This window comes from Dipodomys merriami, unplaced genomic scaffold (genome assembly GCF_024711535.1).
Source record: "Dipodomys merriami isolate MVZ:Mamm:240054 unplaced genomic scaffold, mDipMer1.0.p SCAF_866, whole genome shotgun sequence".
NCBI lineage: Eukaryota > Metazoa > Chordata > Mammalia > Rodentia > Heteromyidae > Dipodomys > Dipodomys merriami.
Window position 1 is genome coordinate 122535 of NW_027206475.1, and position 72089 is coordinate 194623.

Consider the following 72089-nt stretch of genomic DNA (forward strand, 5'->3'; position numbering starts at 1 on the left):
GCAAAGATGTCCTACTTTCTTTTTTTTATGTTGTGGGACTTGAACTCTGGGCCTGGGTGCTGTCTCTGAGCTCTTCAACTTAAGGCAAGCACTCAATTGCTTGAGCCACACCAAAGCTTCTAGTTTTCTAGCATTTCCTTTGGGTAAGAGTGTCAGGGTCTTTCCTGACCAGGCTGGCTTTGACCCGTGATCCTCAGATCTCACCTCCTGAGTAGCTGGGAGCTACTGGCACCCAGCCAAACAAACTTTTCGATTCCTGTCATCCTCTCCCTTCAGGAGACTGAAATCTGAGGATGCAATTGGATGCCACTTTGCAGCAAAGCCCATGAGAACACTTTATCTCCAATTAAACACCCCAAAAAGCTAGAAGTGGGGTTGATGGTTGCCTTTTTTTTTTTTTTTTTTTTTTTGGTCGGTCGTGGGGCTTGAACTCTGGGCCTGGGCGCTGTCCCTCAGCTCTTCAGCTCAAGGCGAGCGCTCTACCACTTGAGCTACAGCGCCACTTCCGGTTTTCTGGTGGTTTATTGGAGATAGGAGTCTCACGGTCTCTCCTGCCCGGGCTGGCTTTGAACCGCGATCCTCAGATCTCAGCCTCCTGAGTAGCTAGGATTACAGGCGTGAGCCACCAGCGCCCGGCTTGATGGTTGCCTTAAGATAGTGTTCTAGCACAAAACTGGTGCTATCTTCATCTCAAATGCCAGAATAAGCCGGATAAACACAAGAAAAATGGCAAATTCGGGTATCTCAATTCCCAATCTTGATAATCAGGGGTCAGATCAGATAATGAACAATCCAGAGGAGAGTTCCCAAATAGCTCTACAAACACTGGTGGCAAACATGATAAATGAGAAGTTTGAAAACTTACAAATGACTCTGTATGAGCATGATAGGGAGAGAGAGGAGGCATCCCAGAAGTTTATACAGGAATATCATAAGCGTGAGGAAGCTACTCAAAAACTGATACAGGATTTGCGTGAACAACTTGAGAATACTCAAAGAGAAAGGGAGGAATGGCGTGAGCAAGCTGAGAACACTCAAAGAGAACTGCAGGAATCCCACGAACGTGAGGAAGCTAAACAAAGAGTAATACAGGAATTGAGAGACCAGGTAGAGAACACAGAAAGATCAGTAAAGGCATCCATAGAATCCATTAACAAGGAGCTGAAGGAAGTCAGGGAGACCACAAAGGGAAAGCTGAATGGAACTCAACAGAAGGAATGGGAGTCCAAAGAAACCATATCGAATCAACTAAGTGATTTGAGGACAAACACTGAACACCAAATTAAGGAAGTAAAGAGATTCATACAAGACCTAAACCAGAGCTTCAACAAAGAACTTGAAGCCATCAAAGCTGACCAATTAGAAGGAAAAGAGATAAAAAACAAAGTAGAAAGTCTTGACAGCAGGTTAGACCATGCAGAAGATCGAATCTCAGGGATTGAAGACAGCCTAGATATTATAGAGAAAGAACATACAACCATCCAAGAAAAGTCCAAGAAATATGATAGATCTATTCAACACCTGGAAGACACCATCAGAAGTCCTAACTTAAGGATAATGTGTGTAGAGGAGCACCTAGAAACAGAAGTTAATGGTCTAGGAAATTTGTTTAACAGGATCCTAGCAGAGAACTTCCCAAACATGCAAAAAGATAGGCCTATTCAGATACAAGAAGCCTTTAGAACCCCAAATAGACCAGATCAGAATAGGACATCCCACCATCACATTATAATCCACACAGGATCAACTCAGAACAAGGAAAAGATCCTTAAAGCTGTCAGGGAGAAAAGGGGAATCACCTATAAAGGGAAACCAATTAGAATCACCTCAGAGTTCTCAGCAGAGACAATCAAAGCAAGAAGAGCCTGGAATGATGTATGCCATGGCCTAAAAACAAACAACTATCAACCAAGAATACTGTACCCAGCTAAACTCTCCTTCATAACTGAAGGCCAAATAAAAACCTTCCATAGCAAAGAAAAATTGAAACAATACATCTCCACCAAACCAGCCCTACAAAAGATTCTTAAAGATGTCGTACACATAGAAAGCCAACAAAAACACAATAAAGGCCAACAAACTGCACCTAAACTGAGAATCCAAGAACCATAGGAAGAACCCAGTTTTCGCAGCCCCCAAGAAGGTAGATAACATGGCAGGAACTCCCAAATACCTCTAAGTCCTATCTCTTAACGTTAACGGACTTAACACTCCAATTAAGCGACATAGACTCTCTAGTTGGATTAAAAAACAAGACCCATCTATCTGCTGCCTGCAGGAGTCATATCTTGCCCGTAAAAACAAATACATTTTCAATGTTAAAGGCTGGAACAAAATCTACCAAGCAAACAGCCCTCATAAACAGGCGGGAGTTGCAATCCTAATATCACATAAAATAGACTTCAAATTAAAATTCGTGAGAAGAGATAAAGAAGGTCGCTACATATTAATTAAAGGATCTCTCCTTCAGGAGATTATTACAATTCTACATATCTATTCGCCAAAAAATGGAGCACCCAAATTTATCAAAGAAACACTACTTTGCCACAAATCCCATATAGATCCAAAGACATTAATTGTTGTGGATTTTAACACACCACTCTCCCCACTACATAGATCAACTCGGCAAAAACTCAACAGAGAAACTGCAGATCTAAACAGCTGCATAGATCAACTTGACTTAACAGACATTTACCGAACATTTCACCCAGCAGCATCAGAATACACATTCTTCTCAGCAGCACATGGAACATTTTCTAAAATAGACCACATTTTAGGCCACAAAGCAAACTTGTCTAAATTCAGAAACATTGAAGTTCTTCCTTGCATTCTCTCAGACCACAAGGGAATAAAATGAGAACTCAACACCAAAAGCCACCAAAGAAAGTCCGGTATCACATGGAGACTGAACAACACACTGCTGAATCATGAGTGGGTCATGGAAGAGATTAGAAAGGAAATTCAAATGTTCATGCTATTCAACAAAAATGAACACACAAATTACCAGCTCCTCTGGGACACAGCAAAGGCAGTACTCAGAGGCAAGTTTATAGCTCTGAGCTCCTACATCAACAAATTGGAGAGATCTGAAACTAGCAATTTAATGACACATCTAAACCTCCTTGAAAAAGAGCAGCAAGATAAACCCCAATCCAGTAGACGGAAAGAAATAATCAAAATTAAATCAGAATTAAATGAATTAGAATCCAAAAATCTATAGAAAGAATCAACAAAACAAAGAGTTGGTTCTTTGAAAAACTTAACAAAATTGACAGACCCTTAGCAAATCTTATCAGAAAAAGAAGAGAACACACCCAAATTAATAAACTCAGAGATGAGAATGGAAACATCACCACGGAAACAACCAAGATTCAGAACATTATAAGGGAATACTTCTCAAAACGTTATGCTAATAAGTTCAACAACTTGACAGAAATGGACCTTTTCCTAGCAAATATTGACATGCCAAAACTAAACAAAGATGAGTTAAACTATCTTAACAGGCCCATATCAAGCATTCAAATAGAAACAGCAATAAGAGACCTCCCAGCTAAGAGAAGTCCAGGACCAGATGGTTTTACAGCGGAATTTTACAAGGCCTTCAAAGCAGAGCTCACACCAATTCTCCTCCAAATCTTCAATGAAATTGAAAGAGAAAGCTCACTATTGAACACATTCTATGAAGCCATCATAAGCCTCATCCAAAAACCGGGCCGGGACTCATCAAAGAAAGAGAACTATAGACCCATTTCTTTGATGAACATTGATGCAAAACTTCTCAACAAAATTTTGGCCAATCGACTTCAACAATTCATCCAAAAATCATACACCACTATCAAACAGGATTCATTTCAGGGATGCAAAGCTGGTTCAATATACGCAAATCAATTAATATTATTCATCACATCAACAGGAGCAAGAACAAGAACCACATGGTTATCTCAATAGACGCAGAAAAACATTCGACAAGATCCAACACCCCTTTATGATGAAGGTTCTGGAAAAATTAGGAATCCATGGAACCTTCCTCAATACAATAAAGGCTGTATATGACAAACCTACAGCCAGCATTATACTCAATGTTGAAAAATTAAAGCCATGTCCTCTTAACAAAGGAACAAGACAAAGATGCCCACTCTCTCCACTTCTCTTCAATCTAGTATTAGAATGCCTAGCTACAGCAATACGACAAGATGCAGACATAAAGGGGATCCAAATAGGGAAAGAAGAAATAAAACTCTCCCTCTTTGCAGATGACATGATCTTGTATTTAAAGAATCCCATAGACTCCACTCGAAATTACTCAAGCTGATTCAAAACTTTGGCAAAGTAGCAGGGTATAAAATTAACCCCCTAAAATCAATGGCTTTTCTGTATGCCAACAATGAGATAAGTGTGGCTGAAATTAGGAAAGCAACTCCATTTGTAATAGCCCCACAAAAAATAAAATACATAGGAATTAACTTAACCAAAGAAGTGAAGGACCTCTATGATGAAAACTTTAAAATCTTGAAAAAGGAAATCAACACAGAATATAAAAAATGGCAAAACCTCCCTTGCTCCTGGATTGGCAAGATTAACATCGTGAAAATGGCAATACTTCCCAAGGCTATCTACAAATTCAACGCAATACCTATCAAAATTCCAACCTCATTCTTCAAGGAAATAGAAGAGGCAATACAAAAATTCATATGGAAAAATAAAAGACCCCAATAGCAAAAACGCTCCTCAACGGAAAGAACACTGCTTGAGGAATATCAATACCAAATTTCAAACTCTACTATAAAGCCATAGTAATCAAAACAGCTTGGTGTTGGCATAAGAACAGACCTCAGGACAAATGTAATAGAATTGAAAACCCAGAAATGAACCTACAGACCTATAGCCATCTAATCTTCGATAAGGGAGCTAAAACAATAGAATGGAAGAAAGACAGCCTCTTCAGTTAATGGTGCTGGCAAAATTGGTTAACTACATGGAGAAAACTAAAGCTAGATCCTTATATATCACCCTGCACCAGAATCAACTCCAAATGGATCAAAGACCTTGAAGTCAAACAAACACTTTGAAAACTTTACAGGATGGAATAGGAGAAACCTTAGGTCTCCTTGGCTCAGGCCGAAATTTTCTGAATAAAGACCCGGAAACACAACAAATCAAAGAAAGGTTGGACAAATGGGATTGCAAAAGGTTGCAGAAATTCTGCAGGGCAAGTGTCATAGCTAGCAAGATCAATAGAAAGCCCACCGATTGGGAGAAGATCTTTACTAGCCATACAACGGACAAGGGTCTCATATCTAAAATATACTTGGAACTCAAAAAATTAAACCATCCAACAACAAATCCTCAAAGAAACAACTGCCCAATAAATAAGTGGGAGAAAGACTTAAAGAGAAGCTTCTCTGAAGAAGAAAGAAGGATGGCCAATAGACACATGAAGAAATGTTCAACATCCCTAGCCATAAAAGAAATGCAAATCAAAACAACATTGAGATATCACCTCACTCCAGTTAGAACAGCAAAAATCAAGAACTCTAACAACAACAGATGCTGGAGGGGATGTAGACAGAAAGGAACCTTACTTCATTGTTGGTGGGAATGTAAACTTGTTCAACCACTTTGGAAAGCAGTATGGAGGTTCCTCAAAAGACTTCACATACTTCTCCCCTATGATCCAGCAATCCCACTTTTGGTTATTTACCCAAATGTATACAAACAAGACCACACTAAAGCTACCAGCACAACTATGTTTATTGCAGCATTATTTACCATAGCAAAGATATGGAACCAACCCAGATGCCCCTCAGTAGATGAATGGATCAAGAAATTGTGGCATATATTCACAATGGAATTCTATGCCTCCATCAGAAAGAATGACATTTCCCCATTTGTTAGGAAATGGAAAGGCTTGGAAAAAATTATATTAAGTGAAGTAAGCCAGGCCCAAAGAAACATAGGTCCCATGGTTTCCCTTATTTGCAATATCTAGTATAGGTATGAGTCAAGCGGAAAAGGTCAGATAATGTGATGTTAGGAAAACGAACCCTTAAATATGTATTTTAATGTTTTCGTTTCTTTCATGCATGTGTTTCTAACGCATTTATAAGATTATTTCTTTGTTGCTTTGTATGTCCCTCCCCCACAGTGTAACCCCCGCTTTCACTTTATTTGATGTCAGTATAACATGTGGAGGAGATGGGGACAAACAAGTCGTTTAAGGATGCAGGTGGACCTGTTGCAACAATGAGAAGTACAAAATGTCATGTCAAAGCAAGCTTTACATTGTCGGTGTGGGGGGGAAGGGGGGTATAATTGGGTGGGGGGGGAGGGGTGAGGCTGGGAAGGGAGGTGAAGGGTAAACAAAGAGGAGGCTGCAATGCTTGGTAAGAAATGTATGCATTATCCTGCCCATGTAATTGTAACCCATCTGTTCAGTATGTTCTCAAATAAAATAAAATAAAATAAAATAAAATATATTGTAGGCAAATTATGACAAAGGTTTTGTAACATATTAGGAAGAAAATATTGACTGTGAGGGTTAGGAAAGACAGCGGATTGGGTAGTTTGCCTTTGCTGTAATCAAAACACCTGACAAGATCTGCTAAAAATAGAAAAGATTACACTTCAAACGTATGTCTGTCATTTATGGATTTCCTCTGGCTAGGTATCTCTTGAAAACATCACCACTTTGAAAAGTCTCCACCACCTCTGAAATTCTCGATCACCTCCAAAATTCTCTAATACAGCTCTATGAACCCCAACTGTAATATCCCATTAACTTATGAAACTATCAATGAAAAAATATCCAGAGATGGAGTCAGAGTCATCACAATCATTCCACCGCCTAACGTTTTCATCTTCAAACACTACTTCATTGAAAGAAATACCTGCTGCATCTGAGAGTTGGGGAGATATTTCAGATCCCAGCCCTAATATTCAATGCGTCATAACCATAGTGGAAACCAAAATAACCCTAGAAAGAAATTAATAGACCAAGAAAAAAAACACCTAATTAGGGTGTCTAACAACAAATCTATCTTTGAAGAAAGATGTCAAATGTTGAGATTTAGATGGAAGCTCTGCATAAGACAAAGGACAAGGAAGGAAATAATACAACGGCAATACTCCACGACAATATGCTGGAAATGATTAGTACAAGGTCGGGGGAGTGAGTAGAGGGGCAGAAAAGTGGGAGAAAAATGAGGGAGGGGGTAAAAAGTTCAATAAGAAATGTACTCACTATCTTACTTATGTAAGTGTAACCCCTTTATACATCACCCTGACAATAGGTTTTTAAATAGAAATACTAAAGAAGACAGAGAAAAGTGAGTCTTACAAAGGTTGAAATATAAGAATGATTATTGAAGATAAAAATATATATGAGTTCATTCAAATATATTTATCATATTTAGTATTAAATAACTGATTGAGGTAAAATACAGAGTAATAATGTATTTTTAAGTGGAGGAAACTTGAAATCAGTTTCAGGGATTTCACAGAGTCCTTTGTCTTGTTAATGAACTCTGGATGGAGGATATAGAAATTTTTGCTCTTTGATCAAAAGATTTCACAATAAACTTATAGCATAAAGCTATAATCCTAGCTACTCTGGAGATTGAGAACTGGAGATCACGGTTCTGAAGACAGAATGGGCACAATTAACCCACAAATGTCAGAAGTAGAGGTGAAGTTCAAATGGTAGTGAGCCACCCATGTGCATAAATGTCAAGTGAGAGTTTGAGGCCTTGAGTTCAAGCCCCAGGATTGGTGCGGTGTGTGTGTGCATGCATGCACACACACACACACACACACACACACAAACTCCAAAACAAAACACACAAAAAACATGTAGAAACATAGAGAGAATATATATTGTGATGTGTCAGTCAATCAAAAATATAATAGCGTTCTTGGGTTTTTGCTGAACATTATTTCTTTTCTCTATTGCAATGTAAAAATGTTGCTTATTGCCGGCGTTGGTGGCTCACGCCTGCATCCTAGCTACTCAGGAGGCTGAAATCTGAGGATTGCAGTTCAAAACCAGCCTGGGCAGTAAATTCTGTGAGACTCTTATCTCCCCTAAACCACTCAGAAAACTGGAAGTGGTGCTGTGGCTCAAGTGGTAGAGCACTCACCTTGAGCTGAAATACTGAGGGATAGCACCCAGGCCCAGAGTTCAAGCCTCTTGATGGACAAAAAACCAAAAACAAAAATAAACATTGCTTATTATACTTAATCAAATACAACCAAAAGCCTATAGAGTTAATGTTTACAGAAATAAAATGATAATTGTGTTCTAATAGACATTTCATTCCTCTCTTATATAGGCAAAGAATTTTATACTTACAAGTCTATGAGGAGGCAATATATTTCTTTACATTTCAATTCAGTGGCAATGATTTGCCATTTATGTATTTTTTCAGACTTAGGTGTTACTTGGAAAGGAAAAAATAAGCTCCCCTAAATGAGTTCAAAGAAGTTAGATACCAAAATGGCATCTAAGGGTGTGTATGGAGGCATGTGTGGACAGGTGGGTGGAGGAGGTGGATGAGATTAGGTAGTAAGGGAGAGGAAATAGAAAACATTTTGCCTGAAAGACAAATTCTTTTCAAATATTGGCCTGCAGATGACTAGACTTTAAAACTGAACCTCAAAGAAATGTATGCTAGATGTTTACGAAGAAATCTTGTTCTGTTATCCAAGTGGAATCTTTGTATTTGGCCAGAAGTACAGGCAGTCTATTAATGATCTTATGCAAAGTTAAATAATATTTCCCACCTTTTTCTTTTTCTTAGCAGGTAATGTCATATGCCACATGAGTTGCAGGAGCATAGATGATTTCTTTTGCATATTGCAAACTGTTAAAAACATCCTGGGTGTGCCATATCTACAATAACTCTGATAGTGCTGCCACCACCTATTATTAATTTACCTTTCAAAAAAGACAAAAACACTACAGATACTAAATACGAAGCTGAAGTGACAGAGTTATTTTCACAACCTAAATAAATATATCTCTGTCATTTAGTAATCCTCTGCGTTCACATGGAATTTTTCCAGCACTGTTAAAGAAGGATGAAAATGGAGAGACAGCTCATTGACTTCCCATGCATATATCCATACCACTTTAATCTTGCACATAAAAGGTCAAGCATAAAATTATTTTCCTGGAGTAGCTGTCCTTGGAGATTTAAATTAACATAGAAGGAGAGTACCACGAGGGGGGAAAGTTAATTTTATCTTAATTGGATTAAGCCAGGTAACATCTTCAATGAGGGAATGAGGTTACAGAAGACTATAAACTGCTGGGTTGACAGAAAAGGATTAATTCATGAGCCAGCGTCAGGTTATTGACTAATAACATATTGATCAGATCTATAAAATATGCAGAATGTCTGTCAGGAGGAGACATTTTTGAATTGAAGATTGCTAGCCTCTGACATGATCAAAGTTAGATTAATATTATTAAGAAGTTTTGAGCGAGCTACATATTACCTTAGCAACCACCGAAATTCTCTGCAAATGGCTTGGATTGACTGTCCTAAGCAACTGCAGTATTTGTTGGTGAGAGGGAAAAGACTGATTAGTGTAGCTGCTGTTCCCTCCCTCCTACCCCCTTCCTTTTTTCATGTGTTCCAACAGACATATTGAATCAGTACAGTTTAATCCCAGTGGAGCCTGCAGGTGGTATTGTCCTTGCATGGAGGAGTTATTAAATTTTTAAGGTCTCCATAAAAATGTTCTATTAAATTGAGTTAATAAAAACATTGGACAAAGGTTTGCAAAGAGCAAGGTGTCAAAGTGTGGGGAGCTGGAATGTTTCTCATGATCATAGACGAGAAGAATAATTTATATCCATCAAAGTGTAAAGAAGATAAAAAAATTGTATTCTTCAATAAAATGCGCGCTTTTTCCCCCTAGCTAATACACATGTGTATATACAAAGAGTCAGATAGGATATTCATTTCTTTGGATTTTTTCAGTTGAAATGGACTTAGATTGCGTAAAACACAAGGTCCCTGGTAAATACCATTCTGACAATAAAAACATAAAAGCTATGGAATATTAGGCAATTTTTGCATGTGTGAAAGCTGATTCTTTTCGTTTTTACTTTTTTCTGAATTATCTTCACGTAATTGTACAATGGGGTTTCAGCTCAACAAAAGAAATGTTGGTGCTTGATTTAGAATCACTGTGGAATTTTATTTGGAATTCTCTGCTCTCCCAGTAATCCCTCCACTCACACTGGAACTAGTTTTACTTTCCTGTCATTCTCTCTCTTTTCTTTCTCTTTTTTTCTCTAGTGCATATTAATTCCACTAAGGGATTTCACTATGGTAATTTAGATGTGCATATATTATATTTTGCCCAGAATATATCTCTCCATTTCACTTTCTTTCCCCACTCTCTCAATCCCCTTTTAATCAACAGGTTTCCCTGAGATTCCTTAGACTGCCTTCACACATGTACTGACATCTGTTTTTCTAAAGAAATAGTCTATTGAACATCGCTGTATATTTTAAAGAATTTTTGGACACATAAAAACAGTACTGAATTTGAAACCATTTCTCAGAGATGTACAACATCTAATCAAAATATTTATCTGCTTATAGTAGATATAATTCTTACATAAAAGTGAGAATAGGAAAATTGAAGTTTGTTTTTTAATAAACAAAAAGGGGAAACTGAAAACAGCAACAAACCTAGAAATGAATCATGAGCAATGTACATTAATTTATTTTGAGGAGTATAAGAGAGAGATTCACTTACAGTACTCCTTTCATAAAAGAAACCAAGATAAAAGTTTTCCAAGGCAAATTTTCAGATTCCCAAAGGCAGATGAGAAGTCCAGAGGATTGCAGATGCCCAGAAATCACCGGCCCAATGGTAATGCGAATTTATAGGCAAAAACTAGGGTACATTTAAGGTTTGAAATTTGAAGTAGGAAGAAGGAAGAAGTAATAATTTAATAATATGCTATCTCAGCAGAAGGAAAGAGCAAAGATGAGTTGGTAGAGCTCTATTCAGAGTGAAAGCATCAGCTACTTAGAGTCCCAGTCTTGGACTAGAGAGTAGGATAGAAAGAGGACAGAGAGAGAGAGATGGGGGCAGAGGGGGAGAGGAAAGTGGAAGAGAGTAAGAGAGCAAGAGAAGAGAGAGAATGGAAGGAAAGAAAGAAGGCAAGAAAAGGAGAGGAAGGAAGAGAAAAGGTGAGGAAGGAAAAGAAAAGGAAATGAAAGGAAGGAAAAGAAAAAGAAAGGAAAAGGAAAAGAACAGAAAAAAAAAGTAATTCCCTTCCTTCATTGTGGGATATTGAAGCCACTTTGTGAGGAAATCTGTTTTCCTTTATATCAGTGAAGATAATTCCAACCTAAATTTTTAATTTGGAATAAATGCATTTGGAGATGTATATTATATTTCTTCTTCTTCTTCCTATAAACAACCTAATCTTAAACTGTATGAAAAATATACAGAGAGAATGAACCAGAATAAGTTAAACAAACATTCTTTAAATGGAAACAGTGCAGCATCTTACCCTGAATAGCTGTAACAAAGTATCTTAGACTAGGGGATTCAGAAACAAAAGAAATGTATCCTCACGGAATTTCCTGCCCGGGCTGGCTTTGAACCACGATCCTCCCTTCTCAGCCTCCTGAGTAGCTAGGATTACAGGTGTGAGCCATCAGCGCCCTGTCCATATAACTTCTTGAAACATAACTCATCTGGCTAAAGATGTGAAAAATTTAGAATAAATAATATTTTATCATTTTAAGATATTCTCTTTAAAGATTTGTTTTTAAGTGAAATGTGATGATTATTATAAAAGCTAAATAATTGATTTCTGAGTTACAAAAATGATAAATTATAATCAAGTGATGATCAAGAAATTGAAATAAAAGCTATCATACAACTGGCTTTCTCAAAGGTTACAAAGAATTTAAATTTTCTCAAATCTTTGAGTATTTTCAAAATATCATTGTGAGTTTAAGGTTATTGGATTATTGATTTTTTTGGTAAAACAAAACAGGGAGAAATCAATTTGTAGGTATTTCTTATTTGCAGGGCTTGAACTAGGAACCTGGTGCTCACTCTGAGCTTTGTTGATTAAGGCTAGTGTTCTAGCACTTTGAGCCCAACTCCATTTCCAGTTTTTTTTTTACTGATTGTTAATTGGAGATAATAGTCTTATGTACTTAACTGCCCAGGCTGGCTTTGAGCTGCAATCCACAGAGCTTAACATCCTGAGTAGCAAGGATTACAGGAACGAACCACCAGCACCTGACAGCTGCAGATTTAACATACAATGAAAACAAAAGAAAACCTAGAAATGAACCAAAAAGAATAAAGCATCATCTTATCAACTGAATGATAACTGTTTCATTAAACTACTTAAGAATAATAAAACATAATTTAAGATAATACATAAACAACAAAAAAATTCAAAAGCACTTTGAAGGCAACCTTGGGGTCACTGAATACATTTGCTTTCCTAGTATGTTCACATTAAAGTAAACTTCAATCTGCTATTGGGAAAAATCAATAAATTAATGCAATATTGAACAAGATTATGACTCCTAATTTATTTTAATTGTGTAGTAGTAATCAGTCATACATTGTGTAACTTTGCTTTAAAAAAACAGATGCATACTTTGGCTCCCTGAGCCTTGATTTTTGCCTTTAGGAGGAACAAATTCCCTATGTATGCTTGTGGCTGGTCTAGAAGCACCTTATTATAAGAAAGACCACAAAATAATTTACCTAGAGCAGCAAGAAAATAAAACATGAACTATCTATGGGCTTCCAGAAGTTTCTAGCCCATAATGACAAAAATAAGAGTGTAAAGTTTTCTTCGGTAATTAGGAATCATCTTCTCCATCTATAAGAGAGGGAGTACCCAAATAGTAGAAAGATATTTGGACTTTTTAAATGAGCTTTCATGAAGATGAATACTGTATTAGAAGACAGGATTTCTTCTCTTAAGGTTTATTACTGGAAAGGTTCTCATTGTATAACATTTTCAAGAGCAAATTCTGTTTTATGAATGCTTGGAGGTGGTAGAAGTGCAGAGGGTGCTGGCATTAGATAGGATTCCAATTATTTTAAATGTTATCATGCTTTACTGCTCTTTTTAATCTTCACTTCTTTCAGAGTGACAGCAGAGGGCACTTCTACATCCAGAGAATTCAGAGTATTATAGGAAACTAAACCTTGAGCAAAGGAAGTCCCCAGATACAAGGATCACTAATACGGAAAATTAAACATGATCCTAGTCTACCAAATGAATCCCTAACCATTTACTGTTATTGTGTATTAGCACCCAGAGACTAGGTAGTGAGAAAGCAAGTTGTTGGGAAAATAGTGTCCTCTCTCCATTTCACAGGAATAAAATTTTGAAGGAAAGTGAACAAGATTTCTTTTTTTCTTGTCTTTTAGGTGCTGGTATGGAACCTGAATTCAGGGGCTATGGCTCTTGCTCTACTATATTTTTACTCAAGGTTGGCACTCTGCCATTTGTACCACAATTCTGCTTCTGAACTTTTAATAATTAGTTGGGAGACTCTCTGACTCTTCTGCCTGACCTGGCTTTGAACTAATAGCTTTCATACCTCTACTTCCTCGGTATCTAGAATTACAGTCATGAACCACCAGAAACGTTTCATTATGTTTTCATTTTATGCTTTTAAAATGTTACTAGAACTCTCCTACAATGCAGTTCCTGGGATTTCCTTTACCCAGGGGTAGTAGCCTGTAGTTAGCTAATTGATGTCTCTGTTAGCAGAACAGTCTTGAAAAAAAAATAAAAAAGAAATCCGTTAAGCTGCTGTATCAGTTCATATATTACAAGATATTTTAGAGAGATATTATTTAATCTTTGCTTTGATACTGCAGGATGTGCTTTCGTTACACATAAGGATAATTAACCTTTATGATGGGCTTGAGATATGGGAAGACACAGTATGAAATAGCTTGAATGTTATTTGTGCAATCACAAACTAAAGACGTAAAATCTTACTAAATGTTCTTGTCCCTTCAATACGATTCTGTTTATTCACTTATATTGCTTTCCATATGACTTTCTTTAACTGGAGTCTTTTTTTGTGTTGGTGGGTGGTTATTTTTAAGTGAAATGAGAAACATTCTAAGGCAGTTTTCAAGATGATGCAATCTAACCTTGGATATATTGTATAAACCCTGCAACTTAATAAGTACTTATGCTACAGAGAGAAAAAAAGCCTTGTAATTACTAAAGACAACATATGGCAGGTGCATTGAAACTCTGGGGTGACAAGAAAAACATATCACTTCGGCTCATTATAAGTATTTTCAAAGATACTACTAATTGCAACAGTAATTAAAATTAAAATATTTGTGAAATTGTCAGGTGACACCTATATATGGAATCACTGTATGCTTTGCATTATTAAGTTTGCACAAAATGCATATTCAATTATCCTCTCTGCATACATACGTATGTATGTGTCTATGTGTGCATACATATATACATATACAGATATGTGTGTATATGGAGTGTGTGTATAGAATCTTATGATTTGCACATCTCATTTTTATTCATAATATACAGTAGCTTTGTGGATCCATGTATTCTGATTACTAATATATGTACCATAGCATTTGTAATCTGCTGGAATCAGGTAACAATTAGCATTAAGAAAATGGATTGATTCCATTCAACAAGACCTCTCAGTTTCCAGATCACGTAGTACTGCTGGCAACACCACTGTGATTACAAGAAATGTTTGTTGATTGAAATACAAATGCAACTCTAATAATATGCATTAACATCTTAATTCTAAATACTCACACAACAAGAGAAAATCCTTACTAAGGAAATTAGATTTTTTCACCCTCCATAAACCTTATAGGTTACATATTAGAGGTTACTGACTACCCTTGAGAAAAGTTATTTTAAAAAAATATAATTTTAAATTCATGACAACATGACCACTAGAAATTGCCTTTCAAGTAAGGGTTTACTTTTATTTGTTCAATCAATCCAGGCTTTATGAAACTCTTAGAGGGCTATAAATAGCTAGAAACTTTCTTAGGAAAGGAAATAATATATAATAGCCTAACTAACAACGACTTTCATAAAGTCAGCAAACTCTCAAATATAGTTCTCTTATGAATTATGAATCAAAGTGCATATAGTTTAAAAATATAAAATGTTAGCTTCTGCAGGGCAAATGACATAGCTGGCAAGATCAATAGAAAGCCCACCGATTGGGAGAAGATTTTTACTAGCCATACAACGGACAAGGGTCTCATATCTAAAATATACTTGGAACTCAAAAAATTAAACCACCCAACAACAAATCCTCAAAGAAACAACTGCCCAATAAATAAGTGGGCGAAGGACTTAAAGAGAAGCTTCTCTGAAGAAGAAAGAAGGATGGCCAATAAACACATGAAGAAATGTTCAACATCCCTAGCCATAAAAGAAATGCAAATCAAAACAACATTGAGATATCACCTCACTCCAGTTAGAACAGCAAAAATCAAGAACTCTAACAACAACAGATGCTGGAGGGGATGTAGACAGAAAGGAACCTTACTTCATTGTTGGTGGGAATGTAAACTTGTTCAACCACTTTGGAAAGCAGTATGGAGGTTCCTCAAAAGACTTCACATACTTCTCCCCTATGATCCAGCAATCCCACTTTTGGGCATTTACCCAAATGTTTACAAACAAGACCACACTAAAGCTACCAACACAACTATGTTTATTGCAGCATTATTTACCATAGCTAAGCTATGGAACCAACCCAGATGCCCCTCAGTAGATGAATGGATCAAGAAAATGTCGTATATATACACAATGGAATTCTATGCCTCCATCAGAAAGAATGACATTTCCCCATTTGTTAGGAAATGGAAAGGTTTGGAAAAAATTATATTAAGTGAAGTAAGCCAGGCCCAAAGAAACATAGGTCCCATGGTTTCCCTTATTTGCAATATCTAGTATAGGTATGAGTCAAGCGGAAAAGATCAGATAATGTGATGTTAGGAAAACGAACCCTTAAATATGTATTTTAATGTTTTCGTTTCTTTCATGCATGTGTTTCTAATGCATTTATAAGATTATTTCTTTGTTGCTTTGTATGTCCCTCCCCCACAGTGTAACCCCCGCTTTCACTATATTTGATGTCAGTATAACATGTGGAGGAGATGGGGACAAACAAGTCGTTTAAGGATGCAGGTGGACCTGTTGCAACAATGAGAAGTACAAAATGTCATGTCAAAACCAGCTTTACAATGTCGGTGTGGGGGGGGAGGGGGGTATAATTGGGTGGGGGAGGGGGGTAAAATTGGGTGGGGGAGGGGGGAGGTGGGGAAGGGAAGTGAAGGGTAAACAAAGGAGGAGGCTGCAATGCTTGGTAAGAAATGTATGCATTATCCTGCCCATGTAATTGTAGCCCCTCTGTACAGTATGTTCTCAAATAAAATAAAATACAATTAAAAAATATATATATAAAATGTTTAGGAATGTAATGTAACATGTAACATGTAACTTTTTTCCCAGTTAAAAAATATTGTTGTTGTTATTCTAAAGGTGAGGAACAGAAGGTTTACAATTTCATAAGCCAGGTAATGAGTACATTCCTTTTTGTATTGTCACCTCTTTCTTTGCTCTCCCCCACTCCTCCCGCCAGTCTCCACCCACAAATGGTATAGTTTTTTTTTCAACCTAGCATCTAGAAAGTATCACTTGAAATGTAGGATTTTCTGTGTTTTTGTTTTTATTTTTTTATTTATTTATATTTATTTATTTATTATTGTGAAAATACTGTACAGAGGAATTACAATTACATGAGCAAGATAATGAGTACATTTCTTATCAAGCATTGTAGCCTCCTCCTTTGTTGCCCCTTTCTATCCCTTTCCAGCCTCCCTCCTGACCCCCTCACCAAAACCCTACCCCCCACCAAAGTTGTAAAGTTCATTTTCGACATAACAACTTGTATTTCTCTTTGTTGCAACGGGTCCACCTGTATCCTTATTTAAGTGACTTGTTTTTCCCCTACCCCTCCACAAATTATACCGACATCAAATACAGTGAAAGCAGGAGTTATACTGTGGGGGAGGGACATACAAAAGCAACAAAGAAATAATCTTATAAATGTGTTAGAAACAAATGAATGAAAAAAAAAATATTTAAATACATATATTAGGTGTCGCTACCTCCTCGACCAGCAAGGAAGACGCGACACCAAACTTCTCTCTGCAGTTTATTCAGGACCTTTTTTGTAATCTTCTGACCCCAACCCCGGGAAGAATTCCCCACAGCCTTAAGTACCCGCTGGGTAGCCAACCCTGATACGCCACGTGGGAACCACCAATAGGTTCAGGTGCGCGGAAGCAAGCCAGATTCTTTGCCTTAGCCATCTAAGGAGTTGTTTACCACAGAGAGCACTCGGCATTGGGAAGGCGGAGGGCAGAAGCTGGCGTCATCTTCCAGGTGTGGCCTCTCGCAGCTCTCTACAGTTCCCCCTTTTTTGTTTAAAGAACACAGATGAGAACAGAGGTCTGATCCCTGTTGTGCAATGCAAGGACTGCATACAAGCCTTCTCCCAGAGGGTACCTTCTCTAGGGATGACTCAGCCTGTCCATTGATTCCTTTTGTTTTTCACAAGGACGGGAAAAGGAGAATCGAACCCGTGTGCAATCAAACATGCTCTCCTCGAGGGCAAAACTCATGCCTCTCGACTGCAGTACTTTGGCTTTGCAATCTGTGTTCATTGTTTTAGGGTGGCAAGCCACGCTTGGGGGGACTGACCTGCTCCAATGACTGTAAAGGCTTGGATAATCATGGCTGCACTGCGACGCTGAGAACCTCTAATTTGGCAAATGCACCACAGACATACCAAGGAGGCTAACACCAGGAGGCCTATCAGGGCTCCCAAACCCGCCCATTCCTTAAGATGATTCATAGCAGTGGAGATCCATGAAGATAACCCCTCCGCCAATCCGGCATCCACTCGGGTCGAGTTCACCATGACGATGGCAACCCTGAACTGTTCCATCAGGCTGTCGAACTCCCCAGTTCAATTACCTAAAAGATAACTAGACAACTGTTTAGACAAATTTGCAGCGTTTTTTGAATAGGTTTTTTCCTGGGCCTGAACTCTGGGCCTGGGCACTGTCCCTCAGCTCTTCAGCTCAAGGCCAGCACTCTACCACTTGAGTCATTTTGCTTATATGGTGCTGAGGAATCGAACCCAGGGCCTCTAGCATGCAAGGCAAGTGCTCTACCACTGAGCCACCTTCCCAGCCCTTTTCTTCTGGGTTAATTGCACCACAGCAGCAGCTAATCCAGCATTAGTTAGTGGTCCGCCCAGCTCTCTGCAAACTTTCATCCATGCTTCTAGTCCCTTATTCCTATATGGGGTTATGGCGGCTCTGCATTCCTTAGTGCACTGCTTGTAAACAAGCTGTTTAATTAATGGCATGGCTGCGTCTGGGTCACCAAAAATTCTGCCAGCAGCCTTGACCATATGAGCAACAAAGTCCGAAAACGGCTCCATAGAGCCCTGCAGGATTTGGGTGAGATTGCCACTCACCTCGCCTTTATTTGGTAAGGCCTTCCATGCCTTTATGCCAATTTTATTGATTTGTTCATAAACTTGAACCGGGTAGCCTATCTGCTGATTGGCGAATCTCCCCTGTCCAAGCAGCATATCTCTGTCCCAAGCTGGGTTTCCCCCAGCCTGATTGGCCGCAGCCTCGTCACTAGCAAATTCAATCAAAAAGGCCTTCCAATCTAAATACTGACCTGGGCTCAAACAAGCTCGTGCGAACCCACTCCAATCACCCAGTTTATCCCTACCGGAACTCTGTGCTGTTCTCACTCAGCCAGCTGAATCCAGATTCTGCTGGGTGAGCCTGCCACACTCACCCAGAACTTCCCTACCCCAGAAAACATAAAACAAACACATACTAAAGTTAACAAGACAAACAAGTGGCCATAAAGAGAAAATCAGGTCTCAGTGAATGGGGCGACCACTCACCACCATTCACTTACCAGGGGACTCAACACCCCTACTCACCTCTGGAGGATTTTCCTCTTAGATTCCTGCAGACGTTGACCCAGGGGCCTTCCAAGGCGGAGGAGAATTGCCAGTCATTTTGGGGCAAGGGAAAGAAGTCCCTAGCGGCCATCCCCTCAGACTCGCATGTTCTCTCCCACATTTAGACCCCCCCGAGCCAAGGCCCGAGGCTGAGATCTAACTGGGGCCACTTGCAGATGGTCAGTGGCAGCTTTATAATTGACAAACAAGCAAGTTACAAAAGCAGAACCAGCGGTTTTTGTTTTTAAACGAACTAGGACAAGGTCTCAGGTGTCCTAGGAGTGGACTTGCTTGTTGACCCATTTCCTTGAAAGTCACAAAACAAACACCAAAGACAAATAATGTCAGACAGACACAGACAAGACTAGACAAACGCCGCGTGGTCCCCGAGTGAGCACAAGTGAGGAGAGAAACTTCAGAAGGGAGAGGCCGGCCGTGCCTTAACTCCCCCGAACACAGAGACACTCGGATCTCATCCCCCCTCCACGCCACCCTGGAGTAGGACTCCAGGGCGGGACTAGGGTAGTGGGCACTTCTGCTTTTCCCTCTAGTCCACCACAAATTCACGCACCCTGGGGTAGAACCCCAGGGCGGGACCAGGGTAGTGGGCACGTCTGCTTTTCCCTCTGGTCCACCACATGTCCTGTACAGGCACTTTTGGATCCCCAAAACATAAAATGAACACAACAAACACGAAAGACAAGAGCTCTATCTTACCTCCTGCCGGTCCTGGAATCTGGGCTTTGGGGGTGCCTGGTTCCCGGCCAATGCACCAAATGAAAGACACTAGCCACCTAGGATACTTTCGTCAACAGGAGGGCGCCCCAGAAAACTCAGACTCCAGGCCGGGAGTTGCAATAAGCAAGAGGAGTTTATTTGACGTTTGCGCAAATGGACTCTGTCCCGAGCAGACAGGGAGCCCCGAGCAGCGGTTACAAGCCCTTTTTAAAGGCAAAACCCACAAGATTAACGCATAACACAAAGCATCCCATGATTGGTCCATTTAAAGGTCACCATATACACCAACAATCACTTTGCCATGCGGGAAATTTTGTAACACTCTTTGTAAAATGACTGGCCCATGGTTGGTTTAAGGGGGGGGGGGTTACATGATTACAGGCCTATGATTGATTGACATTTGGCTTAGCTTGTGGTCTTGCCAGGTGGTCGTTATCTCAAGGTCCTCTCTGGGGAATTTCTAAATGGGAACTGAGGAACACGTACTGTCTGTTCTTTATCTACGACCACTGACGTTGTCCTGGGGCCAGCATCTGGTCCCTAAAACTTCTTAACTCATTTTTGGAAAGGGAAGGGTCAGTGCCAGCGTAAGCAAGTTTACAGAAGCAGAATCAGCAGTTAGCAAATTAGCAAATTGTAAAATGGACGCAGCCCTAATTTTTCCAATTCTTCACAATGTGATGTCACAATGTTCATGATGTCACAATGTTCATGATGTCAAAGTCAATTTCTGATATCATATGTCATACCTGAATTATTATATTTCAAAACAGATTATAAGCTTACTAAAAGCCAAAATATCCTAATGGCAGCATTTCACACAAGTTATGACCAAGTTATGACCTCCTCATCATTATGGCATCACGAATTGTGACATCAGAACATTATTATAACATGATGTTGAGACGTCACATTGTCATTGTGAAATCACTGTCCCGTTGGGTTTTCACATAGTATGACCTCACACTATGAAGCTTCTTCTATCAAATGGTATTCTCATATTGAATTATGAGTAATTGAAATTGGGTCATTCTGATATTACAAACAAACTGTGACATCACAAAGCCATTGTGACCTCATCACCACGGTGACATCAAAACCCAAAAGGACATCTCATTCCATTGTGACATTATGGATCACATTGTGCCATTCCAAAACTATTATGACTTATAACCACCTTTGAAAACACACATGGCCTCTGTAACATCACAGAACCTTTTTTGTATCCATAACTTCATGGGGAACAAATGACAACTGACATCAGACATACCAAGGAAACATAACAAATCCTTTCTGACATCATAATTGTGACATCATGTTGTCATTATGACACCATCAGCTCATTTTGACATGTAAAACTACAATGACATCATAGCACTGCCACATCACATTGTTATTCTGATGTCATAGACACGTTGTGTTTGCCTATTATGTTATTATTCTATTTTTAATGTGGCATGTCGGTTATCAGAAACCCATTGTGTGTTCATGACCATTTTGATATCATGATGTCTTAGTTCCATCACATTTCCATTGTGATGTCATGTTGTCAAATTAATGTCACAAAGGGATTTTGATTTGACAATGGTTGTGAAATCAGAATGAGTTTCTGATATCAACTCACATGCCACATTTCAAATAAAATGAAATCACAGATTAGGCATTCATAATGTGACTATGATATCACAATGACATAATGGCAAATGTTATAATGTCATTGCCATTTTGTGATGTCACCATAAGCTAAAGATGTCATAACAACAATGTGATGTTACACCAGTTATGAAGTCACACAGGGTTTATAATGTTACAATGGTTATGAGGTCACAATGTGTTACTGATATCAACTGACATGCCACATTTTAAATAGAATGAAATCACAGGATATACATTCACAATGTGTCTAACACAGCAAAATGGCAATGTGATGTCATAATGCTATGAGGTCACTGTAGCTTGTTGATATCACAATGTGCTGATGGTGCCATAATGATTGATATCACACTGGTGATGATGGCACAAATGGTTTGTGATGTCACAATGGTATGTCAGATCTTAATTGCTATTAGTTTACAGTGAGGACATGAGAATGAAGTCACCATGACATATACAAATGAACTGTGATGACACAAACGCCATGTTTTTTGTCAAAAGTGTTAAAGTTCCTAACAGGTTTTGGTTGTCAAAATATTAATGATATAAAAATGGGTTAATAATGTCAAAACTAGTTTGTAATATCACATATTGTTTCAAATTTCAATTGCTACAAGTTCCCAATGATACAAGTTCACAGAAGGAGCTTGATGTCCCAAAGGCCATGCATTTTCTAAGATCTGATTACATCATAATAGGTTTGTGAAAGCATGATGGTACAGTAATATCACAATTGCAATATGATGTCAAATTATAATTAATTGTTGATGCTATAGTATTGATGAGTTGAAAATTGTTTTGTGATGTCGCAGTGGATTGATGATGTGACAATGGCATTCCAGACCTCAATTGTCATTAACTCAAATGAGTATATAAATTTAGAATGGGCTTGTGAGGATTCCAAAGCATTTGTTGACACAAATTTAATGAAGTCAAAACAGATTTGTGATGTGACAATATGACACAATGGTCATTACCTCTAGCAGTGTGATGTCACTATGCTCATGATGTCAAAGTTTATTTCTAATATTTCATGATATTCCTGAAATAATTTGAGGTCAAAAATAGATTGAGCTCTCAATGGGCCTAACATAACACAGTGGCAACATGTCACAAAACTTTTGAGGACAGGACATGTTTGAGTTGTCACAGTTGTTTAGAGATATCACAATTTCAATGTTACATCACAAAGGGATTGTGATGTCACAATGGTTATGAAGTCAAAATGTGTTTTTGATATGAATCCACATGCCACATTTGAAATTTAATGAAATCACCTAATAGGCATTCATAATGTATATATGATGTCACAATGACAATGTGATGTCATAGTGGTATGATGTCATTACAGATTTGTGATGTCACAATGAGCTGATTTTGTCACAATGACCATGTGATGTCACACTTATGATTATATTGTAAATACTTTGTGATATTTCTTTGGCATATTTGATCTCAATTGACATCTCACATTGAGGATATGGGTACACAAAGGGACTGTCATGTCACAAAGGCCATGTGTTTTTTCAAAGGTGCTAAAGATGTCATAATGGGTTTGGGAGGTCTCAAGGTGATTGTAATGTCACAACAGCAATGTGTTATCATAATGGCTTTGTGATGTCACCTTGGTGATGAGGTCACAATGGACAGGACCAGTTTGTGATGTCACAACAGGTTACTATCACAATGGCACTGTGATGTCACAAAGCGATTTTCACATCACAATGGCTTTGAGGTCACAATGGATTTCTGAAATCCACCAATATTGCTCACTTGAAATAGAATGAAATCACAGAATAGGCATTCACAATATGTCTATAATGTCACTATGTCATATGATGTCATAATACTATGATATGTAAGTTTAGTGATGTTAAAATGGCATGTCTTATCTTACTAGTCATTAGATTACCATGAGGATCCCAAAGGTTGCTATTGTGCTGAATCCATTACACAGGATTATTTGTGCTATTTTTTAAAATCGTTCTGAGTCCTTGCAAGGTTGGTATCCCCAAAAATCACACACACACACACACACACACACACACACACACACACACACACACACACACACACACACACACAAACATACAGAGACACCGTGCAACAGCTTGGTGTGTGGGGTGGATGGAGAAGAGTCCTCGGTTGGGCTGAGTGGGGATTCGATCCTGGGGTTGGGGGGAAGCCCTGACCTGAGGTGAGGCTGCTTCTGCCATGGCCTGGAAGACTTAGGGCAGAGTCAGGACAGCACAAAGCCAGGGATGGAGGCGTGGCTGAGGGAGGGAGGAGACATGACTCAGGGGAGGATAGGGCGTGGCTGAGGGGGCACATATCTGCTGCAGCCAGGGGCACACATGGACTGCAGCACTTGTGCAACAGGGGCGGGGCAGTCCTGGAGAAAAGTGGGGGCAGAAAGAGAGCAGAGAAGAGCAGGCACATGCACCAGGGATGGCGGCCTCAAAACCTCTGCTGCTTTGGGAGCATTGGTCTGGGCCAGGAGTACAGAGCACAAAAAGCCAGCACATCAGGCACATCCCTCACACCATTGCTGCACGCTGCACACAGAACCACAGCCTACAGATTCTCCCAGCACCACAAGTAAGTGGCAGATCGCAGGTCAGTACCTTGTGACCTCCCCCTACCACTCCCACTCCCCCCCCTGCAAATCCCACCTTCCCTCTTGTGTCCCAACCACGCCTCCCCAGCACCAAGCAGGCCAGCCCTGACTCTGCCACAAATGCTCCCCAGGAGTGGCGGGGGTTGGGGAGTGGGTGTTGACTCTGGGAACTCACCCCCATCCCTATTGGCCAGTATCTCTGGAAATGGGGAGATGCAAGAATGGGTGAGAAGGGATCACCACTGAGCCCCTGGCTGGAGCAGTGGGAGCCACACAGTCCCACATCTGCACCCTTCCTCTCCCTGGTGGAAACCTGGTGGCTTTAGTCAGAGCTAGGGAACATCACCTCTGCACCTGCCTTATTGGGTCTTTTCCTTTTTTGCTGGGAGTGGGGGATGTTGGATGCAGATGATAGGCCTCCCTTGCTATGTGAGCTATGAGTGCTCAGTCACCCTTTCATCTGAGGAGGGTCCCAGAAAAGCCCACTAGGGAGGTGAGGGCACTGGGGGTCAGATAATAGGTGAATATATGGGAGGAACACATGCCCTCAGACACACATATACCTGGCCTATCCCCCCATCCCAGCTGTCAACAGTACTCACAGGGTGATCACATTTCCCAGCTCTGCCAGCGTCTGCCGGTGTTCCCTGTCCATCTGCTCTCCTTGTCCTCCCCAAGAATCTGCCCAGTTGCCCAGAAGTATCTAGGCTGGAAGTACGAGTCTGTGCATGTATGTAGCCTTTAGGACCCCATCCATTTCCTCAACAACGCCCCCACCCTGGGTAAGACACCCCCTTGGGACCCCATGACCCACTGCTTGTTTCAGTCCTGCTCTGAGGACCCACCTGTCTGGGGATTCCTTCACCCAGCATCCTGGCGTAGGGTTTTGGTGAATGAGGAGTTAAGGCTGGTTGTTCCCAAGGGGAAGGGTCTGGCCCTGGAGAAGGGAAGAGGCAGGGTCGTGCTGTGTCATTAGAGTGGTGCTCCCCTTGTGTGGGAGCCCTTGGTTCTGACAAGGTAACAGAGAATGGGAACCCGCGTGCTCTGATGAGGAATCAACAAACTTAGGAGAGGTACTACTCTGAGTCTGTGTGTGTGTGTGTGTGTGTGAGTGTGTGTGTGTGTGCTCACGCACGCGTGTGTGAGTGTGTGTGTGTGTGTGTGTGTGTGTGTGAGTGAGAGAGAGAGAGAGAGAGAGAGAGAGAGAGAGAAAGAGAGAGAGAGAGAGAGAGAGAGAGAGAGAGAGAGAGAGAGAGAGAGAGAGAGAGAGAGAGAATCTTTCTCCTTGTACAGCCTGACTGTCCTCAGGTGAGTGATCACTTGGCAAATTGCAGGTGCTGCATGGAAGTGTCATCTGTCACCATTCTGGAGGTGTGTGTGTGTGTGTGTGTGTGTGTGTGTGTGTGTGTGTGTGTGTGTGTGTGTGTGTGTGTGTGTGTGTTGGGAGAGCAGGGAGATGAGAACAATGAAAATATATTTAAGTCACCATGTCTAAAAACAGCAAAAGCATTTTATGTCTCTGTGTGTGTGTATGTTTGTTGTTGTTCTTCATCAATACCAAGTACAAGCTCAACCACAATTTTTGTTTTCTCCTTCACAGTTTCATGGCTCCTTTATGGAAGATTTCAGTAGACATTACTTTCCTCCTCTTTCCACCTCTCTCTTCCCCCTTTCCTGTAGCCCACAGTAGCTGCTGGGCCAGAGTGGGCCTCCTCTAGAAGAACTGTGTGAACCCTGGACTGGAGTGGAAGCCTGTCCTTCTATCCCCAGCCAGAAGTTTCATAAGGTGAATGAGATCACAGCCACATTCTTCAAGCCAGACACTCTGCTCTTGTGTGTTTAGTTGGAGGTAATTCAAGGGTTTGGAATGTGTTTGCCCAACATAATTAGGGAACGAGATGAGGGAAATGATAAGGCAGGGGCTGTGAAACTATGAGGTTTTGGGGACTGGCGTATGGTGTGACATGGCAGATGGTTCACCATGACAGTGGATGAGAGGGGAACCATATCTATGGCTTTAACGGTCTCTGTGGGCATTCTGGCACAGGGTTGCGGGCCCCCACTGGTGGTGAGGACACCCTCCTGGGGCAGTGCTCAGTGTCAATCCTCCCTGGAGTCCTGCAGAATCCAGTCTGTGTCACGCCTGGGCTGTTTCCAGCTGGGCAGTGGTAGGTAAGTCCATTTCTCCTGCTGGAGCCCGCTCGGTATCAGGAGGTGGCAGTTAGCTAGAGCTGGCTGAATGCCAGTTTCTGTAACCTGTTATAGGCAGTCTGGAAGGAAAAGGGGACAACTGATTTTGGAACCCTTTAAGTTTGATCGGAACAAATTAAATACCACATTTTCCAGTTTTTTTTTTTAGTTAAGCTGGCAATTTCCACTAATATCTGGGATTATGGATCAAATTAGATGGATGATTTCAGCCATCAAACAATGATGTTCAAAGCTGCACAAGCAGAGTTCCCAAGCCAGATTGTCTCCTGCTTTGAACGTTGTGCCTTGACTGCCTTTCTCTGGCAGCTGTGGCATCTCTTTAGGGTGATGACCCCAATCGAGGACATTGTGGGGAGCAGACCTTGTGACCTCACCATGCCCAGCCTGCCAGCAATGAGTAGAGATGTTTCCCAGCACCTGTACTGGAATCTGGGAGATTCAGAGAACCCAGGCTACCTCAAGAATCCTTCATCTACAACATGAAATTTAGGGCCACATGTGGTGGACAATCCTGGCTGGCCCCAGGGAGAGGACAGGAGTCACCTTGAGCCAGCCATTCAGCTCACAGCAAACTCATTCACACCTCCATGGTGAATTGAGTGCCACAGAGCTGGTCAGCTGCTGGACAGAGATGGTTGAGAAGACCGGCATCCCAGAGGCTCTGGAATGTAGCAAGTACATAGTGGCTCACACCCTCAGAGTCAAAACGGTTAAGTGTTGTGGCACCAGGAGTGGGTAAGAGGGAGGAGGGAGAACTGTGGGAGAGCTACACAGGCTTTCTCCCCACTCCCCCACAGAGGATTCTTACCTGAATCAGATGGGATTTTCTGTAGTATTGTCATAGACAGTTGCTCATTTATTTAACCAACAAGCCATTACAGTGTGCACGAGGCTCTGGGGGGTCATAGACAACGAAAAGTTCTAGGACTGGTTCCACAGCCCATGAAGAAACCTTGGATTGATCTGGATGCCAGTGCTTCAAGCCTGTCATCCTAGTTTCTGAGGAGGCTGAGATCAGAGGATTGAGGCTTTTGGCCCGGGGAGGAAAGCCTGTAAGACTCTTGTCTTCAATTAACTACCAAAACCAAAACACCAGAAATGGATGTGTGGCTCAAGCCATAGACTGCTAGCCTTGAGTAAAAAGGCTTAGGGACAGCACCTAGGCTCTGAGTACAAGTCCCAGAACTGACACAAAGAAAGTAAAGAGAGAAAGGAGGGAAGGACAGAGGGAGAAAAAAAGGAAAGGAAGAAAGAAGGGAGAACATGCAAGCCATGGTTTGGAGTCTCTGGATCAAGGGAGCCAATTATTCACAATCTATGTGGGGACAGTTTCAGAGCCTAAAGCCAGTATGGAGGACCAAGCCACTGACCCCTCAGAAACTTCATACCATCCATGACCTGTGTGGTCACTGACAATATAGGGAACTAGCCTCGGGTAGAACCTAGGGTTCAGAGGGGGTCAACAGGTATCAATTATGCCCAGCCTCTTTGAGTTTATTTTCTGGTCAGATAAAAAGAAAGTTTCCAAGGGCTAGGGAAGAATTGGAGTGAGAGAGTTTCAAGGGGGGGATCAAAGTATAAGTAGGAATTTGAAGAGGGAGAATGATCCTGGGTCACATGTGTCAGGCCTTTGGAGCCATGACCTCACCTGACAACATAGACTACCAGCCTTTGATCCAGCCACACTGCTATTAAAAGTCCTGGCACCTTGGGTTCATCATTGACAACCTGGCTGCCGTTCACTGCAGGATGCCTGTGCAGTACACCCTTAGGGACTAGGAATTTCCAGGGCTCAATCTGACGATACCACTCCTGGTGTTCATTCCTTCACCAAAGACTGAGGTAAGCATGCTGCTGACACAGGACAGCCTGGGAATAAGGGCAGGAAGTGCATCTCTTGGCTGGCTCACTCTTTAGTATAGATGGCAGATCTGGGATTCAGAGAGGGCAGGCTGAAGGTGGAGCAGAGCTGGGTAGAGGCTGGTGGAAAAATCAGAGGCACCATGGTCTGAGCAGGGTTGTTTCTTTGATAATACTCACAACATAGGAAAATTTCTGGGATAGAGCAGCCCTTTTCACCTCCCAAAGAGGGAACTAGATCCCCCCGGTCTCCCTTCCTTGACCAGGAATTCCTTTGGTTCCCATATCTTACCTCACTGCCTAGTTTTCAGGCAGGACAGCGAGAGATCCTGAGTGATAAGGTCAGGGGATCTTCAGTATGAGATTGTACTTGAATGTCCCAACTTGGTGCATGGTCAGTGCCATCTAAGACTGCCATGGTGTAGGACATAGAATCTAGAGAATCAGAGCTGGATGGGGTCTGTTCTGGGAGTCCTGAGTATTATGTGTTAGCTTTGAGCTCCCGTGTGCCCACTTGCTTCCCTTTCTTGGGTGGGTCTATGCTAGAAAAAGCTTGAAACTAGGACATGGATCTTATCTTCTTTGCTCCAAGATAGCACTCTACCATTTGAATCATAGCTCCACTTCCAGCTTTTTGGGGTGTTTAACTGGAGATAAAGAGTTCTCACGGGCCTTGCTGCTAAGTGGAATCCAACTGCAGTCCTCAGATTTCAGTCTCCTGGGGGGAGAAGATGACAGAAAGGAAGTTTGTTTGGCTGGGTGCCAGTAGCTCATGGCTGTTATCCTAGGTACTCAGGACGTGAGATCTGAGGACCACAGGTCAAAGCTAGCCTGATCAGGAAAGACCCTGAGACTCTTACCTAAAAGGATTTGCCAGAAAACCAGAAGTTGTGCTGTGGCTCAAGCAATTGAGTGCTTGCCTTAAGCTGAAATGCTCAGGGACAACACCCAGTCCCAGAGTTCAGCTCCACAACATAAAAAAGAAAGAAAGTAAGACATCTTTGCCTGCAAATGATGGTGGAGGTGTGGGGGTGTGGGGAGGGTGCTGTGTTTGGGAGACCAAGTGCTGGCCTCACTGTAAAGATATTTGTAAGAACTCCCCAAGTTTGCCCCAGTTGGAAGCCACAGCTTCAAGAGGACATGTCCTGTGACAGGCAGGGAGTAGGCGAAGGGGTGCAGGTGTGTTTGTTTTGTCTTTATTTTCTCCATTGAAGGATAGATTTGGATGCTGGGTATCAAAATCTGAAGTGAAGGGTTGCAAAAAGTTTGGGGCCTGACGATATGGATTTCCTCTCTGTATATGAAGGTGGCTGAAGCCGGAAGCCACCCGTAGCTCACAACTCTCATCCTAGCTACTCAGAAGGCTGAGATGTGAGGACCATCGTTACAAGTCAGCTTGGGCAGAAGAGTCTGTGAGACTTGATGATAGACCACTAGAGAACAGGAAGTGTTGCTTTGGCTCAAGTGGGAGTGTGCTCACCTTCAGCTGAATTGCTGAGGGACAACACCTTGGCCCAGAGTTCAAACACCTTGAACAACAACAAAAAAGAGGTGACTAAGTTTTACACATAGCAGTGTGCATGATAGGAAATGCCATACTGGTCTATGAGACATTCCAGATATATGTGCGGCTCAATGTTTTGTCTACAGTGGGTCTGATGTTGGTACTGCCACCTTCTAGTGGGTGGAATCTGATCCTAATTGAGGGAGTTCATGTTTCTGTTCTCAGGGACTGCGGAATCCTTGGGCTATCCTGTGTGTGTGTGTGTGTGTGTGTTTGTGTGTGTGTGTGTGTGTGTGTGTGTGTGTCTGTCTGTCTGTCTGTTGTCTGATTGTCTGTGTCTGTGATTGTGTGTGTTGGGAGGTAGAAGAACTGGGCCTTGAACTCAAGGCCTAGGTGCTGTCCCTGAGATATCTTGCTCAAAGCTAGAGCTCTGACACTTGAGTCACAGCTCCACTTGTGGCTATTTGGTGGTTCAGTGTAGATAGGAGCTTCACAAACTTTCCTGAGTGTCTGGCTTTGAACAGTGATCCTCAGATCTCAGCCTCCTGAATAACTAGGATGACAGACAGGAGCCGCCCGTGATGGCTCTGTGTGTGTGTGTGTGTGTGTGTGTGTGTGTGTGTGTGTGTGTGTGTGTGTGTGTGTGTGTGTTTGTGTGTGTGTGTGTGTGTGTGTAGAAGTTGGTTGTTACAAGGAGTGCTGGACCCTTTGGTAACTTCTAACATCTGTCTTTGGGGGAGGGGTGCATGGACTTTGTGGCTGAGGTCTGGGGGCTTGGAAGGGTGAGACGTTTGAAGGGGACTCAGCACCTTTAATTATAAGAACAAGGGATCTTTGTGATCTGGAACTGTCTACTCTCTTGGGCCTGGTTGGTGGCAGAGGGAGCACGGGAGGACCTGGGGGTGGGGCCCTTAGGGGTTGGCTCCCCAGGGGGACAGAGAGCGTGGTTAGCACTTATTAAGGCTGTGAGCCCTGTTAGTATGGACCTTATTGGCATGGGTCAAACTCTGGGGCATCTCATCATGACGTCTGATGGACAAGGCCAACCCTACTTTAAATCTTGACCTGTGATCTTCAGATCTCAGCATCCTGAGTAGGTAGCAGTATAGGCATGAGCCTCTGGCACCAGGCCTCAGATTCTTTGTGGTATATTAGGGTTTGAACTCAAGAGCTTAGGCTTTCCAATCAGGTCTTGTTCCATGGGAGCCAAGCCTTTCTGTCTAGGGCATTTCTGAGATAGAGACTCCATATATGTTCAGGCTTATCTGGATCATGGTACTCCTATGACAGGCAGGTGTCACCATGCCTTGTCCTCTGTAGTTGGGATGGTAGATATGTAGCGCCATGCTCAGTCATCGGTTTAGATTACTGTCCCAAACTCTTAGTCCACAGCAGCCGATTTTTGACCACAGTTGAAGCTCTGGGTTCAGCCTGGCACCATTGGTCCTCAGTCTCCTCACAGGACAGTTGTGAGGAAACAAGGAATCAATACAAGGGGAAATCTGGGGCAGGGCCAGGCATAGAGGCAACGGTCATCAGATAAGTTTCTTGGCAATTCTGTGAGCATATAACAAGAAGATACCTGGAAAGGACTCAGAAGGTGCCTGTTATTTATCATGCTACAGGTATGGGATTATGAAACAAAAAATGGCTCTCTTTCATCCTTACCCTATCCTCATGAGGAAGGGGATCCTTCATTGTTCAGCTTTGCAGCTGGGGCAAATGAGGCACGGAAAAGCTGGGTGACCTACTCATGACCCCCAGGAGACAGGGAGCTTGGCCTGACTTCTCGGCCATGCTCCCTAGGACAATGGGTGCTATTCAGTCCATTTCTTATGGTGGGAAGTCCACTTATTGTCAGTCGTGGTGCTTGAACTCTGGGCCTGGGCACTGTCCACAAGCTGCTCAGATCAAGTTTAGGGCTCTACCACTTGAGCTATAATACCACTTCTGGTTTTCTGGTGGTTCATTGGAGATAAGCGTCTTACAGACATTCCTGCCTCGGCTGGCTATGAACCATGATCCTCATATCTCAATGTGTAGTTACCATTGTAGGCCTGTGCCACCAGCAGCCTGCTTAAGTGTAATTCTCTCCATCCCTCTCTCTCTCTCCCTCTCTCTCTCTCTTTCTCTCTCTTTCTCTGACTCTGTCTCTCTCTCTCAGTAACTTGTTGAATTTGTCCTGGAGGAGTTGGCTCAGCGTCCCCATGTGGCTGGGACCCAAGGTGACCTTCTCATTCTGGAGGTAGGCTGTGTCAGGATCATTCCCACTTGGACTGTGGAAGTAGCTCCCTTAGGTAAGCCCCTCTATGCCCTGGATAGACCGTGATGGTTACTCATTGTCAGTCTGTCTGGTGGGTCTTTCCCCACTACCCTCTGCTAAGACAGTTAAAGGAAAGTGGATAAGGAGGCATCGCATTGTCCAAATGCACAGCACTATCCTGAGCTTCTGATCCTCACTGCCACCTATCTGGCCAGACCCTGATTATAACAAACTGAATTCACTCTATGTCTACTTCACGTTGCTGCAGTGTGTCATTTCGGGGAGTAGAGTCAGTGTGCAGAAGAAAGACCCCAGGTCCGACACCTCCTGGGGAACATTTGTTCTGTGACAGCGCGAAGTCATTGCTGTAGATAAGGAGGAAGCCGGCATCAGACTGAGCCAGAACAATGCTCAAAGGTAGGTAGGCAGTTGAAGAATCAAACCCACACAGGTCTGCTTCCAACTCACAAAAAGGAGGATGGAGTGCAGGTAGCCCAGCACTGGATCTAGGAGACTATGAATGGATGGTGGCAGTCAGGTACTGTGGAGCACATGGGCAGCAAAGATGGCGCTGAGAGGGGATTGAGTGGGCAGAGCCCAATTGACCTGCCGATCAGTGCCTAACCAGCCCATGAATGCTCAGGTGAATGATATGGTGTGACCTTGACAGTGATTGGTTCTTCTTCCTCCCTTACCATGACACCGGCCCTTTTTGTCTTTAAAAGGGGCTGCTCTCTGTTAATAAATGAGTTTTTACCTGCTGGATTTGGCTCCCCACTGTGTCTGATTGTCTCCCGGGCTGAGGGAAGCTGGGGAACGGGCGAGCGCCGCACTCACCTTTCCTTTCCTCGGACCCCGTCCGTCTTTAGTGGGACGGACGAAGACCCAACATCTGGTGCCCAACGTGGGGCATGAAAGGAAAAGATACCGGCTGAGGCTAAGTGGTCTCTCGGGGTAAGTGAAACCCTAAATATGGGTAATGCTATATCACAGAAGGAAGAGGAAGCAACATTAGGCCTAGAAGGAGTACAGGAGGACTTGGGAAATGAGAAGGAAAAGGAAAGGGTCAAATCCGATCAAAAACGCACTGAAACGTGCACAGTAGAAGTCAAAACGAGGGTAAAAATTACCCCCTCTGACCCAGCTGATAATGACGATCCTAGGCCCCCTCCCTATTCCCCCAATTGGAGAGGAGGTACGGTGCCCTACGAGACCTGCAAGAGGGACTTGGAAGACCCAGACCCCTACCAACCTTCATTGGAGGGGCCGAGGACCGGGAAAGTACCCTACTCGGAGACCTACTCTGGAAAGGAAGGGCCACTCAAGAGCCCAGACTCTCGGCCACAGGATTCACTTCCCCAAGCATATCTGGTCAACCTGGCACCAGGAGCTAACAGGCCCTTGGAATGGTATCCATGGGAAGCTAAGGATGTTAAAGAGCTCCGCAAGGTGGTGGCGGAGGATGGCCCAAATTCTCCCTGGGCCCAGACCCTATTACAAGACATTGCCTAACACCCGTGTGTCCCTAAGGACTGGATGGATGTGGCCAAAGCCGTTCTTACTAGTTCTCAGTTTATTAAATGGTGTGCTTTCTTTAAGGAGGAATGCAGAGTGCGAGCAGAGAGTAACCGACAGGCTCAACCCGCGATACCCATTACTTATGCCATGCAAGCAGTGACGGGGGAAGGGTACTCCACCGGTGTCCAACAGGCCACAATACTTGGCCTGTAGCTTGACCAGGTGTGGCAGGCAGGACTTGCCGCATAGTACAAGCTAGATAATGGACCTACTGAGTCCCCCATAGTAGGAGTGAGACAAAAACCGGGTGAATCTCTACCTGATTTCATAGACCGAGTCCAACAGACTGTTCATGCAAGCTACTGGCAGGGAACCTCTGAGATCAGTTTGTAAAGCTCCTGGTCTGGGAAGGGATGAATGCCGACCACCGCATGGCCTGCGCAGGATTGAGAGAGAGTTCCCTGAGCAGATGGTTGGTGGCCCCACAGGATGTGGGAACGCAACAGCACCAGTCCCAATCACTAGCTTTAGCTTTACAGGCTCAGACTTCTGCAATGACTGAGGCTATTACTCAGGTGCTGGCAGCCCAGGGCCAAGGAACCCCGAGACTATCGAGGAGAGGGACTTGTTTTAAATGGCAGGAGGGGCACTTTAAGAGGGACTGTTTACAACAATCCCCTGCCAACAGCCTGAGGGCAAACTGCCCCCTACACCCCACCCCAGGGACATGGAGGGATACAAGTTTGATTTAGATGGGAAGTCTTTAAACTTAGGGAGGGGTATTCTCTAGCCCCATTAATTCAAGGAGGAACTCCCTCTGCTGTGAAGCCCAGGCAGCCTCATGGCAGGGCAGCCCAGTTCCATTGGACCATCCCCCTGGTGGACTGACTCTGCCCTAAAATGAGTATTCTCATAGGCAGAAAGAGGTTTCACTGCTTAATTGACAGTGGGGCAGACCGAACCATACTCAGGGAGGAGGAAGTGCCCTTGAATTGGAAGCTTGCACCTGGGCCCCCGATATTGGGGGTAGGGGGCAATTCCCAGACCAAAGAGACGGTTGCCCTTATGACATGGACTAGCCCAGATAGAGAACAGGGAAAGATACGCCCTTTAATGGCAAAGAACCTCACTGCCAATTTACTAGGGCAAGCTATGCTAAGACAAATGGATGCCATGGTCACTACAGACCATCAAGCATCCTATGATGATATCCTGGATGGGTAAGAAGCACAAAGGTATAAACAGGATCTAGAGGGAGTTAAGGAAAGGGATTTTTTTTAACTTTCATAATTACAGAGAAGAACATAGGGGACCCTTTCGGGTGCACCCCCAATCCTAAAGGCCACTGCCGCCCAAGTACCTTCCATTAGGTGGAAGCCGGGAAGCCCAATCTGGGTGGAGCAGTGGCCATTGACCAAACCTAAACTTGAAGCCCTCCACCTTCTGGTGGAGGAACAGATAAAGCCTTGGGCATATCCGCCCTTCTATATGTCCTTGGAACACACCCGTATTTGTTATTCAAAAAGCCTCCAGGGCTTGGCATATGCTCCAAGACCTACATAAGGTAAATGAAAGGATGGAGCTAGTAGGAACGCCCCTAAGAAGCATGCCCTGGACTCCTGCTATACCTTCAGAATATACTTTGGTTTTGATTGATATTAAAGATTGTTTTTCTTTTTCTATACCTCTGCATCCAGATGACTGCGAGAAGTTTGCTTTCTCTATACCGTCTCTTAATTTTTCCCAGCCTGATCGGAGGTTTGAATGGACGGTGCTGCCACAGGGTATGACCAATAGCCCGGCCTTCTGCCAACCATACTTGGCCACACTTTTAGAGCCTGTGCTGGGTTCAGATACGTCCCTTGTCTATGCATACATGGATGATATGATTCTGGGGCACCGAGACCCAAGCTGCCTGGAGGGCCTTCTGACCCAGGTTCCCCCCATATTAAAAAATGGGGGATTTACCATAGCCCTTAATAAAATTCAAAAGGTAGCTCCTTTTAAGGTCCTCGGGCCCACCTTACCTTGACTCAGGCCAGCCCCCTTAAGCCTTTGCTGAATATTCCAGCCTCTCTAACCTTAACCCAACTTCAGAGTCTTTTAGGGGAAATGAATTGGTTGTTGTCATGGGTTTCTGTTCCTACAATTACAATATAAGGAAATGCTGGCCTTTAATTTGTATTCTGATAGCCTATAAAACAAAAAAGGGGGAGTTAGCCACCATATACAGTTACAGATAGCTTTGTTTTTAAATTTTTCAAAAGGGGCAACTAAATCCAGATTTCAGAAGCACTGGGGACAACTAAACCCTAAGGCCCAAGTGAAAGTCAGGTGGAGACACAACAATGGAGAGGACCTGACCCCCTAGTTACTATGAGCAGTGGATTTGGATGTGTTTTTCCCATAGGGGAGTACACCCATTTGGATCCCTGCCAGGAACCTTAAGTTTTTACCCATTTCCTCTATACAGGAGGATGCCCAAGAATAAGCTAACCAACAAGGAAAGAAAAACGGCCATGGCCTAGGCTTGCGTTTTAAAGACAAAAGCCAGAAAGACAATTACTAACCATCCCCAAGGGCAACCAGCCCTTGAGAAGCTCTTGTGTTCTCTAACAATTGCAGATGGCGATACTCCAGCTGTTGGCTGTCCTGACTCTGCCAACCCTGTGAATGGCTCTTCAGATTCTGCATCAACCTCAACGGGTGACCTGGGCAGTGATCAATGCTGGCAATGCAAAAATTGTCAGGAGCACAACAAGAGAAGCTGTCCCTTCGACCTGGTGGCCTGACCTTCATTTTGTTCACCACGCTATGGACTGTTTAATATTTTTGTAGGAGTTAATTATTTTAATGTTACCTGCTTTTATTGTTCTTTTACTAATTGCTTATATAGCAGCATTATCCATACTTATTGTTAAACAATCACCTTTTGTTATGCTTCCAGTTTAGATCTTGTTCAACCCCACAGGCAAATAGCTGGATTAGAACAATCCCCACCTCCAGACTCTGAAGTGGCAAAGACTGCTATCCCATCCTTCACTAAGGTTAAAGGACTAGTAGTGACATTTCCTGGCCTGGTAATGCTTTTGCTGATGGTTTTTTCTATGCCTTCCTTGCATTATACATGCACTGCAAAACTCTTAAGAGCTTAGCCAGCCAGTTATCAAGCTCCAAATGAATGAATTCCCCCCCCCCCCGAGAGGAATCGCAGCCAGAGACGAGTAAGAGGGGTGTCAGTGTGACCAACCTAAGACAGAGCCTTCAGCTTTGCTCTGAAGAAGTTCCCGATGACAGGTAAAGCAGACAAGGCGATCCACCCAACCTAAGACAGGCGGGTTTGCTTCTTTAAACAAAGATGGGGGGGGGAGATGATCTTGGGAACCATTGGGAGCTGACAGTAAAGCTCAAAGGTCATCTTGACCCCTGTGCTAGCTTAAGGCATGTACAAGCAATTGGCTTACTTAAAAGACACCAGGTGCCCAGGAATTAATTGAACTGCTTCAGACATTTCTAACTGTGGTGGGACTGATGTTTATTACTGTGCTAGGTGGGTCTGCCATTAAAACAAAAAAAAGGGTTAATCTGTGGAGTACATGTGCAGCAAAGATGGCGCTGAGAGGGGATTGAGTGGGCAGAGCCTAATTTACTGTAGAGCACATGGGCAGCCAAGATGGCACTGGGAGAGAGTAGAGTGGGCAGAGCCCAATTGACCTGCCGATCAGTGCCTAACCAGCCCTTGAAGGCTCAGGTGAATGATAGGGTGTGACCTTGACAGTGATTGGTTCTTCTTCCTCACATACCATGCCACCCGCCCTCTTTGTCTTTAAAAGGGGCTGCTCTCTGTTAATAAACCAGTTTTTTACCTGCTGGATTTGGCTCCCCGCTGTATCTGATTGTCTCCCGGGCTGAGGGAGGCTGGGGAACGGGTGAGCGCCGCACTTACCTTTCCTTTCCTCAGACCCTGTCTGTCTTTTGTGCAGATGAAGACCCAACAAGGTGCCAGTGGTTGTAGCCTGTCATCCGGCCTATTTGGGAGGCTGAGTCCTGATGGTCGTGACTCAGAGCCAGCCCAGACAGGAAGATCTGTGAGATTCTTATCTTCCATAAATGACCTCCTTCACCCCACCCTGAAAAAAGCCAGTTTTGGTGCTGTGGATCCAGTTATAGAGCCTCAGCCTTGAGTAAAAGAAGCTCAGGGATGAAACCGATTCCCTGAATCCAACACCTGGAACTCAAAAAAAAAAAAAAAGTGAATAGTGGACACTTGTTATCTTACTACCAAAAAGGATGGATACATTCTTTTCTCTGGTACTTGTAGCCAAAGGTAAGGGGCTTCCCTTGATGTTCCTCTAAATCTCTCCTTCTCTCTATTATCTCTCCTGGCTTCAGTTGCAGGATAGAATTCAGATCATCCCACTTCATGTGACCTTAAGTACCCTCCCCTACCCGCCTTTCTTGGAGTGGGGATCCTGGATGTACTCACCTCTGGGTGAAAGAAGCACCAGAGAGATGGGGGTAGGTATCCCTGAAACTCATACACACACACACACACACACACACACACACACACACACACACACTCATCTAGGCCAACTCTGACTAACCTTTTCCAAAGATACTTTATCTCCTTGGGTTAACTGACCTAGGAGAGGAACATGATCCTCTATAAATGACTATTTTAACTACGGCTTGCTAGTTGACACGAGATAAACAGAAACTCAAAGGAAAGGTTCTGGAGCCTGTCTGGCTCAGGCTCACACTTGACATCCTGGCTCCTCAGCAGGCAGAGATCTGAGGATCAAAGATCGAAGCCAGCCATAAGCTGGCACAGTGATAAGACACTTCTATGCATGGAACCACCAAAAATCCAGACGTGGAGCTTTGCTTCAAGTGGTAGAGTAGCAGCCTTGAGCATGAAAACTCAGAGAGACAGCCCCCAGATCCTCAGTTCAAATCCACACAAGAAATGGCCCCATTTGTTGCCCCCAGACTGCCTGGGCCTCAAGTGCCCTCTCACAGAATGTGATACCGCACTGGTCCCTGGGTAGTGTATCAGAGCCTTCAGAAATTGGGTGGTGAAAGCCAGGCCTTTGCCTTTCTGTGCTCTCAACCACACCAGCTTCAGGCAGAGCATGACAAGGCCAAAAGCCTGCAGAGTGGAGAAGATCCCCCTCTGCCAAGGTGATTAGAGTTGGCTCCTTAGAGGCAGCACTTGAAAGGAGGTCTTTCTTAAGAAGGAGGATGGGACAGGAAGCACAGAGAAAAAAGATGCCATAGATAAAGGACAACATAGCAGAGCGTGTTCTTTTCCAGCCAAGACTGCTGGTTAGATACTCGGTAAAGATGTGCAAGACTGTCCTGAGTCAGGCCTAAGGGGTCACAGAAGAACAGCTATCCAATATTGGGATTTTGACTTAGCAGTAGTGGGCTCACCTAGCACACAAGAAACCCTGGGTTGGATTCCTAGTTCCCACATACACAGAAAAAGCCAGAAGTGGTACTGTGGCTCAGGTGGAAGAGTGCTCACATCAAGCAAAAGAAGCTCAGGGACAGCACCTGGACCCTGAGTTTAAGCCCCAGCTCTGTCAAGGTAAAACTTCACTCCAAGGGACCTGGGTGACAGGTGGATGGTGTGCCCTGTAGCACTTAGTAGATCCATTAATGCTTAGTGTCTCCTTCTTTGACAGAGGGGATCTGGACACTCTTTCTGCCCTGGGCACCCCTGGACCTGATTATCAGCAACCTTCCAACGTCTTCCACTGGGACATGGAGCAGCTGGCCCCAGAAATTCTCAGGTACCGGTTGGGTGTGACGGGGGGTGGGGGGGATACAGGGCAGGCCTAAGAAGTCCTAGTAGGTCTGATCTGCGCCAGACATCCAGGCCATCCAGAGGAAGTAAATGGGAGCTTAGAAAGGGTTAGTGATGTGAAGGGGACTCTTTTATACCCATGGCCCTTTCCAGATTCTGAGCCTCCCTTTGTTGTCCCTAAGGGAGGTAGAGGAGGGTCTAGGTGGTAGTGTCTAGAGGAAGACTAGATGGAAATTGTAATGAATGAGACATTATAGGCCATGCGCTGATGGCTCACGCCTTTCATCCTGGCTACTCGGGAGGCTGAGATCCAGAGGGTCTTGTTTCCCAGCACAAGGAGGAAAGTCCGATGAGAGTCTCATCTCCAATCTCCAACTTGAAGTGGTGCCATGACTCAAGTGGTGGAGCACTGGCTTTGAGCAAATTCATCATCAAGGACAGTACCCAAGCCCTGAGTTCAAGCCCCTCATCCAAAAAAAACAAGAACGAAGACACCCCTTGCTTGCCAGAGATGTTGAAGGAGTGGGGTTGCTGTTTTTGGGACACCAGGATCTGGCCTCAGTGTACAGCCATTTCTAAGAACTCCCCACATTTGCCCAAGTGTAAAGTTACAGCAGGCTGGGCGTTGTCTTACCAAGAACTCCAGAGGTTGTGGCCTATCTTAGGCAGGGAGTGGAAGAATGGGAGTAGGTTTGGAGGGTAGTGTAGATTATATTCTCTCCAACCAAGGAAGAATGGCTTTGGATACTAGTTTCAAAGTCTGAAAGTGAAGGGTTGCATGTGCTTTATGGCCTGACAATTTGGATTTCCCCTGGTTGTAAGAAGGTGGCTGAAACTGGGCACTGCCAGTGTCTCACAACTGTCATCCTAGCTACTCATGAGGCTGAGATCTGAGGATCACAGTTCAAAGCCAGCTTGAGTAGGAAAGTCTGTGAGACGTTAACTCAAGGGAAGCACCAGAAAATTGGAATTGGTGCTGTGGCTCTAGTGGTAGAGCGCACACCTTCAACTGAAGAGCTGAGGGATAGCACGCAGGCACACAGTTCAAACCCCATGACTGACAACCAAAATTCTGTGGCTGAGTTTTCTTCACAGTGGGGTGTACAGTAGGAAATGCAATGCTGTTTTATGAGCCATTCCAGATGTGTGAGAGGCTCTGAGTTTTGTCAACATTTGGTCTGAGATTGGTAGTGCCATCTTCTTGGAGTATGGGATGTTCAGTTGCTCAGGGACTGCTGAGTCCTTGGGCTACCCGTGTGTGTGTGTGTGTGTGTGTGTGTGTGTGTGTGTGTGTGTGTGTGTGTGTGTGTGTGTGTGTTTGTGTGTGTGTGTATTTTTCCCTGCTCATTCTCTACCCACTTCCTGGGTGCTCGTCTGCCTCTTCCTGACCTTGGATGGAGCCCTTCCTCAATAGCAACCTTGTCTTTAGTCCCCTATCATGGTCTACAATGAGTCCAAAATTGCCAGAGACCTGCATATTCCAACTTTTCCTTGGGACACAAGTCTGGCTGTCCATATCTTTGTCCTCATCCAGGGGATTCTGGGTCCTCAGGGCCGGCTGGCATATGTTCTCTCCTGCCTCTGGGGGCCAGGGTGACTCATGCTGTGTCCGTTCTTTTTCTCAGCTGGGACCCTGGCTGCATTTCCCACTCCCAACAGGCTGGCAGTGGTGTGGGGGAAGGGTGGTTGCCAGTGGCTCTGGCCAACTCGACCTTGATAGCTGACTGAAGGCTCCCCAAACAAGGATAATCTGGGGCTACATGAGAGGTGAGGCCAAGGTGGCTTGGAGGTATTGTTCGATGTCTAGGAAATGTCAACATACCTTATTGTAGGCAAATCTATCTTCTGACAACAGCTGGGCCTCTCAGGTCCTTCTAGACAATTCTGGATTCCCAGAATACAGAGGCATATACTTTAAATTCCAGGCCCAGGGAACTGGGGGATGAGAGACTGGTATAACCAGTACCTCAATGTTCTGGGGCATTAGTTTTGCCCTGGATGAGCTGAGCTACAATTGGGGGGCAGTCCTGAGTCATAGTCACAGTAAACTCTCAAGCCAGATCAAGTGGTTTCTCCCTAAGTCCTTCTTGGGCTGAGGGGTTTGGGCCATGGCAGTAAGTTCTATGGAACCTGCCCCTTGATCTCAACATGGGGCTACAGGATCAAGTGAAGGACACTAGGGTTGCTTTTGGTAGTCGGCCCATGATTCCAGACCTTCATCTGCCCTCCTTCCCCAAGCACTGATGAGGAAAGCAGGGCACTGAGCCCTTGGACTCCTGGGATAGTGACTGCTACAAGCAGCAGTCAGTTGGCTTTGGACTCCTGAGCCTACAAAACTTTCATGAGCCCAACTCAACACCTGCCCAAGGTCTGACTGACAAATTTGCACTTTTGTGATACTCATGTGATGGGCATTATCTGGTGTGACATCATACAGCTCCTGCCCCTCCTGGCCCAGAACTGTGGTCTGAGATAATGATTTACTGCTCTGATCCACATTGCACCCATGACAGATGCCATTCTGATGATCTTCATGCCCCACGGCTGGATACTTCTCTGCTACTGTGTCCTGCTCTGTAGGCAATGGCCTACAAACAGGCTGCTATCATGACTTGTAGGACACCTAGACATTAGCAGACTCTCAGGGACCCACTGGAAAGAACTCTGCCTAGAGCTAAAGAGTAAGGTCTAAGCAAGCCAGGTGTTGGTCATGGGGCTTGAACTTTGGGACTGGGCACTGTCCCCCAGCTCTTCACCTTACCACTTGAGCCACAGAGCAACTTCCGGTTTTCTCTAGGTTCCCTGGAGATCTGAGTGTCCCAGACTTTCTTGCCTGGGCTGGCTTTGAAACGTGATCCTCACATCTCAGCCTCTTGAGGAGCTAGGAGGACAGTCTGAGCCACCTGTGCCTGGTAATCTGGCCTTACACCACAGTGGACTAGGAGCTCCTGAAAGCTTTTCTTTAATTTTTCTGTGCTAGTATTGGGGTTTGAACTCAGGGTCTTGGCTCTGGTCTCTTTTTTTCTTCAAGTTTACCACTTTACCATTTGTGCCACAGCTCCATTTCTGGATTTTGGTAGTTAATCGGCAAGAAGAGTCTCATTAACTTTCCTCTCCAGAGCTGGCATGACCCTCGATCTCTATCTCAGTCTCCTGAGTAGCTAGGATTTACAGGGGTTGAGCCACTGGTGGCATTGGGCTAGAAGCTTTTCTAAAGCAAGAGTTCTTCCCTGCGTTTGCCCTGACTCCTCCATTCAAAGGAGGCCTGAGGGCTGGGAAGGTGGCTCAGTGGTAGAGCGCATGCCTTGCATGCCAGAGGCACTGGGTTTGATTCCTCAGCACCACATAAGCAAAAAGAAAAAAGCCGGAAGTGGCACTGTGGCTCAAGTGGTAGAGCGCTAGCCTTGAGCTGAAGAGCTGAGGGACAGCGCCCAGGCCCAGAGTTCAGGCCCCACGACCGGACCCAAAAAAAAAAAACAAACAAACAAACAAAGGAGGCCTGAGGGTCAGGAGTTGTGAAAACAGGTTTCCAGCCACAGGAAATGGCTTTGGGTCCCTGGCGAAAAGCCAAGCTAAGCTTCCCCCTGGGCACCATTCTAGGACCCCACCCTCTGCCCTATGACTCAAGTCAATGTTCACCCAGCCTTGAATTTCTTGTCAGACTTTTCTGAAGCCATAAAACCTTCATACCACTCTCACCACCTGATCTACAGCACATTTCAGGACCTTTGCCCATGCTATACCTTCTGCCTGAGGCTCTCTGTCTTGTACCCACATATTAGAACTACTGTGGAATTTTGGCACTGGCTATATCACTTCCTGGAGCAAATCTTTCCTTCCCTTCTCCATCTTTATTTTTTTTATTATTGAGTTGCTAGAGATGGAACTTGTGCAGGCTGACTGGCAAATGCTCTATATTGGTGTGTGTGTGTTTGTGTGTGTGTGTGTGTGTGTGTTTGTGTGTGTGTGTGTTTATGTGTGTGTGTGTGTGTGTGTGTGTGTGTGTGTGTGTGTGTGTGTGTGTGTGTGCCAGTCCTGGGGTTTGAATTCAGCGCCTGGATGCTATCCTATCCCTGAGGTTTTGTGCTCCATGCTAGCACTCTTCTACTTGAACCACAGCTCTATTTCTGGCTTTTGGGGTGTTTAATTGGAGAAAAGTGTCTCATATTGACTTTCCGCTTGCAGTTGGAATATTCAGATCTCATCCTCCTGAGTAGATTACAGGGATGAGCCTCCAGCACCTGCTCTCTATCCTACCTCTTACTATAACCTCGGCCCTCCTCGGAGTTCCAGAATAATATATCTCACCAGGCTCAATTTTTTTTTGCCAGACTTGGGCTTGAACTCAAAGCTCATACTTAGGAGGGACTCTAAATATGTGAAGACTGGGACAAATGCTTCCATTCAGTTATGTATCATGTTTCAACACTTAATAAAATGTTAATTAAAATGGGTCAATGCCCTAAATTATTCTGTATAATTTTATAATAGATGTGCAAAATATAATATTATGTGTATAATAATACTAAATACCATAATGAATAAATGAATCAAAGAAAAATACAATACCAAATCAATAATAAAATTCATAATATGAACTTAACATGCATATATATTTATATATCATGTATTACACATGTATAGAAATATTTCTTCCATTGCAGGGCCTTCATTCAGGCCCTGGGAACACTATCCTGAATTTCTTTTCTTCAAGGACAATGAGCTTCGCATTCACCCATGTTGCAAAAGAGTTACCTGGACGTTGAGCTCAAAAAGTAGCAATGGCAGAAATACTGGCCCCAGTTCCAAGAGAGTAACTTAATTTTTTTGATGGAAGCAGTTATGTTTATTCAGTTCCATACTGGACATTAAAAAAAGCAGTATAGACTTTTGTACAGCTATTCAAACGTCCTTCCCTTACCTCCAAAGTGCTTCTCTGAGAACTACATTGTTTCTCTTTTTTTTGTATATTTTTTATTGTAAAAATATTCTACAGAGGGGTTACAGTTCCAGGAGCAAGGTAATGAGTACATTTCTTATTGAGCATTGTTTACTACTCCTGTGTTTTTCCCCTACCATCCCTTCCCTCCCATCTCCACAACTACCTCCCCCTGCCGAGGTCAGTGACTAAGTTTTTCATTTTTGGTTGGCACGGGGTTTGAACTCAAGTAATGGCAACTCTTTGCTCACATTACTACAGATTTACCAAGACCCTGAGTTCAAATCCCAGGCTAGAAAAGAAAACTGGCAGAAATTCCAAACTAGAGAGCTTTAATTTTTTAATTTAGTTAAATAATTAATATATATATGTATATATATATATATATATATATAGTTTTTTTTTTTGACCAAGCATGGGATTTGAACACAGGTCATGAAAATTCTACTTCAGCTTGGATCTCCCTTTGCTGGTGTGCAGTCTCTGGTCCCATAGCCCATCCTGGGATCCTGGGCCCAGAGGGCTTTCAGGAATAAATAATCATTGGAAAGCAAAAAAAGTGGTGACCTGCAGAGAGCTGGGGTTTTACGATTTTTTTCTTTGGACAGTGAACGTCCTGTGTCTGAATGACAAACTTGCACTATGTACTTGAGCTGCCATTGCTGGTGGCTGGTGGGCTATCAGTGAAGCCATAGTCCATCTTGTCAACATAGGCCCTGGGTTCAAATCGCATTCCGGACATCAAGCACAGGAGAATACAAGGGACTCATTCCTATGCATAGGAATACTGATTGAAAGAGTATTTTGTACATCGGTCTACGCTAAAATTGGATGCAATAATCCTAGAATGCTGATTGAGCATAATTAATAGTTTATTAAGCATGAAAAGAATAATATTTCTTCAATTGGGGTGTAATAAATACCTAAGATTTGGTAGCAACATAGTAGGTGTCATTCTATCATAGACGACTATGGAACTCTTTACATATATACATATATATATATATATATATATATATATATATATATATATATATATATTTGTTATACCTCTGTCTGCCTATCCATGTGTCACTGTTTTGGCCAAACCTGGGGGTTGATCTCAGAGTCTGGGGACCACCTGACATCTTCATTGGCTACAGGCTGCCATGCTCAACTCACCCAATCATGAATTAGGCCTGCTAGGAACTAAGTTCAGATCCTGGCACTGCCAGGCATGATGGAGAACACATCTTACAACTGGATGTTATGTGACAGGTTGTAAACAATGTAATAAATGGTATAGTTGTCATCAGAGTCAATAAAATAAATTCTAAATAAATGAATGAAACAAGAAATAAAATAAATAACCACACCAAACACAATATAGACTGAACATCTGTATGGAAGTATAAATCCTATCTTTAAAATATATATAAGGAGGGCTCGGAAGGTGGCTCAATGGTAAAGCGCTTGCCTTGCATGCATGAGGCCCTGGGCTCGATTCCTCAGCACCACATAAGCAGAAAAAAAAAGCTGGCAGTGGCGCCGCGGCTCAAGTGGTACAGCGCTAGCCTTGAGGTGAAGAGCTGAGGGACAGAGCCCAGGCCCAGAGTTCAGGCCCATGAGTGGACCAATATATATATCTATATCTATATCTATCTATCTATCTATCTATCTATCTATCTATCTATCTATCTATCTATCTATCTATCTATCTATATCTCTCTATAAATATCTATATCTATCTATCTATCTATCTATCTATCTATCTATCTATCTATCTATCTATCTATCTATCTATCTATATATATATATATATATATATATGGAGTATCTTTTCCAGGCCTGAGGCTTGAATTCAGCAGCTCTATGCAGAAGAAATGGCAGCAGATCTGAGATACTAATTTCTGGACCTGGGATAACTCATGGAATGTGATCGATCTCATCCTTGAATGAGTAGTTTGTGAATGATGCAAGTAGGAAATGATAGGCACGAGTCATGGGGTATCGATTATTTGTAAAGAACAGTTGATGAAGCATGAAAATAATAATCACAGTATGAAATGGAGGCATCAGGAAAGATCCAAGAATCGGTAGTCATACAGATTGGATTCCACCACAGGTTACCATCTCTCCTACTCTATATTAATGTGTATTTTTTTCCATATTACCTTCACCTTATGAATGGATGACTGTTGTGTTCCCCGCTGTCCCCTCGGGGGCGGAGGCTCAATCACAAGTCCTTGGAACGGCTTAGATCCTTTGTGGCTCAAAGGCTGGTGTGCTCATATGACCCCATTCACCACTTGGTCCTGCTAGGTCAGGAATTCAGATTCCCCGCCCTGCCAAAAGATTCATCTTGATGTCAGAATTCAAACGTTGCACCTGTTTTCTTTCCTGTGCAAGTCCTGGATCTCAGCTAGGTCGGAGAATGCATGGGCCACCCTGTGGCCATGGGAATAAGTTGTTATCCATGTCAGCCCAGTTATTCCTGTCATCATATACTCAGGAAAATACACAATACACCCATGAATAGCATACAAAATAAAGAGAATAACTACACTCAATGCACGATGCAGTCCACACACGGATGTGAATATACATCCCATGTTTCAATGATCATTGAGGACTATTTTGGCCTCCCTGGGGCTCGATCTCAGTTCCTGGGAACGGCCCAGCTCCTTAGTGGCTCACAGTCTGGTGTGATCACATGGACCCATTGGGCAGTTGGGCCTCCTAGGCCCAAAGTTTGAATCCCAGCACTGCCCAAAATTCACCCTGATGTGAGAAGCCAGTCGTTGCACCTGTTTTCCTGTACTGTGCAAGTTCTGGGGCTCAGCTAGGAAGGAGAATGTATATGCAACTATATACTCATGGGAATAGGTTGTCCAGTTCACCACAGTTATATTTGTCATCCTATACTCAAGGAAATACACAATACATCAATGAATAAGAAACAAAACAAAGAGAATGACTACACCAAACACAAGATGCCGCCCACTCATGTTTGGAAATATAGATCCTCTATTTAATTATGAATTTATGACTATATTGGCCCCCACCAGGGCTCCATATCAGGTCCCAGGAATGGCCTAGTTCCTTAGTGGCTCAAAGCCTGGTGTGCTCACCATGACCCATTCACCAATTGGGCCTGCTAGGCTTTGAGTTCAAATTCCTGCACTACCAAAAGATTCATTCTGATGTGAGAAGCCTATGATGGAACAGGTTTTCCTGTCCTGTGAATGTCCTGGGTTTCATTGAGGATGGAGAATGCTATATTGGCAACTCTTAGCCATGGGAATAGGTTGTCATCCATGTCAGCACAGTTATATCTGTCACCCCATACGCAATAAAATAGACAATACATCCTTGAAAAAGACACAAAATAAAAAGAATAACTACACTGAATGCAAGATGCATACCATACCTGCAGTTAAAGAGAAATCCTATGTTTTAAAAAGGTGGGCTTGCTATTTTGTCCAGTGCTGGGGCTTCAAATCAGGCCCTGCACCAGACCTGACATTCTACTCTTCAAAGATGGTGAGCTTCCCCTTCTCCCACAGTGCAACAGAATTACCCAGACCTGAGCTAAAATCCCAGCACTGACAAAAGATTCATCCTGATGTCAGAAGCCAGTTGTTGTGCCTTTTATCCTCTCCTTTGAACGTCCTGTGCCTCAAATACGATGGAGAATACGATAGACAACCCTGTAACTATCAGAACAGGTTGTCATCCATGTCAGCACAGTAATACCTGTCACCATATTTATTAAAATACACAGTACCTCCATGAATTAGAGACAAAATAAGGAGAATAATTGCACTGAACAAAAGATTCTGTCCAAACATATATGTCAATATAGATCCTATGTTTAAATTATGAATTTATGACTATAGTGGACCACCCTGGAGATCAATGTGAGATTCTGGGAATGGCCACACTCCTTAGTTGCTCACAGGTTCGTATGATCACCTTGACTGATTGGCCAATTTGTTTTGCTCTGCCCTGAATTCAGATCCCAGCACTACCAACAAGTGGATTGTGGAGTAAGAAGGAGAGTGTGAAACTTGTTTCCCTTTTTTCTGAGAATTCTGGGGGTCAAGCATAATGGAGAACATTTCTCCAAATCTAGATGTTCTGTGATAGTTTTTCATCAATGTATTAAACAGAATGTGTTTCATCATAGTAAAATCAATGGTAAATAAATGAATAAAACAAAAGATACAAGGAACAACCACTGCAAACATGTATGGACTGAACATCTATAGGTAAGTATAAATCCTATCTTTATAATACATATAAATAGTATGTTTTCCAGGGCTGGGTCTTGAATTCAGGACTAGTGAACAGGCCTGACATTTTTATCTTCATGTAAGGTGATCTTCCCCTTTTTCCACATTGCTGCAGATTTACCAAGATCCTGAGTTCAAATCCAAAGCCTATAAGTATAAACTTTGTGAATTGCAAGCCAGGGAGCTAATTTTTTTCTCAGCATGTGGCCTAAACTCAGGTCGTAGCAAGTCCGCCTTAGCTTCGATAATCCTAGGATGGGGAGCAGCCACTGGACACCCAGGTGCTGCTAGGGTCCTAGACCCTCAGGTGTAGGGAAAACAATGCACAGAAAAATGTGGTCTTTTATGTTTTCTTCCTTTGCACAGTGACCCTTCTGGGTCTGAATGACACTGTTGCCAAGGTTACTTCATGTTGCATTGCTGAAGGCTGGCAGACTATCAGGGAAGCCATAGGAACGCGTGGCAACCTAGGCCCTCATTTCCAATCCCCGCCCTGAAACCAACCAATGGCAGGAGGTACTAAGAAACTGGTTTCCATCCAAAGGAATAACATTAAAATTTTGTCAATTTCACAGTTGAATGAGTTGATCTTGAATCATGATCCTATAAAATTAAACAGCATCATTTTAGAAGGCTGGTGGATTTTATTTAATATTTATGAAGCATTAAAAGAATATTATTACTTACAGGAATGCAATAATTTCAGGACACTGAGTGCTTTCATTAATATTTTAAGGATGAAACAATAACATTAATAACATGGACGCATAATAAATACCCAGGAATTGGTAGGAATATAGTCTATGTAACCGAATAATGTATAGACATCTCTGGCATTCTATAAAGATATATATTTATTAGCATACTGCCATTTGCATGTCAATCTGTTCTTAGTGGGTTAACCCCTGGGGCCCATTCTCAGGTCCTGCGAACAACCTGTCAGCTCAATTTGCCCCAGGATGGCGTGTTTACACTCACCCATTCATGAATTTGGCCTTGTAGGCCATGAGTTCAGATGCCAGCACTTCCAAACAATGAATCGTGGAGTAAGAAGATGATGGTGACACATGGTTTCCTTTACTGTGAATCTTTTGCGTGTCAGGTATGAGGTGGAATACATATGTAGACCTATATCCTATGTAGTCAATGTTCTATTTGCTATAATAGTCAATATAATACATGGTCAATACATGAAAAAAAACAAAAAATAAAATAACTACACTAAAAACAATATGGAGTCAACATATGTATATAACTATGAAACGTATATGTAAATTGTACATGAATAGGGTGTTTTCTATTGCTGGGGATCGATTTCAAGCCTAAGGAACAGACTTGAATTTCTTGACTTCAAGGAAGCAAGTTTCCCCTTCCCACACAGTGCAATAGAGTTACCCAGACTATAAGTTCCAATCCGAGTCATGGTAGAAAAAATGTCACCTTTATAGTATGTGAGGCCCAATTCTTAGGTATTTCATTATGCCTCCATTTAATGAATGTGATTGTTTAAATACTTAATAAAATATTAACTAAAATTGATCAATGTTGTGTAATATAATTGTGTATAATTTTATCCTAGAATTATTCAAGAACTGTTTAATCATGACTTACATCACATTCCATTGGTAATCATATGGATAGGAACAAGTTTCTTAGGATCTCCTACCATTTAGAGGTGGCAGGACCAGGATTCGAATAGTGAGCTCCAGCTCCCACCACTTCAACCTGAGGATAGGGAACTCACCAGTCTGTCCAAGAACATAAACAAGACCAGTGATTAGGCAGGCACCAGTGGCTCTCAGCAGACCTCCTTGATACTTACAAGGCTGTGATAGAAGGATCATGGTCAAAGTCACCCTAAGCAGGAACATTCTTGAGACCCCTGTCCAACTTCAGTGCCAACAAAGCCAGAAGCTTTGTGGCTCTAGTGTAGAGGACCAGCCTTGAGCAAAAGCAGCTCATGGACTGTGCCCAGACCCTGAGTTCAAGGTCTCGGACTGGCAACAAACAGAAATACACAACAATCTGTGTAGCCATCCAGCTAAATCAGGTCACCCTCTTGTCCCCAACTGAATTGGACAGAATTCCCTGGAAAAAAGGGCTGGGAGAACCGCTGTGTTTTGACTCCGCCCATGCTGCATGCTTCACAGGATTATGGTCACACCACCATTCTTTCATGCTTCTTTCTGACCAATGGGATACAAGAATGGTGGCCATGCCCAAATTCCATGTTGCCAGGTAGCACTGGGATTCCCTCTGTTAGTTTACACCATTACCAGCAGTTGAGGAATGTAGCAGTGGCTGAGTGGTGAGGAAGAGACTTGAGGTGACTTTGGAGTATAGTAGAAAATTGATGCACCTGGCCCTTTCCCTCTCTTAACACGGTGCCAGGTTTCAAACTCAGTAAAGGCCGTGCTGCCAACAGGCCTAAATCCCAGACCAGGTCCCTGCCCCTAGTCTTCTGCTCTGGGCCCATGTGTCCGCGATGCTGCCACCATCACTGCTGCCCCAATTGGAGCAGCTGCCAACAGCTTCTCCCAGCAGCACAGGTGCACTCACCACCAACCTACAATACCAACCCAACCTACCCTGTGTCAAACACCCCTCTGGAGGCACCATGACCCCCTTGCGTTTTTCCACTCCCTGGCTCTGATGAGCCACCTTTCTGTCTTGAGCATTTCTGAGATAGAAACTAAATATATGATCAGGCTGGGCTGGATCGTGGTCCTCCTGTGAAAGATATGCTCCACCAGGCCTGGTCCTCTCTACTTGGGATGTTAGACATGTGGTGTCATGCTCAGTCATAGGTGTAGATGGATTATCCCAAACTCAGTCCACCTCAACAGATTCTTGACCACACGTGAAGCTCTTTGTAGGGCCTCAACCATTGGACCTCAGTCTCCTCACAGGACAGTTGTGAGGAAACAAGGGATTTATACAGAGAGATCTCTGGACAATGGCTAGGCAGAGAGGGAGCGAACTTCAGATAAGGTTTTGGCAATTCTGTGAGCATATGACAGGAAGATACCAGAAAGGGCTCAGGTGGGGCTTGTTATTAATAGTGCAACAGGTGTGGGATTATGAACCGAAACATGGCTCTTTCATTATTACCCTATCCCCATGAGGAAGGGGATCCTTCACTTTGTTCAGTTTTGCAGCTGGGGAAACCGAGGCACAGAGAAGCCAGGTGATCTACTTATGACTTCAAGTTCACAGGAAGCTTGGCCTGACTTCTCTACCATGCTCCCTAGGACAATGGGTGCTATTCAGTCCACTTCTTGTGGTGGGAAGTCCACCTCTTTTCAGTTGTTTGAAATCTAAGATTGGGCACTGTTCCCGAGCTCCTCAGCTCAACACTAGTGCTCTACCACTTGAGTTCACAGTGCCACTTCCAGTTTTCTGGTGGTTCTTTGGAGATAAGATTCTCAAACACGTTCCTCCCAGAGCTCTCTATGAACCATGATCCTCATATCTCAGCCTCCTGTGTAGTTAGGATTAGAGTTTTATGCCACTGGCACCTGATTTAAGTGTAATTCTGATTTCTCTCTCTCTCTCTTTCTCTCAGGAACTGGTTGAATGGGTGCTGTAGGAGGTGGCACAACGTCCCCAGGTGGCTGGAACCCAAGATTGCCCACTCATTCTGGAGGTGGGCTGTGGGTCAGGAGCTGTCTCATTCAGCGTGTTGATAGATCTCCATGAGGTAAACCCTCTGTGCCATTGAAAGACTGTGCTGGTTATTCGTTGTCCATCTTGCCTTACTGGATTTATTTTATTGTATTCTTTTCTACATTATTTTCTAGCACCTGGACAATACTATGGAACATAGTTACTGAAGGAAAATGTAATGTCAACTTAAGAAAGTCATTTAGGGCTCTGGGAATGTGGCTTCATGATACGGTGATTGCCTAGCATGCATGAAACCCTGAATTCAATTCCTCAGTACCACATAAACAAAAAAACATTGGAATTGGTTCTGTGCCTCAAGTGGTACAGTGATAGCCTTGAGAAAATAAAATCCCAAACCAAAACCAAACCAAAAAACATTTAATTAGTAAATGCAAAATAAAGAACCCATACTTGGAATATATAATTGCTCCTGCCTACTGACACCTGACAATAGTCCCTAATTCATGAACTTTACTTATATTAGGATATTGTGTTGAAAAAAAAATTTGTTCATTAGGTCAGAGCAATTAATGTCTTGAATGTGCTTAGATGTCAGGTGAAGATTAATTCTGGAAATTCAAACATTCCAGGTTTTTGAGTGGTCACTGCTAATCACAATGAGAAGGGTAGTCTAAGTGAGATTTGGAAATATATTTGGTCATTCATGGCACCAAAACACAGAGGCAAAGTAACAGTTGTGACAGAAGAGAAGGAATAATCCCAGAGTTAAGTAATACATGGTAATAACTAAGGTATACCAGAACCTGTTTTAGAGAACCATTTTTTGTTATTGAACAAATAGTTATCAACTAGTCTTATTCCTCATTACCTTTAACATTCTAAATCTCTTATGCTACCTCTTAATAAATGTATCTCCTTCTGTGCTATTTTTTCTTACTTTATCTTCTTTGCTTTCTAAAAATCTCAGTCTTTCTATATTTCTCTATGAACATTTCCTGATACTAAATACCTACACAGATGGCAGAGAATGATCATTTAAGGGTCCCATAACTCATGAGTTATTAATGAAACCACATGGACAAGGAGGACATATTTATTGTTACCTCAAATTTTCTGAAAAGCTGTAATGCCATCATTTGATTCAAATTTGCATTATTTGTTTACATAGTGTCATTCAGTGCACATGAACTCCAATATGAGCTGGTCATTGGTGGTTCAGGCCTATAATCCTAGCTATTCAGGAAACCAGAGGATTGTGGTTCAAACACAGCCTGGTCAGGAATGTCCATGAGACACTTATATTCAATTAACCACCAGAAACCAGGAAGTGGTGCTGTAGCTTAAGCCATAGAGTGCTCAACTTGAGCTGAAGAGGTGAGGGAGTGCACCCAGGATCAAAGTTCAAACCCCACAACCAACAAAAAGTGCAAATATTACCTTAAGTTTCCCAAAAGGAAGAACAAGATCAATAATCTTCTCAAGCAGAAAAAAGTAATTTCAAAATGATTCAGTGCACCTAATTTTGCTGAATTATTTAAGTTATGGCTTCTTTGTTAGACATATTCTCTTCCTTTAAAAATTGTCAAATACTAGCTTTACAATAAACTTCATCTAATATTTGTTGTTTCAAAAGAGAAGTCTATACAGGTGATGTCACTTAGCTTTCTTACTATCTTAATTCAAAGCCAAAAAAGGCAGGAGAGTCTGTCAAACTCTTATTGCAAATTGAACACCAAAAAACCAGAAATGGGGTTTTGGCTCAAGCAGTAGATTACTAGCTTTGGGGGCAGGTGGGCAGGAAAGACAACTCTTCAGGTACAGGATTCAGCCTCTGGGTTCAGGACCCAGAACCAGCACAAACTAACAAACAAGCAAACAAAAATCCCAGATAATTCTTTGGGACCCTCCTTAAAGGAGTACTGGTCAGAGAAGATGCTCCTTTTGCTGATCAAACTCACTGGATCCTGCTTTTTTGGAATCTTTGTTGCTCTGGAGAACTCAGGACCAGACCAAAGGAACTGATAACTGACTCCTGCATCAAGAGAATCAACTCAGGATTGAAATATCCATCCATAAGACACTTTAAAACCTCCATGTCTTTGTTCCTTTGCTGGAGACCACTTTTAAAACAACGTCTTTTTTTTCCTTTTGTTGCATGCTGGCCTTCAAATGGTACATTATTTCTTTTTGTAACACTCTGAACTAGAAGTTTACAGAAAAATTTTGAGTAAAGAACACACTCAAAAAATCCAGGGGCAGAGTTTCCTTCAAGCCTTGGGATACTTTTCTTGTACAGTAAAAAGGAAAGCACAAGGTAACTTGAACTTTGTTATTCCTCTATGTTCCATTCCTCTCCTGGGGTCAGTTTCCAAATCCAGTAACAATTACTTCCAGTAACAATTGATGGTGCTGCTTGAGGTATAATGAATGTTTTCTGGCTTCACTGAAATAACACTAGAACACCTATGGACCTGAGAGGTAACATGTGTTTCAGAGACAACTTAGTAAAAGGAAAATATGAAATTTATATTGCTTATACATACATTTTGCAAGAGTACATTGAGTTCAAACTTTGTAAGTTCTCTGTAAATTAAGGTGAATTTTAAATGGGAAGAAGGTTTTCAGAACATTCTTTTTGTGAGTGTATGTGCTGTTCATTATTTCCCATGTGTACATGAGCTAACAGTAAGGAAACAATAGCAATAATAGGAGAAAGAGAGGTTCTGTGTTTAAGTATAAGGGTTCAATACAATATAGAAGACTACAAATAAGGCAACATTGAAACAATAAAGCCAAGCCCAGTATGTAGATTTATGGGAATGATATACAAAAAGCAAGACTCCTATGTGGAACATGAAGTATTAGGCCAATCCCATTGTAAATCATGCTTGGTAATCATGCAACTTTGTAGAAAGTAGAATGGAAGAGTAATTATGTTTTCAATGCAAGTCAAATATAACAACATGGAATCAACTGTAAAAAATGTCCATCTTGTGAGAGCAGGTATTATGCTAGCAATGAACTGGTGGCTAAGATCACATTTCTTTTTTTCTTTACACACATACACACACACACACACACACACACACACACACACACACATATTTGTTGGAGGTGGTCTTGGCACTTGAAGTGTGGGTCTGCGAGCTGTCTCTCTTCTATTCAGCTCAAGGCTAATGCTCTACAACTTGATCCACAGTGCCATTTCCAGTTTTCTTTTAGTGAATTTGAGAAAAGAGTCTCTGAGACTTTCCTACCTGGGCTGGCTTTGAACCTCAATCCTCATATCTCAACATAACCCAGCTTACGATCACATTCCTAACAGTATACACTCAGGATATGTAATGTGTGTGTTCATCAATCTTTATAAGAATTCTTGAGTTAGGGGCTGGGAAGGTGGCTCAGTGGTAGAGCTCTTGCCTTGCATGCATGAGGGCCTGGGTTCGATTCTTCAGCACCACTTAAGCAAAAAAGAAAAAAAGCCGAAATTGTCACTGTGTCTCAATTAGTAGAGGGCTAGCTGTGAGCTGAAGAGCTGAGGAACAGAGCCCAGGCCCAGAGTTCAGGCCCCATGACCGGACCCCCCAACAAAACAAACAAACAAAAAATAATTCTTGAGTTAAAAATCTGGGCTACAGCTTAGACATTACCCTCAAAAAATGTTTGTAGTTTAAAATTTGATAATCCTGGAGAAATAAAACCTAAGAATGTAAAGGAGTCTTGGAAGTTCAGTTTGCATCCATCCTGGGCAGAACAATCTTTGCAACTGTATATAAAATTTGGCAGACAAAAGCTGGATTGGAAGAATGGCTCAGGTGATGGAATACCAGTCATGAGCTGAATAAGAGATTGAGGCTTTTGCATACATACATGAAAGCATACACATACACAAAGAAGCACGTATATATGCACACACAAATACACAAATGAAACAACTCTCAGAATGTGTAGAAAAGTTAGAAAACAATAAATATATGTCCTGAACAAGACTAGAATCAAGTGATAATTTTTAATATTAGAAGTCCTCAAATGAACTTCCTTCAAATAATTTTGAGAATATTTCATTGATAGGGATCAGAGATAGTAAGAGAGTCAATAATCATAATTAAAGGGATCAGATCCATGGCGGAATGAATCAGAGATCCCGCAGGTGCATCTGAAAATATTCATTTCCTGTGTCAAATATTAGAACATCCTTGAAAATAGTAAACAGTCTAAGCAGTCACTCTGGTGTATATCACTGGAGAAGTTCAGAATTGGTAGTCTGTATCTAGATTAAATAAACCAAGAAACTATGACAGGGCAATGTGATTCTAGCTTAGAATTCTAGCGCTGAGATTAAGACAGGAGATTAGAGAATGGAATTACATAGTGATATGTTCCCTGGACCAGGTAATTTTGTCTTAATAAAACAAAACAAACAAGAAAGGTATACATAGTTGGACATTTGGGCTAATTTTGTCATTATGTTTTGAGAAGTCAAATTTCCTGTTGAAATAAAACTCATACTTAATCCTCACTTGTGTTTTAAATTCTCTCTTCATTACAAAACATGCCTAGATGTAAAATGACTTATGATTCCCATCCAAAATTTGAAAAATAAGTTATCATCATTCTGTTGTATCCCAAAGAAATGATCAAGGATTACAAAAGATTAAGCCTGGAAAAATAGCAAAGTTCGTCTAATATAGGATTTTGAAGATCTTGCTAAATTAGAATTTAGATTTAAAATAATTTGTTTTTGCTTGAAATTTTATATTCTATAGGATTCTATGAAATTCTTTTTAAGTAGAGAGTTAATTGACAAATTAACAAATGATTTTGCATTCTATTTCCCTAGAATATTCATTCAAGAGAGTTATAATTAGAACTTAGTTAATAGATAATGTGGAGTTGCCAAAAAATTGATGATATTAATTTATAAATTTAGTATAAGAGCAATTTTTGGAGTCTTTGGTATAACATGGTATGAAGAGAATAATCGTGTGACATCTTTTTTCTACCTGTATGTAACACAGGAAGCAATTTCCTTAATTATTTGCTACTGTATACACTGAGAAAAATATTAGGTTTGGATTTGTTTTTATTTTTGTTTTTGTTTTATTGGTTTGTCCTAGGGCTTGAACTCTAGGCCTGGACACTGTCTCTGAGCTTGTTTATGCTCAAGTCTCGTGCCCTACCACTTCAACCTCAGTGCCATTTGCATCTGGCTTTTGCTGAGAAGTTTATTGGAGATAAGAATCTAGGGAATCTTTCTGCCTGGGTGGGCTTTGAACTGTAATCGTCCGATCTTAGCATCCAGAATTTAAAAGATAGTTTAAAAAGTATAAATATAAATAATATTTGCAAGTGTTCCGATCTCAAGAATACCAGTGGCACGGGGGGGGGGCGGGGAATGATGCAACCCAGTTTATTATTGTATTCTTTCCAGAATATGTATGGCATCACATTAGTAGAGTTGTATTTTTTCACAATAGAGATAAGCTATTCATGATATGAATGAAGGGAAGTTTGAGGTGCAACCTAAAAGTTGGAAACTGTTGGGCTAGGATGACTCTATATCATAAATATTGGTATTGATGGTCATAAAAATACTAGGTTACTGTGATAAACAATTGCTTACTCTTGAAGAATTAATTATTACCAATGCTACATAGTTTTATTCTCTACCAAAATGTGTTTTTTTTCTGTTGACCCTCAATCTGTAACATCCCTTTGGAAAACTCATCTATTGCAGAATTACATAACATGCATGCCGGTACTTTTTTGAATCTCTCAGGTATGGAATCTTCCGAATTTGAAAATGAGTAGTTACGAGTCATTGGAATGTTGAAGAACACATACATTCTGTCTTCTTAACAACTTATTTACTTTTAAAAGTTATAAATTTCCATAGAATTAAACTGTTTTCCCTTTTAGTATGAGAATGGACTATATTTATTCTTTTTTCAAAATATTGGTAAGTATATTGTGAAAATATTGTCTAGTTGGATAGCATTCAAGTTGAAGGTCCTCTGATTAAAAATGGATAATTAATTCAAATTAGACGCCAAACAGTATTGATTTTTTTGACTAATCTGTAGTCAACAAGAAAGTTTAAAAACGGCTTAGAATGTGTTCCTAACCACCAGTTTTATAAATGGCTTTGTACAGTGGTTTGTGATTACTTTATTTTACATGGGATAATATTTTCTACTACTATAAGTTTTGGCAAAAGAAGAAAACTAAAAATTTACTACTGTAGAGGAATATGATAGAAATAGAAGACAGTTTTATGTTTGTCAAATCTCTGATTAGTACCCATATTCAAGACTTAAAGTCATATTTCTTACTATGTTAAACAGATAGGGAAAACATAAAACACCATATGATAAGGCAACTATTCATGACTTTTTAAAATGTACTTATTATGTGATGAAATTTACTTTATTAGCTAATGTTTTGGTTTGAAATATGGGAGGCTGATCTAGTTAACAAATTTTCAAAGGCACCTACTGAAAAGCACAAATGGAGGGGGGTACTATTTCTACACTTTAATGAATGGTTGAACCTGTTTGGCATTAGTGCAGAGTAAATAAATCAACTCTGTTGTAACTTGCTCCCTACACTTGAAAAACCTGTAACGTCACTAAATATCAACTTCTTGTAAAGTGTTATTTTGGCAAATGTGATTTAAAAAAGTTTATTTGAAAAGGAATATACTTTCAGGAGATTCAATGTAGGTTATCATTTGTTTGAGAATGACAACATTTTTATACTACAGAACCAAGTTTTACTGAAGTACCAGTGTTTCGAAGCACTAAGGATCTTCTCAATTAATGATTTTCTGAATTATATTTGACCTCTATGTCAAGTATTCCTAGCATTGGTAGACAATTACGAATCTATCGTTCCAGGAACTATTTTTTGGCCTGATGATGTTGGAATGAAATCATTTATTAATCATTAGGAGAGGGGTATTACAAATAATCTTGTAACATTTGTGGTCTTGTTCACTCATATGGGATGGTCATCTGAAAATTGAAAGTTTGAATTACTGTACTTTCACATTTTGTGATTTCATCTTGCATTTTAGGTTGCCTTGCATTTCCCAATTGCTTACTGCTAATTCCTGCATTTCAAGGAATTGGGGTCCTGAAATATAGGAAATGAGAAATTGAGATGGGTCTTCAATTACTTTCTGCTGGCATGTTGCCTGGGCCTAGGTGAGAACTCTTGCCCTAGTTATCTGATGATGCGGATAACTGGGACCTGGGATCCTAGGACCCGTGAATCCTGTAGAAGAATAATAGCTTTTATACATCATATCAATAAATTTTGAGTATAATCAGTAGGAATGCTTCAGAAATATGGAGAAAAACAGTTTAGGACAAGCGAGTTAAAACAATAAACATCAGCAGAGTAAAATCCCTTATAGATTAGAGGAAAACAACATTGGATTTTTTTTTTACCATGTGAATTCAGAAGACCAAGAACACTTAGAACATATCACAAGTTTATACCGAAATCATTGCATTGATACTTTTTATATTCTAATATATTGCTAATCCTGATTATTTATATTCCAATCTATTTATTGGAATAAATATCAATTAATTTGTCAAATTATCAATTAATTCTAGTAAAATTCAATGTGTGAAATATAAAATCAGCACATATAAATATAAAATATATAATTATATATAATATATGAAAATGTTTTGCATTTTTCTGTTGTGGTTATGGTATCAAAGGCAACTGTTTGAAAGTATTATTCCATTACCTCTACCTCAGAGTTTGGTAGAATTAGAACTAAAGCATTACCATTCAGAGATGTACAGTCTAGAGACAAGAGGAAACACTGTGATTAAAACTTTACCAAATTAAGGCCTAATAACGAGGAGAAACATATGGACTTCTCCTGGTGCTATGGAATATATTTGGTGATAGAAAATCAGTGGTGTAAGTTCCTGCCTGGTTGGATGGTAGACAGGCCAGGACATTAGGGAATCATGCATATGAACAATTTTTTCACCTTCTTGGCTTTAGCTACTTTTGAAATAGTAGGGTGTAATAAACAATTATATTTTGAAAAAATACCTTCTAGTCTGAACATTTCTGTCTGAACTGTTCGTCTCTCTATGATCCCTTGTAACTAAGATTAGTTTTGGTCCAGTAAGACAATCTATGCTATCAGGGTAAGATATTCTGGTTGGTCTGTTCCTACATGGAGCAAGGGTAAAGGGTCAGGGAGACATTTGTGCCAATAAGCCCTCATTTGGGAAATTTTATGCTGCCGAAGTTTAGAAGTAGCTCTTAAGTAAGGCTTACTTTGAATCCATTAGCGCCACAAAGCTAAATCAGTTGATAAATAAGTATTTGAAAAGCCATCACCTTTGGACCTAGCTATAAAGGCTTCAATGTATGATCAAATTTCAAATGAAAAAGACTTAAAATAATCATTGACAAAAATTGCAAATGTGAGCAATCGAACAAATAATAAGTTTTTTCCACCATACACAGAATTTTACAGAAATCAATGCATAGAAATTTTGGGAACAATAAGGTTTCCTTGTCACAAATAGGCAACCAAGGATATATGCCTGTCTTAAGATTGCATCATTAACTACTTAAATTTACAGGATACTACATGTTTCAGCAGCACGTCTACCCAAATTACAATACAGAGTTTTACATGGTGCTTGTACAAGGATGATATGAAAATTTGTGAAGTATTCCATATTTTTCATTCTTCAGATGCAAGAAATTAAAAAGTAATTAAAAATTGATTACAAATGTACAAGTGTAATAATACATGTAATTAATAGAAATAAAAGTTAGTTTGATATCAGTGTATTCAATCTTCACCTTTTTAGAAAGGCCTTTACATAGCATAACTTTTATAAAACTTTTGAAATATGATAACATTGTCATTTTATCCCAAAGAAATAAAATTCTATAAGGATCTAGGAATTAAAGGAATCTTAAACTGTTTCTATATGGAATGCAATCTGAAAGGCCACATTTATTAATGAACCTATATATTGTAAAACAATGTCGAATTCAAAGTATTATATCTAGGAGAGAATGAAATAGACTATGGATATTATACAAACAGAATACTAAATATTTTAAAATATACTGTTTCAGACAAGCACCAGAATTATCTTTAGTTTCTGTACTACTCATTTCAACAGATAACTTAAAATTATTTCTAATGAAAAAATCACAAAAATCATTATAGTTGTATAGAAACAACTCAAATATATTTTTATATCAAAGTCAGGCAGTTCACTTGGAAGAATACCATGGAATCCATGAATTTTTAAAATAAGATATTGCTGTTGTATTGTAAAAATATTTTGTATGGACACATAGGATGGAATGGCAATTTTGAAATTTAAGAAACTTACCCAAACCATTAGGATTTAGGAGAACAATTTGTACTGCCTTCCACAACTTCAAAGAGGTAGTGATACATAATTATACTTTTGGCAATATCAAATGCAGTTTCTTCCAAGTTGTGCTTCAGACCTGGTTTGATATAATGGTTCAAAGAAGGAGATCTAGCATAACTTTGCTATTTCTATTCTCAGCAGGAAGATGCAAGGGGCTGGAGAAGCCTTTAGTTTGGCCATTTGTATCTGCATCATGATGAAATAAAGAAGCCACTCTGGTATTATTCCATGTATAAGTACTGTGCAGGGTTGTCCAGACATTCACGATTATTGCATGAATATCTACCTTGAGCCACCAACTCATGGACAATATCTAAGTGTCCACTGTAGGCTTCTCGATGAAGAGGGGTATATTCATTGTTATCCCTAGCATTCACATGAGTGGCCTTTTTGGAAAGTAGTCTCTACATTGTAGTAAGGCGATTATTTTCGTCAGACCAAAGAAGAAATTTACTTGAATCCTTCTCCATTTTTCGCTTGCAATTGATACCATTTCTTACTTTTTCATCTTGTTCCTCATCTTCATCAGAATTGCCTAGCCAGAGATTTTGAGTGCCAGTGAGAATGAGGATGAGGTGTCCATGTATTTCTCCAATAGTTCACATTGGATGAACTGGTCAGAAAAATCCAGTAAATTTTCTGCATCTGTTTTTTTCACTATTATTTATTTTCTCCTTTTTAATTTTTACTATTCTAAATTATTCTAACTGTAGAGTAGGGAATTGGTAGAGAGCAGAGGAAAGATTTTCCTCCGTATTCAAAGGTACAGACTGAAAATGAGGACCATTTGTGTCTTCATGTGTAGCTTATTCTAGGAATGAGAAAATAGGAAATAATGCCTTCTATGTAAATGAATTGGGAAATGGCAGAGCAGAAAGTGAAATGATGCAACCAAAAATATGAAAGCAAAATAAATTAGGATAATTATGGAGCAATCATATTACCTATGAGAACCATCAAAGGGAGAGAGGAAGAGAGAGACAGATGTGAAATGATCTAGCTAGCCACAAAATCCATCCCTCTGATTAATTTATAGAGCAAATAATTTAATTTTTTAAAAGAGATGGAAATAGAATTTAAGATCAGATGTCTCCATTGTTTTTAATTATATTTTTATTATCCTAAATACTTGGACAATGGAATTTCCATTCAACAAATCAGTATTTTTTAAGTATAATGGATCTTTATATAACTTTTCCACACCCTTCCAAACCTCACCCCACTTTAATTTTTTCTAGTTTCATACTATCTGCATTGAATATTATACCTTCACTCTCTTCCTCCATAACTCTCTTTATTCCTTCCTTTTGACTTCCCCTCACATCTTCCAAGTGATAGTTTCCTGATATATATTTTGTTGGATTAAAACTTCAATTTTATAAGAAATTACACCTTTGAAATACTCCTGTGCAATACTCCTCTGCAAATAGCACGCTTTGGTTAATATATTTGTGTAAACCTGTATAAAGTTCTAGCTTCCAAATATGAGACAAAACATGGGTCCTTTGTTTGTCTGGCTTAGTTCACATAGTGACTTAGTTCAATTAATATATTTTTAGATCTATACATTTCGTTTCAAATAATGTAACAGTCTTCAGAATTGATGGGTGCAATCAAATTGTGTATATGTGCCACACTTTCTCCAACCATCACTCCACCAAAGGGTATCTGGGTTGTTTCCGTAACTTGGCTACGGTGAATAGTGTAGCAGTGAACATGGTTGTGAAAGTGATTTTATTGTAATCTTTTGGTAGAATTCATCACTACCTTTATGGGAGCAATCCTCTAGCCAGTTTTCCAGAATAAGAATATCCCTCCCTTCATCTTCATCACAATGTATTGCAAGTCCTCAAAAACACACTTCCCCCTACAGGTCTAAATAAGCTAAAACCACATTGTTCCCATATTTTTTCAATACATTATTTCATAATTGTACATATAATTTAGTGAGAACCTTCTATGTACTTTCCTAATGTGGGAATGAGGGACATCACAGAGTAAAAGTAAGAAGTATGCAATTGAATTAGCTATTATCACATTTAATATAATTTTCAGCTCCAATTCATAGCCTCACATAATATTATTTTAATCTTTATTTGAGTACTTCATCTAACCTATAAATTATAACAGATGAGTTAAAAGGAAAAGCAAACATTGTGGTTTGATTTTGACACTCATGTGTGAGGTTGCACAACATTGGCAAATAGATGGATTGGAATTAATAGCTCTTATCCATTTTGTTAACGTACAAATGATTTTCCCAAACTGATTTTTGCAATTCGTATTCCATTCAACAACAAGAAACATGTGATAATTTCCTTTGTTTTGCTCCTTATTAACTTTTGTCTCCATTTTATTTTATAATGTATGATTTCATACTGTAGATACAAAAATATGTTAAAATATTTCTATCCGTATGCATTGTTATATACATACACACATATATTACACAGGTTATAATGATAATGAATAACTTCAGTAACTGTACAATTTACTAAATTATTAAAACTATCGACGGCCCATGCCTGGCATCCTGGTTAATCGGGAGGCTGAGATCTGACGATCATGGTTTGAAGTCATCCTGGGCAGGAATGTCCAGGAGCCTCTCATCACCAAACAATCAACAGAAAATCAGAATTGGAACTGTGGTTCAAAGTAGTAGAGTGGTAGCCTTGAGAGAAAAATTTCAGGGACATCATCAAGGCTCTTAGTTCAAGAAGTACAAACTACTCAAATAAAATCTATTTAATTTACACCTGTGTAAGTAAAGTATGTCCATCACCCAAATGCACAACCATGCTCATTTGCAAGGTAACTCTGTTTGGTCTGAAGTACCAGAAAATATTTTCACTTAAGTTGAAAGCATTGCACCATGGGTTCATTCTATCTCTCTCATGCATTTTCCACTCAAATATTCAAATCTTACAATTATTCCAATTATTTAAAATCATAGCTTTTTACTTTAATACTCATAATATTAGAGTTTGAATTGAGTGTCTTGTTCCCCATAAATGGGTGTTCTTACCGCTTTGTCATTATTTTTCAGATACTTGTATATGATCTTGGGCTCAGTCCACATTATGTTATTCTTCCTGGAATTTAGAATATCAGGTGCATGGCATTGTGTACACATCTTTGTCCAGCCTGGGCTTTAACCTCTATATTCACAAGAGTAGACTCCCAGGTAGTCAGGATTTTCATAAGCTTGTCATAGCTGATTTTTTTTTAAGTCTTTGCATTTCCTGCAGGTTCTTCAGTACTTAATTAATTTGTTTTCTTGGGTTGTTTTGTTTAATTTGAATGTATGTGTTGAGTTGTTCCTCACTTTTCCTTTTCTTTCTTTCAATCAAGTTCTTACCTAAAGTTCTGAGAAACCAATTCTTCTTTTTCAGGATAGTCAAGGTGAACATGATTCATTCCAAAGCAATTTCAGTAATATTTAAACACCTTCATATCTATGAATGGTATATAAATGATAAGTGCTGAGAAGGGTCTTTTTATTTTCACACCAGTCTTTGTCATACACAGACAGATCATGAAATATAAGAAGATAATAAAACTACACATGATAGCAAGGAGAAGAAAACCTATTATTAATTCTTTGACAGAGGCTTCCCGTCTAGTGAAAGAAATACGTTGCTTGATGCAGGATTTCACAAAATTATATTGCTTGGAGGAAGCTAAACAATCATCTAATTCTACAGAATTGAGGGAGATAAATCGAACTTCTGAATAATTTACATTTGGTTCAAATAAAAGCATGCTTCCTAAAAGAGAGTTGACTTTAGAGAAACATGATGAGTTGTATGTAAGTATGTGCTTAGCTGATTTTGTTAATTTGTAAACTAATACAGGGAAATAGATTACAACACCGTAAAAAAAGAACTTCGCAATGAAATACTCATTTGTGTGTGTGTGATTGTGTGTGTGTGTGTTAGAGAGAGTGTGTGTGTGTACACATGCACGCATATACATGCACGTGCATGTGCAAGTGCTCATTCATTCATTCATCATTCCTGAGGCTTGATAGTGCCTGGGCACTCTCCCTAATCTTCTGTGACCAAGGATAGTGGTTTACCACTTGAGCCATTGTTCCACTTCTGTTTTTTTTTTTGGAGATAATCACATTTATTTTCATGATTGGACTGGCTTTGAATACTGGTCTTCATATCTCAGCCTCCTGAGTAGCTAGCTAAGCTTATTCAGCCTCTAAGTAGCTAGTTAAAGTTCAGCCTGTCCTTTATGCTTCACTGATCTTTTATTCTTGTCCTGAGGTTTTCACATGACTAAGTCATATATATGTGTAGTTGCTTTAAAAAAATAGTCTTACTGCGTGGCACCAGGGGCTCCCATCTGAACTCTTAATTATTGAGGAGGCTTGAGAACAGAACCCAGGCCAAATGTTTAGTGGACTTCCTTCTCTATTTATTGCTGGGTGCCTTGGATTATTTCCACCATCCTGCATTATCTACAGGATAAAATTGGAAGGACTACAGAATCCAGGCCAACCAAGGTAGGAATCTAGACAAGTTGGTGTGCAACTCTTATGCCATTGATAATGGGAAGGCTAAAAAGACAGATCAGGTGCATGTTCTTGTGTAAAGGGAACCACTATCCTAAAATTAACCACTGATATGACACCAGTTTAACAAAAATAATACCCCAAGTTGAACACAATTTCCCACAACCAAAATAAGTATAAACATTAACATCCAAAACTTAGTACAATCTGCTCTTTGTTCTAATATCAGCTTCATCTCAGTATCATATGATGTGACAGAATAGTTTCTTCATTAAACTTACTATATATTTAAAAAGACCTAGAAAATTCCTTCTCACTTATTAAGTGCAAACGAATGGCAAATTGCCTCATTTCTTACATATTTGACTACCACTATAAATTCATCTTTTGATTATTATTAATAGTAATACATTCTGATTTATTACTTTATTTTGTAACATTTTTAAACTTTTGGCTTCTCTGCTGAAGTTGAAGGATATAAATAGTATCATCAAATTATACTACTTGGGTAATTAGGGCAGTTTTCTAAAAAGTTTTTAACCAATGGCTTCTAGTAATTCTGGTGTTTTTTTTTGTTTTTGTTTTTGTTTGTTTTTTGGGGGGGGTCCAGTCGTGGAACCTGAACTCTGGATTTGGCACTGTCCCTCAAGGCTAGCTCAAGGCTAGCACTCTACCACTTGAGCCACAGCGGCACTTCCGGTTTTTTTTTTCTGTTTATGTGATGCTGAGGAATCGAACCCAGGGCCTCAAGCATGCAAGGCAAGCACACTACCACTGAGCCAACTTCCTAGCTCCCTAAGAATTCTTAATTGGTATATTAATTAGTTTATTGTTAATTTCAATTTAATTCTACTGTAAAGGTAATGTACAGAGGGGATACAGTTACATAAGTAAGATGATGAGTATATTTATTATGGAAGGAACATTGTTATCTCTTCCATTGAATTTTTGCACACTCAAAAAAAAACTACTGATGTTTTTCCTGTCGCAATTGACCAATGGGTACATTTCTTTCTTTGTTTATGCATTTCTTACTATTAAATTGATATACAGAGGGTTTACAGTTACTTAAGTCAACTAAAGAGAACATTTTATTTTCTAAATTTCAAATTTTGAATTTATTTTGTTTTGCTTCTTTAGGGTAATTGTTTTTTCAGAGTTGTAGGATTTGTTAATTTAGTTTTGTATAATTTTAACACATGTAAATTATTCAGATATATATTTTGCTTTCAAAATAGTTAGCATGTGAATATGTAAAAATTATTTTCTTAAATTTTATATGGTTTGTGAATTTAAATAAATTTATTTTCTTATAGTTCTAAACATATTTGTCCATGTAACAAATACTGTATTTTCAAGAAGCACATACTTTATTTAAAAACGCTTTATTACCTGGTCACTTTTTGGAAATATTTGTACTTGAATTAAAAAAATGTTTGAGCTAGGCATAGTGATTTGTGGTTTCCATTTTCTAACTATTGGGGGAAGTGTAAATAGGGTTTGTAATTTGGAGAGACTGAGAAATTATGAGACCTTATCATAAAATTTCCAGAGTGAAATGATTAGAGATATAGCCATCCCTAGCAAGATATAGAGCACCTGGTTATCATATACTAAATCTTGAGTTAAAACACCAGTAACATCAATCTTTTGTCAAAATAAAAGGACACATATTTCAAAATGTTTATTACTTAAAACTTTTTTACAAATTTCTCATGTCTTTTATTTCTTAATTTTCAATTTACTTAATATATAAGAATCCACTCCCAATTACTCAAGCTGATTCAAAACTTTGGCAAATTATCAGGGTATAAAATTAACCCCCCAAAATCAATGCTTTTCTGTATCCCAACAATGAGAAAAGTGTGGCTGATATTAGGAAATCAACTCCATTTGTGATAGCTCCACAAAAACTAAAATACCTAGGAATTAGCTTAACCAAAGAAGTGAAGGACCTCTATGATGAAAACTTTAAAAACTTGAGAAAGGAAATCAAAACAGAACTTAGAAAGTGGCAAAAACTCCCATGCTCCTGGATTGGAAAGATTAACATCGTGAAATGGCAATGCTTCCCAAGGCTAGCAACAAATTCATTGCGATACCTATCAAAGTTCCAACCTCATTCTTCAAGGAAATAGAAGAGGCAATCCAAACATTCATATGGAAAAATAAAAGACCCCTAATAGCAAAAACGCTCCGCAACAGAAAGAACACCGCTGGAGGAATATCAATACCAAATTTCAAACTCTACTATAAAGCCATAGAAATAAAAACAGCTCTTTACTGGCACAAGAACAGACCTCAGGACCAATGAAATAGAATTGAAAACCCAGAAATGAACCTACAGACCTATAGCCATCTAATCTTAAATAAGGGAGCTAAAAAAATAGAATGGAAGAAAGACAGCCTCTTCAGTAAATGGTGCTGGCAAAATTGGTTAACTACTTGTAGAAAACTAAAGCTAGTTGCATATATATCACCTTGCAGCAGAATCAACTCCAAATGACCCTGGAGTCAAACAGACACTCTGAAAACATTACAGGATGGAATAGGAGAAACTCTAGGTCTCCTTGGCGCAGGCCAAAATTTTCTGAATAGAGACCCGGAAACACAACAAATCAAAGGAAGGTTGAACAAATGGGATTGCATGAAGCTGCAGAGCTTCTGCATGGCAAAGGATGTAGCTAGCAAGATCGATAAAAAGCCCACAGATTGGGAGACGACCTTCCACAGCCATACAACGGACAAGGGTCTCATATCTAAAATATACTTGGAACTCAAAAAGTTAAATCCCCCAACAACAAATCCTCAAAGAAATAACTGTGCAATAAAGAAGTAGGTGAAAGACTTAAAGAGAAACTTCTCTGAAGAAGAAAGAATGATGGCCAATAGACACATGAAGAAATGCTCAACCACCCTTGCCATAAAAGAAATGCAAATGAAAACAACACTGAGATACCACCTCACCCCAGTTAGAATGGCAAACATCAAGAACTCTAATAACAACAGATGCTGGAGGGGATATGGACAGAAGGGGATCTTACTTCATTCGTGTTGGGAGTGTAAACTTGTTGAACCATTTTGGAATGTATTATGGAGGTTCCTCAAACGACTTCACATAGAGCTCCCCTATGACCCAGCAATATCACTTTTGGACATTTACCCAAATGTTTACAAACAAGACCACACTAAAGCTACCCGCACAACTATTTTACTGCAGCATTATTTACCATTGCTAAGATATGAAACCAACCCTGATGCCCCTCAGTAGATGAATGGATCAAGAAAATATGGTATATATACACAATGGAATTCTATGCCTCCATCAGAAAGAATGACATTGGCCCCATTTGTTAGGAAATGGAAAGACTTGGAAAAAATTAAGTAAGCCAAGCCCAAAGAAACATAGGTCCCATGGTTTGCCTTATTTGCAATATCTCGTATATATATGAGTCAAGTAGAAAAGGTCAGGTAAGGTGATGTTAGGAAAATGAACCCTTAGATAGGTATTTAATTGCTTTTTCTCTCATGCATTGGTTTCTAACACATTTATAAGAATATTTCTTTGTTTCTTTGTATGTCCCTCCCCCACAGTGTAACCCCTACTTTCACTATATTTGATGTCGGTATAATTTGTGGGGTGGGGGAAGGGGAAGAACAAGTTGTTTAAATAAGGATACAGGTGGACCCATTGCAACAATAAGTACAAGTTTTCATGTCGAAAACGAACTTTACAACTTTGGTGTAGCGGGGCTGGCGGAGGTGGGGAGGGATGTGAAGGTAAACAAAGGAGGAAGCTACAATGCTTGATAAGAAATTTACTCATTATCTTGTCCATGAAATTGTAACCCCTTTGTACTATATGTTCACAATAAAAAGTAAAAATTAAAAAAAAAAGAATCCAAGAATCTTGTGACTATTTTATTTCTACTAAATTTTTAAATACTATGAGCAATATTATGATTTCATATTTTAAAATACTTTTACTATTTGTGGGAATTTCCTCTGTTTAATATGATAATAACAAATGCGTGTATGTGGTGTGTGTGTGTGTTTATGTGTTTTTTTGTGTGTGTGCTTTGTGTGTACTTTGTAATGTTTGGGAGATCACACAATTGCTTCACATATATTAGGCCAATGTTTTACCTCTGAGCTATACTATCTAGTTATAATACAAATTGTATTTTAAATTATGACCTTGAAATTTTCATTCCTAGTATGTTTTTTCAAAATTATGTATGATAAAATGTGATCCATCTTCTATCCACATTAGCAATTGTTATTGTTATTCTTTCTCTTATTTATTTGGAAATTAATTACATTCCTAGTACAGCTTCTTTACATTGTAACAGCTCTATACAATGCTTTATTTTCTATTTTATTTTTACCATGTTATCTGACTTTCAGTCCAATCTATCAGGTGGATTAAAAAGAAACTAGATTCAGGACACTTTATTTTTCTCCTTCTCTTCTCTGAAATCTTTCTGTTTTTTGAAACAATACCAATGACATACAGCTCCTCTGTGGTCCACCATTCTTCTCCCTCTCACTCTCTTCTGCAGTGCAGCTCAAGTAGTTATCATTCAGCTTTATTATGCTGTACTGCTATCTAAATCTTAACTCATTCCTAAGTTAATTTTAGTTACATTGAGCAGTCTCTAAGACATTTTCTATATATAATATCAGGTGTTTGTATTTTCACAAGGTGTGAAATATGAGTGACTATCAAATATTTAGATATCTCTGTAGAATATTGGTCCACCTGCTCAATAATCTCATATATAAATTCAAGGAATACAGGTCAGTCAGAGAAATCTTGTAAAACGGTGTAGCTTGAGCCTTCCTACTAGATTTGAATAGTATTACCATGTTTAGTAGTGAAGACAACATAGTTCTACTATAAGAACAGACACATAGAAGAAGGTAACAGATTCGCAAAAAAAAATTCTTAGTTTTATGATCCAGAGATTTTGGAAAGGATGCTATGACTTTATGAAATAAAAACAGAAACTTAAATGGTTGTATTTGCACTATTGCCTCTCTAGATTTAAAGAATGATCTTAGACTACTACCTCAATCCTTTGTTTGTTTGTTTGTCTGCCGGTCATGGGTTTGAACTCTGGGCTTGGGCGCTGTCCATGTGCTCTTCAGCTCAAGGTGAGCACTCTACCACTTGAGCAACAGCAAAAACTTCCGGTTTTCTAGTGGTTTATTGGAGATAACAGTCTCATGGACTTTCTTGCCCAGACTGGCTTTAAACCACGATCCTCAGATCTCAGCCTCCTGAGTAGCTAGGATTACAGGCATGAGCCACCGGCACATGGCCTACCTCAAACCTTATAAAGAATGATTATCAAACTAAATGTGAATTGTAAAAACCTATAAAAATTAAATGTAAAAATTCATGACATTGATCAGTAAAGGTTTCTAAAAATTTGACATGGAAAACATTAGGGGCTAAAGAAAAGCAAGAAGTGGATTATATCAAGTGATAACGTTTCATAACTCAAGGGACAGTATAACAGAAATGAAAACATATCCAACAGAGGGCACAGATTTGTTAATGCTACAATGTTAATGCTACAGTGATTATGAAACTTAAGTATTTTTCTATCTTCTAATTCTATATAAATGTTTTCCTGAATAAGATATTTCTTTAAATAACATATGTAATTTAATAGTCAATAGGAGGAACATATGAAATAAGCTCCCCTTTAAAAAGAAAACTCACTAGTATGACCATAATATAAAAAGAGGACCCAAAATATAGTAATGCATTTGTGGATAAATTGATATACTTCTCATAGTGATCGATTTGTATAATACTGCAATCATTTTAGCAAACAAGTTTTCAAGTTTTCAAAAGGTGAAAGAATTGTACAGGGTCCAGGTATTACACTTCTATTAATGTATTAAACAGAAGTAAAAAACTTTTTTGGACAGGGAATGTAGTTAATTGACAGTGAACTTGAATAGTATGTGTGAGACCCTGGATATGATCCCCAAAGACAAATTTTGAAAAGACA

General features: G+C 40.7%; 1 protein-coding gene across 1 annotated transcript; it reads left to right on the forward strand.

Annotated features, from left to right (window-relative positions):
* The first annotated feature begins 26803 nt into the window (after positions 1–26803).
* Positions 26804–49465, forward strand: LOC138820353 (MTRF1L release factor glutamine methyltransferase-like). The gene is made up of 7 exons (XM_070011993.1): positions 26804–27042; positions 33534–33558; positions 33784–33943; positions 36078–36158; positions 38504–38636; positions 39143–39250; positions 49372–49465. The coding sequence occupies exons 1-7, from the start codon at positions 26804–26806 to the stop codon at positions 49463–49465; spliced, it is 840 nt and encodes a 279-aa protein (XP_069868094.1).
* Positions 49466–72089: the final 22624 nt, after the last annotated feature.

What these genes read in the sequence shown, in the direction of transcription:
- LOC138820353 (XM_070011993.1), top strand. Translation starts at nt 26,804, where the DNA reads ATGTGGTGGACAATCCTGGCTGGCCCCAGGGAGAGGACAGGAGTCACC. An exon ending in ATGCAGAGTGCGAGCAGAGA is followed by an intron (nt 33,559 to 33,783) that starts GTAACCGACAGG and finishes CTGATTTCATAG; the next exon opens with ACCGAGTCCAACAGACTGTT. An exon ending in GGTTGGTGGCCCCACAGGAT is followed by an intron (nt 33,944 to 36,077) that starts GTGGGAACGCAA and finishes TAACAATTGCAG; the next exon opens with ATGGCGATACTCCAGCTGTT.